The 72,089-nt window shown below is 26.2% G+C and overlaps 3 protein-coding genes across 4 annotated transcripts; 1 reads left to right on the plus strand and 2 right to left on the minus strand.

The window, feature by feature from the left end:
* Window positions 1–2,202: 2,202 nt before the first annotated feature.
* LOC129605212 (cytochrome P450 4g1-like) lies at window positions 2,203–5,151 on the plus strand. Of its 2 annotated transcripts, XR_008696705.1 has the most exons (6): window positions 2,203–2,559; window positions 2,924–3,691; window positions 3,963–4,072; window positions 4,274–4,697; window positions 4,763–4,992; window positions 5,054–5,151. XR_008696705.1 is itself a non-coding variant. In XM_055514828.1 (5 exons), exons 1-5 carry the CDS (start codon window positions 2,352–2,354, stop codon window positions 4,933–4,935), a joined length of 1,683 nt encoding a protein of 560 aa, XP_055370803.1. In that variant the 5' UTR covers window positions 2,203–2,351; the 3' UTR covers window positions 4,936–5,151. The 2 variants fall into 2 exon arrangements, 1 of the variants encoding a protein (XP_055370803.1); XM_055514828.1 differs by having other exon boundaries at window positions 4,763–5,151.
* A 114-nt stretch (window positions 5,152–5,265) lies between these two features.
* LOC129605214 (monocarboxylate transporter 7) lies at window positions 5,266–8,037 on the minus strand. Its single transcript, XM_055514830.1, has 7 exons — window positions 7,832–8,037; window positions 7,496–7,766; window positions 6,879–7,416; window positions 6,673–6,820; window positions 6,361–6,505; window positions 5,788–5,908; window positions 5,266–5,728 (listed from the first exon to the last, which is right to left on the minus strand). Exons 1-7 carry the CDS (start codon window positions 7,916–7,918, stop codon window positions 5,524–5,526), a joined length of 1,515 nt encoding a protein of 504 aa, XP_055370805.1. The 5' UTR covers window positions 7,919–8,037; the 3' UTR covers window positions 5,266–5,523.
* A 39,828-nt stretch (window positions 8,038–47,865) lies between these two features.
* LOC129605169 (protein kinase 4-like) lies at window positions 47,866–50,070 on the minus strand. Its single transcript, XM_055514753.1, has 3 exons — window positions 48,803–50,070; window positions 48,382–48,751; window positions 47,866–48,288 (listed from the first exon to the last, which is right to left on the minus strand). The coding sequence occupies exons 1-3, from the start codon at window positions 50,068–50,070 to the stop codon at window positions 47,866–47,868; spliced, it is 2,061 nt and encodes a 686-aa protein (XP_055370728.1).
* Between the last annotated feature and the right edge of the window lie 22,019 nt (window positions 50,071–72,089).

A 72,089-nucleotide genomic window follows, 5' to 3' on the forward strand; every position in this document is an offset into this window, starting at 1 on the left:
GCATAAAGCATAAAGCTTACTGAAGTATATATAAATCTTATTTTAACACAAAAAATACGGCAGCTGGTAAGTGAAGATTAATAGATTATTGAACTTTGTGCGATTGTTTAGCTTTTGAATACTAAACTGTAAAGTAGTAAGCTACTAAATACTATATATTTTCAGCCAACTTGCTTCTGTACTGTAAAATACAAACACGCGTAAGTAAGAACCAATTCAATGTGCGTTTAAATTCAACGACTGTAGTTTATTACAAAATTCTTGTAATGAATATAATATTTGTGATTTACATTTAATAAATATTCTAAATATAATTAATTATATTTGATTATTAAACTGAAATTTTGCAATTTACAACCCAATATGTACCTACACACATGCACGTCCCGCATTCAGAGAGGGGCGCACAATTGATCCTTACACGTGGTCGGGGGCCACTGTTTCCTCTGATGTACAAATCTACAAATCTGCAATCTACATATTATGTACTTTATGTTTACTGAGGAAATATAAAAGTACTTTTAATATTAAAATTGTTAAATATTTTCAATATATTTTAATTAAAAGGAAAGTAAGTGCAAACAATATCGTCCAATTGGCAAAAGCTTTTCTTTAGGTTTTTAAAAAAAACATGTGATAAGCATTAATTAAAAGGGATTTATAAAAATTAAAAATTATGTACAAATATTAATTTGAAAAAAAAAATTAAAATTTTATAAAAATGACGTAAAATTCAAAAAGAAAAAAGAAAATATAACAAACTAGCAAAATTTTTATAGTTCAAGGCGGTTCAAAGTTGGATTTCACGTTTCTTCATATGCATATGTATGTAAATTTAATATTTGATTTTTATAATTTTCTTTTTAAATTGAAATTAATTTAATAAATTATTGAACAAACGCATTCAATATATTAGCTTATTTATAAATAAAATGCTCTTCCTTTAGAGTCAAAGTACGGTTTCTGAAAAACACGCTGTAGTTCTAATGGAGGGGGTTTCGGCAGTACAACAATCATCATAAATAGCCTAAATGTAGCTATGGGGAAACCACGTAAACCTAACCTAACCTGCAGATTGAATGTCAATGCTTTTACTTCCTCAATTTCATTCTAATATTTCAAAATTTTTTGGTCCTTAGCCACTTTTTTTTCCCTTCGAATTTCTTATTTTATACCTTTTGTAACTGCGTGCTTAAATAACAAAAAAAAAAATTCTTCTGAAGGTTATTTGCAATTTTTTTTTGAAAATTTACAGTGAAATTTGGAAATATAATAACACTTGATTTATTCTTATTTATACAATTTCCTATTTACTACTTAAAAAATAATATTTATAATGCCAATGCATATTTCGTCAAAGATATAAGCACGCAATGAAACTTTTAAAATAACAAAAATTTTAAATTCAAAAATGGTGTTAAAGGTATTTTACAAAAAATCTCTCAAATTATGGATTTATGCTCGCTCTCACAAGATTGTTTTATTTGCAAATTTAGAGTTCAATTTATCGAAACCTTAACTGTTCGAATGTTATGCTTGTTTTTATGCACTATGTATACAATTGAATGCTTGAGAAACAAATTTAAATTGCATAAAATATGAGAAAGGTTCCTTTTGCCCAATTTATGAAGACTATTTCTGATTCATATGTATGAATTTTTATTAATGGAAATGTATAACAGTTTTGAATTGAAATTGTATGTATATGTTGTTTTTTCTCATCTCTACTGTATAAATATAATGAAACATCACAAGTGTTTCATAGTTTGTAGACAACATATTTTTTGTATAATTAAGGTTTAAGGTGATACATTGATCCTCAAAAATAAAAATATATTGCAAAAATATTTTAAGATATTTGAATTTTAATGAATTTTCGTTAATTTCAAATGATTTATCAGTAAGAATATTGTTCAGTTTCATACAGAAATTGTTAGTAATAGAGAATTTCTTCCATTTGTATAGAAAGTGTATTAAAAATAATATGCTAATAAGGTGAACTTTTATATCATTTATAATACCTTTAAATATAGAATACAAAAACAAAATAATAAAATATTCACAATGAATATGAAATTTTCGTTGTTATTGCTTTGGTTTTTTTTTTAAAATTAATTCTTAGTTCAAACTATAGGTCATTGCTATTGCAAGAAAATCTATTTAAAAGCTGAAAAATATTAAAATTAAGTTCAGTTGTAATTAAAGAGCCGTCGAGTGTAAAATAAAATCGCCCGATCGTTTTATAATTACAAAAAAAAGGATTAAATTCGAATTAATATTTTTTTTTTTATTTTCTATAAATTTGTGGAAAACATTTTTTTTATTAATCTGTGTTGAACAAAAAAGAAATCATGGCTGTCGAAGCTCTTGAATCATCTGCAAAAATGGGATTCTATTCTCCAATTTTTCTGGGATTAGTTACCACAATTGCATCATTAGTTGCCGTTTATTGGTGGCAACAAAATAAACGTTTTGTTAAAATGGGTAATGCTATTCCAGGACCAACTTCATTACCATTTATTGGAAATGCACATTTAGTTGTTGGAAAGACTCATAATGGTGAGTTTTTAAAATAAGTTTTCAATTATTAGTTTTCGATCAATTATTGCACTCAAAAAAAAAAATACACTTACTGCAAGGAAACTTCGTATTGTAATATTAAAAGACTGAAAGTTGAACCTGATCCTGTTTAATAGATATCTAAAGCTTATTTAGCTTTTCATTTAAAAATCGGACAAATCACATAATGTAGGACTTATTGGACCTTATGGAATTCATTTATAAAATTCGTCCGAAATCTAACTTACAATGAAAGATTTTAATTTATACCTGATATTTGATTGAAAATTTTAATATTATTAAATTCCTCATATTTAATCTTTTCTTTAATTTCAAAATTAATTAACTTTTATTTCAAAAATAGAAATTTTGGAAATGGCATTGAAATTGAGTAAAAATTTTGGAAATTCATCAAAAGCATGGCTCGGCTCAAAATTACTTGTATTTTTAACTGATCCACGTGATGTTGAAATTATATTAAGTAGTAATACACATTTAGATAAATCAGAAGAATATCGTTTCTTTAAACCATGGTTAGGTAATGGTTTATTAATTAGTTCAGGTGATTTTTGGCGTCGTCATCGTAAAATGATTGCACCAACATTCCATCAAAATGTATTGAAAAGTTTTATTGGAACATTTTATGAAAATTCTACAAATGTTGTTAACCGTTTGAAAAAAGAATTAAATACTGGAAAAGATTTTGATGTTCATGATTATATGAGTGAAGCAACAGTTGATATTTTATTAGAAACAGCAATGGGTACAAAAAGAACAGCACAAAATAATCAAGGTTATGAATATGCAATGGCTGTTATGAAAATGTGTGATATTATTCATAAACGTACATACAATATTCTATATCGTTGGGATACATTCTATAATAAGACATCATTAAGAAATTATGAAGAAAAATTATTGGGAATTATCCATGGATTAACGAAACGTGTTATTAAACATAAAAATGAAAATTATGATAAATTATATAAGGATGGAAGTGTGCCAACACCATCTTTACATGATATTATTAAACATGATTATATGGATGAATCATCAAATAAATCTGAAAATAAGAAAACCGAAGCTAAGGGATTAAGAGACGATTTAGATGATATTGATGAAAATGATGTTGGTAAGTTGTAAACGCGATCAATGCTTGTTATTTAAAAGTAAGTGAAAAAGAAAGTGAGATAAAGAGAAAATTCAGAATTGAAATCGATATTTTGTTCTATTCGATTTTTTTTTTGAATTATCTCACTCTACGGTTGTCTTGTCAAAGAGAAATCAATTTTTGACAGGTGAATTTTAATTTAAAATTGAGCGTAAAAACGCTTGAGTCTTTTGTTCAACATTTAATTGCGTCTTCATATTGTTTTTTTCTATTTTTTTTTTAAATTCAAAAGGAGAGAAACGTCGTTTAGCCTTCTTGGACTTGATGATTGAAACTGCTAAAGGCGGTGCAAATTTAACTGATGATGAAATTAAGGATGAAGTAAACACAATTATGTTTGAAGTAAGTAAGAAATTTACTCCAATATTCATGCGTGCAAATTTCAATTTAAAATTAGAAAGCAAGTACAAAAAGGTCACTTTGTCTATGAATTGGATCTTTTAGCTCTCTTACGTTATTTTAAGTTGAATAATTTTTATTTATTTTTGCATTCGTTATAATTTCAATTAATTTTTTTTTATTTTTATATTTAAATTATTTAAGGGTCACGATACAACCGCAGCTGCTTCCAGTTTCACTTTATGTCTTTTGGGTATTCATAAAGATATCCAAGACAAAGTTTATAAAGAACTTTATAGCATCTTTGGTGATTCTGATAGACCATGTACATTCAATGATACCTTAGAAATGAAATATTTAGAACGTGTTATTATGGAATCATTAAGAATGTATCCACCAGTACCAGTTATTGCACGTCATGTTAATGAAGATATTAAATTGGCATCTGAAAACTATGTTATTCCAAAGGGTGCTACCGTTGTTGTAGTACAATTTAAAATTCATCGTCGTCCAGACATTTATCCAAATCCAGATGTTTTTAATCCTGACAATTTCTTACCAGAAAATTCAGCAAATAGACATTATTATAGTTTTATACCATTCAGTGCTGGACCAAGAAGTTGCGTTGGTATGTTTTTATTTAAAATTTTAAAAAATTTTAAATTGATGAATTTTAATTTTGAATATTTTTAGGTCGCAAATATGCTATGTTAAAACTTAAAGTTTTATTATCAACAATTCTTCGTAACTACAAAATCCATTCAAATGTTCCTGAATCTGAATATAAACTTCAGGCTGATATTATTTTAAAGAGAACTGATGGATTTAGAATTCAATTAGAACCAAGACAACGTATTGCAGTTTAATTATTTAGAAATTAAATTGAAATATTTCTGTAAATACACAGACATGCTCATGCATATGTATGTATATATTTAAAATTTTATTAATGTATATCTGAAATTTTTTGTCGTTTTTGAATAGTGCTCCAAATTGTCTTAAGATGGGGATTTTTTTCTATATTAATATATTATGATTAAGCAATAAATAAAATTTTTTTTTTCCCTTTTATTGAAAATTTACATAGGATGTTTTTCAAATAAAAAATTAATTTTAATGATTCTAATGAACGAAAAACTGCTGGCATTGATTATTTAAAATATGAATGAGAGATCTATTCGCGCGATTAATATTGATTAAAGTATGGATAGCATAGTTAATAAAATACAATGCGATCGGAATTCCTATTTAGTTGATGATCTCTATTTTTAACCTCTTTTATAAAACCAGTCTAGTTATTTTAATATATTGCTGTCTGTGGACTATGCTAGATATACTCGTATATGGTACATTTTTAAGAAATTAGCTTTTAAATATTTTTTAATTAAATTTTTATTAAATAAAAATTTATCACATTCGCTCCTTTCAAAAATAAGAAAAAAAAGTCAATTTCATCAAACTGTTGTCGCCTTCTTTTTAAGCTTTATAATTGCAATTTCAATAAGCCATGGTACTGCACATGCAGCCATAAAGAAATTCAAACAATGAAATGTTATTGGATAACTGTGTGTAACATCACGGATATAACCAACAAAAGGACCAATTAAAAATGTAATATTTCCTTGTAAGAACATGAATAATCCGTAACCGGATGGGAATCTAAAAAAAAGATTTGGTATAAAAGAACTTCTTCTCCTCAAATATAAATATAAAATTACCTTTCTTTCGGTAAATATTCACCAAAAACCAAAGGCAATGTAACATGAATCCATGTTCTTAAAAAACCCATTATAGCTGTTATTACTGCCATGCCAGTATAATCGAATACAAGTAAAAATGCTGAAAAAAAAAATGAGAGAAAAAATGATTAAATATTAGCTTTATTGAGAAAATATGGTGTTTTCAAGGCTAAGGTTATTAAATTTGTAAAGAAACGTCCTTATTTTAATTACACGCATTTTTTCTCATATGTTTATTATAGTTTTAATTCACTACTCTATCATCATATTTTATGATTTGTAAATTTTTATAATATTGCGTCAAGATTAAATTAACTTAAAAATATTTACTATAAGCTTTTAAATCTTATATACCATCCACATATACTCATATATACGTATAGCTAGTTCCGTTGATAATGACATCATTTTTATACAAGTACAGGCTATTATAAATCTTATTATTTATTTGTTTTAAACTTTTCTATATATGCACTTTATACACATCCATCTCTATTCGTACAAAATATTTACTTAGTTTTATGCAATTCAATGGCAAAATTCTATACTTACCAAATCGTGATATAACAGTAAATAAAGATCCTGACAAATAAACATATCGTGATGGTATTGTAATAAAAGCGCTTACACCTGCTAAAAATATTCTTGAACCTAAATCGGCAGCAGCACCTATTGCTATTATTTCGGCTGTACTGGCCTAAAATAAATTCAAATTTAATGTATACATATAGAATATGAAAAAATAAATGAATAGTAAAATATCTCAAATTAGGGTTACTATTTAAAAAAGTTATTATTTTCGCAGAGAATCTAGGTAATATTCTCTTATTTTGTTAGTATTTTTCAGTCAATTAAATTCTTTACCTTCGAAAACCCTAATTCGAATAAATACAATGGTTGTAAAGTGAAGAAAGCTATGTCTGAGTATAGAGCAAATGATATTCCTAATACAATATTAACATAAATTGGATCTTTCATTAGGGTTAAATCTAAAAAGTCCACAATATATTCCCTATTAAAATAAAATAATTAATTGAACTGCTTTAAATAATGTTGGGCGATTAACTTACCAAATTCCCATAGATTTTTTATTATCAATTGAATTTTCTACTACTTTTTCTAAATTATTATTACTTAATTTCGCCATAGAATTACTTTTTGAATCTCTCTTTAATTCATGATTATTTAGACCATTTTCATTAATGTTATTTTTTGAATTTTCATCTCCCATTAATGGTTCTAAATGTGATTTTTCTTCGTTTGCTGCTTCTAAATCATTTTTAATAATTAAATTATTTTGATTTTCTAATTGATTTTTTTTAATTATTTCTTTTAATTCACATTCATCAATTTCAATACGTTTAATATGCCAATCAACTGGATGCATAACCATCATACCAAAAATTGCATGACCATTGAATGCTGCTAAAATTGCTAAACAACCACGAAATCCAAATGAATCTAAAAGAAATCTCATTGCCATTGGATAAACCATAGTACCAATACCAATTAAAGTTTGTGCAATATTCATCATTAAAACACGACGTTTTACAAAATATGCATTAAATGATGTATAAGCAACTGGAATCATTAATCCAAAGGCAGCCCCTATAAATTTATAACATAAATATTTTTTAATTTATTTGATCCCAATTTACATGCATCTCATTTTAAAATTTTATAATACCTTGTATTAAACTAAATGCTATTATTAAATGCCAAGTTGATTGTACAAAAATTTGTAAAAGTGATCCAAAAAAATATAATGAACCACCAATTAGACCAACCGTTCTAATTGAATATCTTCGAAATAGTGTGTTAGTTAGAAGGCCAGCAAAACTCATTGAACTAAAAAATAAACTTGTAACAACAGCAATTGCACTAGTTTTTTCACCAAGATTATGTAAAAAATCACCAAAAACTAAACCAAATGAAGGCATACATCCTAGAGCACTGATCTTTTTATTAAAAGTTAATTATTTTTAAAAAGCATTATAATTATTTTTAATAATTTCTAACTTACAAATGGTAATGCCATACCCAACCCAATTAAATATCCCCAACCACCTTCCGGTGGCTCTTCACGATACATTTTTTTTGCAGTTGTCATTTGATTTTCTTTTTTTTTCAATTTGAATCCAGGAGGAATAGAATAATCAATAGACTCAATAAAACTGAGCGCTTATACCATATATAATTTTATTAAAAAATGTTTTAAATCCTCGAACAGACCGTTGATGAATGCCAGTGCTACTGAATTGAGATTATTAATTTGAATAAGAGTAACCATAAAAAATTAGTTTTATCTTATAATAAAGATTTATTTTTTCATAAAGATAAGAACCTCATCACAGCCATCGTTATATTCATTCACATTATGTTTTTAGTCTTAATATGTGTGAAGTCTATGAGAATTTTATTATCTTCCATGTATGCAAGATTAAAAGTAACATTTTTAGAGTTTGTACTAGAGAGATACAATTATAACTTATTCGTAAATTTTAATATTTTATCAGTTTATAATTATGCATATTTGTTTAGTTCTTATATCACCTTTTGGACAGAGTTTTGATTAATTTATGGTGTAAAGACTATGATGTCTCTTGAATTTAATATTTTCATTTATGTTTTTTTTACTATTATGAGATTGTAAAAAATAGTTACTATTTATATTTGAGTTTTAATAAAAGTAAGTACTTATGGAAATAAATTTAAATCTACAGCAAACAGAAAGTGAAATTTAGTAAAAAATCTATTATAATAGTATAATTGCATTATGATGAAAAGAGATAGTGATATAAGAGTATCGAGTGTGTTACAAATTAAATGAAAGTTAATATGCGCCAGTATGCCTTAAAAATTTATTAAAAATCTAATGAAAGCTCGGATAGAAGCAAATCTAATCTTGCGATGTTGATAGAATGATAGTTTTTTCTGTTGATTATATTTGATTAGATTTGTAAATTGGTAGGGATCAATCTCAAACCAGGTTACTGCAGCCATAATAGTCCGAGAACCAATCGCTTATTGGCCAATGACTTACAAAAGCAGAGAATATACGCAGACGTTTTATCTTCATCATGGCAAAATATGCACAAATGGTTCGCAGATTGTTCAATATTTTCAATATTTTTTCAATATTTAATTGAGGCTATCACAACAAAATGAACTTAATACTGGCTCCAAGACAAGTAAAAATTTCTACTTTCTCAACATATTATCAAAACAACAACATTTCATTTAATATTCAAAGTTCATGCGAGCGTCTCATAAATTCTAGAGACTTATTTAAATAAAACAAATTTTTTCTATTTTTTTCATAATTTTATGATAAATAACTAAATTTTTCGTTTTAGATATGAGCAGCATTTTTCAACGTATTATATGGGGCTAAGAACCAAAAAAAAAACACACACACAAAAATCTTTAAATTCAGGAAATAAGAATTAAAATTTATTACTAAGTAAATGTGGTGTACCATGACCTAAGCACGTTCCAAAATTAAAAACAATTTTCGTACTTTTCTCAACAATTTTTTTTTAATTCACAACTTTTCTAGGTTATGCTTACAATACTATTTTGAATAATGTTTTTATTTCCGAAATAAACGTTGAATAAAGCGGTGCAGCAATGAATTAAATATTATATATATATTAATATATATATACAGGCAAATAAAATTAATTAGAAAAATAATAAAAAAAAAAATTAAAAAAAACAAATTTCTAAGCAGTGCAATAAAATGCAACCACAACAATGAAAAAGTGAGGGAACAAATAATCAAAAGGACCTTCAAATCCTTTTTTATCATTTTATAAAATAAATATGTACAAGTATACATATAGTGTCGTGATAGTATTTATATTATTATATGCATGGAAAAACAAAAGAGTAGCAGTATAAAAATAATTTTGTGTTTTCGAAGTATTTTATTTATTACCTGCACACACTATTTAAAAAGGTGCTCAGAGTTATTGAAATTAATAAAATTGCCATTATGTTTGTAATATCAGGCATTTTGAGTAAATTAAGTGCCTTTGAACCTTTATAATGGGAATGCTATTCAATGAAGAGTTCTATGGGGCATGAATTCAGTAAATTTTCGTTCAATATAAGATATTTTGTGTTTATAATTTGCGGGATATAAAATTGTTTTTTAGGCTATTTAATAAGATACACACTGTATAACGTATAATTACATTATATAATTACATACTTTCAATTGAATTGGTCTTTATTAAGAATAATCTCTAACACTATGGAAATGGAATTATATTTTTAAAATTGCAAAAAACAAATCAGGCTTTTAATTTGCTTAGGTTAGATAATGTGGCTATCATAGAATACACATAAACCATATAGGCCAGTTGTGATACCGCAGGATCTCCATATCCTTACAATCATTTGAACCAATTTAAGTCCTTTATAAACATGTTTAAGGTTCTGGTATTTACTTTCGCCACCTTGTCCTCGTGCTAAAATTTGGTAAAGCAAAGAAAATGAGCCTTTTCCTCCTCCTCGTTGCAGCATCTCCTGCGGAGATCGTTAGCGGGGCGAGTTTTTTAACTAAAATTAAATTTTTATTTTGCAATCAAATATAATTTTGCTAAGATTGTAAATTTTTTGAAAATCAATATTGGATGATTAGGGAATGAAAAACTTATAGAGCATACATATTCCTAAAGTGAAAATAAAAATTACATTACGTTTTTTTTTTTCAATTTTATGTCCTTTTTATATTTTTACCCTTTTAATATTAATATAGAGCAAAACTGAAATAAAAAATCCTTTGCTATATCTGTTCTTGTTTATATATGTGCAATAATCAAAAGTGACATTCTTTTGTTATTGTTTAAAGCATAAAAAAAACTAAAAAAAATTAAAAACACAAACAGGAAACCGTTTCCTTTTTAATGTTATCCTTTTAAATTATCAAATCAAATTGGTTTTTTACAAAAGAACCGTTTATTTTATAATTATAGAAAAATATAGTTGGTGGTTTTAGTTTTGTTCCTTTCCTGTAAGTTTTTTTCCTCAATAATAATTGTGGTTTATGTTCCAAAGCAAAACCATCATAAGCGAAATTAATTTTGTAACAAAGAACTAGAAAATTTTTGGAAATATAATTGAAAATTTTTACTACTTATATACCAAGTGAAATATTTATTAATTGTTTTAAGGTTAAAGGTCTTTACGGATAAAATCAAAAAAAAAGAAAAGACAAAAAATTTTGAAAGTTTTGAAAAATAGTGGAAATATTTTAGGTAACACGAACATATAAAAGTACGTTGATTTCAATAATAAAAATTATGGTATAGCAAAATATAACAGTGTAAGCCCTCTTAGAATTTGGATTGTTTGGAAAATATTACCTGCTTTCATTTATTTCTGTTACCATTTCATTCTGCTGTGTATTAAAAAAATTGATGCAATTTAGAGTAAAAACAAATATAAAAACTTGAAAATATGTTTTTTGTTATTTCAAAAAATTAGTTGTATCCTAAAACAAAACTTCGCAAATATAATAATAAAATTTAGTTTTATTAATAAATTTTAAGAGAATTCGCTCTTCCTTTTTTCCAGGAAACAAAAGGAAAACCCTTCTAATAATTAAATTAATTTAAAATAAATCATCATTCAAATGAGTTCCACAATGATTTTATTTAGTATGATTTGCAAATATAATATCATTAGAATTTTCGCCCTATATTACAAATAGAATTTCGTGAGAACAGAATTACCTAAATGAAACAGAAATTTATTGTTTGATCTTTATTTATGCAAGAATTTTATTGTCTGTTCCTTATCCATGTTCTGATGCTCTTATAAAATTTCAAATAAATTGACATCAAATAATAGATAAAATCCTTTATTTTCTCAGAAAACTAATTTAAATATTGTATAGAAATTTTTAGATTTTATAAACTAAACTTTTATAAACTCACTTTAAATAATGGTAAAATTTTTGAATAAATCAAATCATTACTATTTTTCCTACAAGAATTGTTACAATTATTATTTTAATTTTATTTTTAGCATAAAAAGTATAAAGTAAACAACAGTGTCACAGGCTCTTCTCATTTATTTTACATGAAAAATATTTTCTTTTCACCTTTTGAACTATGTAAGTATAGAGAAAGCAAAAATTAGAAGAAAGACGAGAAAAAAGGATTCAAAATTTTCAAATTTAGAACAAAGAAAATTTTACCTATATATTTTATGCATTTAAGATTAAAATCAAAAATTTTGTTTTTTTTTTTCAAATCAACACCTTTTTGCTAAAGCTGCTGAAAATAATTTTTGGGATCGAAATTTGCATAAGAAAAATATTGTATTTTTTCTTTTTTGAAAAATTATGAATTATGCAATAACTCTTAATTTTGTGATGGTTACAATAATGATGGAAATGAAGGATACATATAAAAAAAAATTAAAAATAAAAAGGATAAAAGGATCCTTTCAATTATACGTTTATTATTTTTATTTGTATTTTTTGTTTTTCTTATTGTTGTTAAAATTTTTATTACTAAACTCATTTAAATAATTTTCAGATCATTTTGTGGTCTTTTTTTTAGTATAAAAGATAAAGAAATGTTTAAAAAATTGAGTTGGCAAATTCATGGTTTATAAAGTAGCACATTCACCTTTAATAATTTTAGTTTCGGTGTAATGAAAACGATCTCTTAAAATAATTCGATTATTTTATTACATACTATATAATTTTGCAATAGCATAAAATTTGGGAGAAATCTTAGAATAATAAATCTCGAAGAACTAATGATAGTATAAAGGATATGATTGCTAATTAACTTACATAAATTTATTCTTATCGAAGAAATATAGGGAGCCCAAAATTGTAATTTTAAAAAATTTAAAAGAACGTAGAGGTAAAATATTTATAACTTCTTACATTTTTAAACTCGATATATTGAATTCTGTTAACACATATGTATACAAATAAACTATCAAATTTGGCATTTGATTCGAGTTGCCGAGCAACTTTAAAACTACTTAAAAGGTGATCGAAAAGTCATAAGAGAAATGTAAGGTCCAGATTTATTAATATGAAAGAAGAAGCTATACCCGCTTTTGCGTTTATAGAGTATTCAAATTACTTTCGGATAGAGCAGTTTATCAAAAATTTGCATTTTCACTACTTTGTAGGGCTACGCATATGTAATAGGGATGTGAAAAATGAAAAGATTTGAATGCATTCACCAATATCTATTTGAGTGCCACCTACAAAACGATGTAAAAGTTTCGTAAATAGATGATCGATAAGACGGATAGGAGGACAAACAGAATAAATTTATTTAGACACATTCTTTCCAACAATTTTTTTGGAAATATTCCAAAAAATAAAAAAAAATTATGGTAAATGTTCAAAAACAAGATTATAAATTTTAATAATTTTCGTTTTTTTGACTTGTCATCATTTTTAATTGTCTTATGTGTACCTCAAATACGGTAAAATGTAAAAATCATCATTTAAAATATTTTACAGTATTATGCAATATGTTTTAAAATATTTTCATGTATTTCTATTCAAACCTTTAATAAGAAAAGACATTTTGTTGGTTCATGATGTTTCATGAATAACATTTTGATGGCAATATTCAACAGAATATTAAAAATTTATTCATAACTTTTACATGAAAATTTAAATGAACATTCGAAACACAATTGTGAATTTGCAAGCTCACCTACTACTACTGTAATTTAAGTTTTTGTATCAATATCTAACTATGGCACTATTCTGAAAGAAAAAAACAATTGTGCACATTTTTAAAATACATATGTTCGTTGTTTTAAGCTGAAAACTTAACCTGAATCTTAAATATAGAGTTGCAAATTTCGGTATCATAAACCCTTATGCTTTTTACGCAGATTTTTATATTGGCACTCTTAATTTTCAATTCTGTCTCCGACCCTGGCTCTGCCTTTAATATAACCTAAACCTCATTATCAAGTTCCTCCTGCCTGTGAGTTGATTGACTCTATAAATATTTCCTATTTAAGATAAGTATTTCAAAAGTTTATAAATATTTACCGATAGATGGCTTTAACAATGTTTTTTTACTATGAAAGTAAATGTCAATCAAAAATATTTAATATTGTTTTTATTTGGTTCTACGGAAAATCTAGTAAATTAATGCTAAAAATGTGAAGTTTTATATTAGTAATAGAAAAAGCTGTGCAAGAGATGAACAACATTAAAACACATTTTGATATATTGGCATTGGAATTTGGCATATTATGTATTAGCAAAACGGGAATAAATTTCTAAACAATAATTAATCACTTGTAGAAATATCAAGAGTACAAGGTGAGTCTCCGGAGTATGTTCGTTTTAAAAAGTTATTGCATTCATTATGAATTCCTCTATATAGTAAAAAATATTAATAAATATAAAATGTTCTAAATATTCACAGCATAATCATAATTTTTTAAAATAGAGATATGAAGAAATGCTTTGGAACAAAATTTGAATTTCTTCAGTTAGTTAAGTAATACATATATAAAATGATAATAAAATTTATTCACCATATGGCACCATAGATTATAAAAAAGGATACTACACATATGTATATTGTTTTCCTTAAATTATAATGCATGGTCATATAAGAATAGATAACTGAAATTATTCAAGAAACTTAATAAGTTTGCATAATTTTTAAGACAAAAATTGTCATTCCCGCGAAACAATAACACTTGGACTACTTGTTCCCCTTTATTATAATTGGATGTCGTGTTAAAGTTAAATATTCTAGAATATAGGAGTTTGTACGAGTAGTATTATAGGTATACGTTGGTAGGTACTTTTTATCGTCCTGTAACATATGAAAACATTTTTATTTAAATTTTTTAGTAAAGTCTTTTAATTTTCTGTTTCCTTTTCGGTTTTTATTTTTAAATAAATGTTTTTATTATTCAAATTCTTTTCTTGACATCTATAAATATTCATAGAAATTTTATAATCAACGGACAGGCTGTATATTTGAATGTTCTTAAATAATACCATAGTAGCACATAGCCAAGCTTTATACACACATTAAGTGATCAAGAAAATTTTTTTTTGTTAAATAATTCAGTCGACTGATCTTGTTCAACATGTGACGATATTAAAACAACTATAGAAACTATTCTTTGTTTAAAATTTTTAAAGTCTGAATACATTATGGATTCTTGCAAAGGACTTTATGTATGTATACATATAAAGGACGTATAAATAATATCTTGTACGGTGCAATATGTAAGAGGATCCTTGAACCATGAAATTATCGTGTTCTTTTTATAATTTTAATATTTATTTTTTTCTTTTTTTATGGTACCATATGTGCTAGTTTACAATAATATAGTGATCCTGAATTTTAATTTAAAAATTTTATATTTTACGTCTTATCTGTCTATGTACCTACATGCATTTATGCAGAATAAATATTAAATTTGTTTAGGATATAGAGAAATTTAACTAAAATCTATAAGAATGATCTAAAAGAATAATATTAAAATTTCATTGTAGCAATTTAATAGAAAGTATGTTAAGTGCGGACTACATTGTTAGTTATAATTGCATTTTTTATTAAATTAAAACCGGACAAAGCAAACAAACTTGGGTAAATTGATAAAGAAATAAAAGTTTATACAAGTAATGCAATTACTTATGTACAGATACATATGTGAAGGATGTTTTAATTTACAATTGGTATTAACGTTAATCTTTAAATTAAATAACACAAGAATTTCTAGAAATTTTCTTCAACAATAAAAAAAAGCAGTCTTAGTGAATTCGAGTTTGTTTCTAAGATTAAAGAACCACGATTTTGCAGTAATTTTTGAAATTAATTAAGTATCTTGTGCCAACACACAGTTTGAGATTGTTGTAATACTATGGCCACTGTGAATTAGAAATTTAATTTGAATTTGACTTGAAAACTTTTTAGCGCTGAATTTCATCGGTTTAAAAAAAATGGAATTTGTCCTGTTTTATACAGGGAATATGGTTGTCCTACTTTCCTATTGAATACAAAATTTGAATATTAAATTATAGAAAATCAATTTGACTTTCAAGAGGAATAAATTTTTAAAAGGATATTTAATGGCTTGGATTTCAATGACATATTCCTACAAAAATATGAATGTAAGTTAAGTCATAAATTTGAAATAAGAAACACTTGCGCCTTCATTAAATGTTAAATGACATTTTAATTATAAAATATATTTTAATTTTTGAATTCTTTTTTAAGTTTTTCGAAAAACTATATTACGCCAGTGCCCATATAATTTCATCTTCATCATAATATAGGATTTTTAAAAACAGTGCATTGAAAATTAAATAAATATTTCCTGTGAGAATTCGGATGCGATGGAATTGAATGGAAAAAGGAATGATTTAATAAAGGAAGAGGACCTAATTAAATTATGGTTGACATGTAAATTTAAGAAAATAAAAAAATTGTAAATTCAAGAAAGTAAAAAATATCTTATTTTCAGTGTGGTGGAGAACGTGTTTTCTAACATAGATTTGTTTGGTTTGTTAAAATCAACTTTGTTCAATTTATTATATCAAGTCAAAGTTTGCTTTATCATTTCTTGAATAACAATGAGAACAACAATTAGAATAATAGTTGGTTGAACACCGAAATCATAAAATTATTGACTGTTTTATTGAGCTTTCGTTATTAATCGTAACTTTAGAAAACAATATTGAGCGTGATATTTTGTTTAAAATTTACGAAAAATTGGTTCAATGGTTAAAGCGCAATGGTGGCAAAATACTGTTCCAGGTAAATATAATTTTATTTTTTGGAATACTCTTCTTAAATAACATTTTCTTAAAGACGTCCGTTTCCCAGTTTTGTTTCTATTTCTTTTAGTATTTTATTCATTTGAGTTCTAAGCGAGGTGTTGCATTCCATATTACAAGTTTACGTTAAAAAAAAGTGTTTAATTTTTGGATGAAAGACGTTAGTTTTGGATGTTAGATTTCAAAAACAGAAAAATTCTTCATTTTTCAAATATTATTAATTTTACTGTACCTATTGTTTCAGACGAACCTTCTATTATTTTTTGAATATAATTTATAAAAAAGAATCTAATTATAAAAAAAATTATTTGACCATAACCAATAATTTTAAATTTTTTGTGAAAAATGATGACAATAGAAAATTTATTTATTTAACGCAATTATCCCAAATAAAAATAGCACGCGTTCCACATTTCTTTTTTTTTGATTGTCATACATTTTGATTGATAAAATTACATTTAATTAATTTACTCTCCAATAACACCAATTTTCTAATGACCAACAATACTTTTTTTAAATATTCACAATGAAAATAAAATTCTAATGGTCAAAGGCTGGAATACTAACGGTAAAAGATAAAAAAAAACTTAGAAGAGAATGAGTGAAAAGAATGATGAATTTTTGTTACTTCCTTAATTTTACGCTTGATGTACGTATAACTGGCTCTATATATATATGTCATTAAAATTAAAACATAGGGTTAAAATAATTGATCGTATAATATTTTCAAAGGATTGAACAAAAGGATGCGCATAATATTTTTTGTATTTTTACTTTTTTCAAATCAACAATAAGTTTAGTATTGGCACAATGTGTAAAAAATTTTATTTCAAGGATGTTGTGTGTATGTATTTAGGTATATGTAATATTGGAGTAATGATCATTAATTAATCATTAATGAATGTATATAAATATATGATACGTCATGTTTACTGTTTGTTTGAATTTTTCAGATTTCGTTTTTAATGTATAGTGTGATTTTATTGATGATCTTAAAAGGACTTACTATGGATTTCAATTTGCTTAATTTAGGATAGTTAACACTTTACATACTCTCGAGTCAAATAACTTGCTCAAGCGAAAGAGTATTTTTTATCGAATTAACGAAGTTTTTAAGCGTTCTTATTATATTGTATGATACCGTACTCAATACAGTCTTCAAGAACTGGAATTTCATCTGAAAGCCATATTTGTTCATTAAAAATTGGAAAGCAAAATTATAAATGGATTCTAAAACAGTTCAGAAAAATTTACGCCAATTCTTTGAACACATGAGGCAAAGTATTGCAGATTATAGACAATAAAAGGACTTCTGGGTAAATATTTTAAATAAAATGCTTCAAACTACACATATAAGATCCTTAAATTCGTAGATCATCTAATCTAGTTTTGCAGTCCAAATTAAAAATTATTGTCTAGGACTAGAAAATAACCAAAAAAAAAACTGTGTAATCCTTGACATTCCCTTGAAAGTGAAATTTAACTTCCCTTTTTATTTATTTTATTAACGTGTATAATGTTGACGTAAATTTCCAACTTATATTTTTTTACTCTTCAATGATGCCTTATCCGCAAACAATTTTGAGATATCCTTTTTATGAAAAACAAAAAAACATAAAAAAAAACAACAATTATTTTATTGTTCTAACGCACTTACTTTACAAATTTTTTTACTTTTGTACTTACCTTTCTGAAAAAAAAGGATTAAAACAAGTGTACGGTGAATATTAAGAAATATAAAAGGCTCCAATTTAAAATTCAAAATCAAAAATTTTGTATAAAATTAAAAAAAAACTGAATTTGTATTATGAAATTAGAGGGACACAAAATAGTTTGCCATTACGACGTACTTGTATATTATATTTATGTAGGTATAGAGGGACAATAAAAAGACTGACATTTTTATTTAAAAATTTTAAAGAGGAAAAAGGAAGTAGGAGTTGATTTAAGAATTGTACAAAAGATTTTCGGTATTGTTTTGGTTCAAAATTGTTGATTTTCTTGTTATTTTTTCAATAAAGATTTTTAGAAATTTTTTTTAAAAAAATTCTTAGACTCTTATCTTCCTGCTTTAAAGAAGTTTTTAAGAGTTTTGCGTGTTCTGCTTTAGTTCTTTGTGTTTTATTCCTCACTTGTCAAATATTTTGTATGTTGAGATATTTTGAATTCTAAGGTTTGAATTAGCATTGCATTAGTTTTTCTTTCTAATGTAAATTATACTATTATTGTGCCTTTTTCGTTATGTATAGAAGATTGTTAACTACATTAGAACCAACCTTAATAATAAAAATCGCGTGCTAGTCGTGTGTCTCTACGGAAGTGAATTAATTTATTTTTATATTATTTTTCATATAGTTTTTTTCTTTTTTTGCAATTTGAATATTAATGGTTATAGAATGTAGGTAAACAAAATGTTTTTTACCTATGCATTTTTATAAAATTTGATTTCCTGTTTAAGTTCTCAAATGTTTCGGAATTAATCATAAGTTTGCACACTATATGATTTGATTTATATTCGGTTTGCATTGCTTATTAATCGGATTATTTTAGTATATGTGATTTCTCAAGGATAATTTCGATTTTTCTCATACCTCTGACATACATCTCTGAAAAAATATTTGCTGACGACATGGCGACTTTAGAACACACAAAAATGCAAATGTTATATTCCAAAGCCTGGAAATGGGTTATAAGAGCATAAGATATTATTACCATAAATGGAATATAAAGATTAACGTGTCTAAAACTCAGGACTGCCTTTTAAGAAGAAAGCGGAGAACTGACCTCTTGCCGGCTTATGATTTGAAATTTGACAAAGTTGGGGTGACATGGATGGACTCGTTGAAGTATTTGGGATTGCGGTCGGGAAAAAATGAGATTTTTTAAATAAACAAGTACGATGACATTATAAAAATATTCTACCATCTGGTGAACAGAAAATTTACAGGGCTGTTTTCCAGAGTAAATGCTTTACGGATCTGAGTTCTGAGCTATATGTATTAAAAAACTGGAAACAGGTGCAAATCAAATAAAACTGTAAGGTTGCATGAAATAACTCAAGTGATATAATATAAACCTAAAGCAAATGTAATTTTAATAGGTCCCTTTAATGACCCTTATTTGAATTTTCCAATCTCTTCAAAAGCATTTGCTTAATTATTTTTTCAAATTTGAATACGGCGAATACCTCTACAAAATTAAAATATTCTACCTAAAAATCTAACAAAGAAATGATGAAATGATCAAATATAAATGACCTATCAAATTTAAAAGCTGCGTTTTCTATTTCTTTGCCTTATTTGTAAGATTACTTTCATTTTCATTTTAATTATAATCTTAATTTTCAAGACAAGCATATTAAAATATAGAAGCAACATGGGCAATAAAGCGATAATTTTTATAAAAGAAAATTACAAATTGAATTTTAAATCCTTAGACAATAAAACTCAATAGAAATTTATACTTGAATAACTCGACATTATCTTAGAAAATAAACACAATAAATTAAAAATTAAAAGATATAAAAAAAATTATTAATGATATCTTATATTTACTCACATTTATTTTTTCTACTATATATTCTATAGTTATCCTCCTTTTCCATAATAACCAATCTATTTTTATTAGTAAGTCTTTTGTATTAGCTCAAATAATTTTCTAGGGGTAGGAACCTAAAACTATAATAAAAATATTTGGAGCTGCCGTTTCATTTCCTTATAATTTTCTGATCGAGTCACTGCATAGAGCCTTGCTCGTTCTTTCAATATGGATTTTAACAAAATTCTGTTTCAATTTCTTTAATACCATTCAGAAATCTTGAAGTACATTATTTGTTTAATAATAATAATGGAGTGAAATATGTCTTTCAAATAATTAGCATTGAATCCATAAGATATTAAAGCAAATCACTCTTCTGTCATCCAGCCTTACGGGAAAGGGGAAAGTGTGAATAGTCATAGTTTACAGGGGAACTTAGTAGGAGCAATATTATTTAAATTGTTTCATGGAAAATTTTCTTACATGTTCTTTTTCAGTAATATTCTTTGGAAGACTCCGAAGGATACGGATTTCATTGTTGATCCATTATTTTTAAAGTTTTTAAGATACTGAAGTTCCTTAAATGTCGAAATTCAATTTCTAATTACCGAAGTTAAGTTCTTCCATTGTAACGAATAAAATATTCGGTTCTTTCGTAATGCCTCAAGGTAATTTCAAAAATTCAATTTCTTTAAAAGTGAATGCATTACAATCGAATAAGGAATTAAAGTATGTCTTTGCAACTAATCTGCCTTTCACCTATAATGTATTATTGTATTAGGTATTAAAAATTAAAAATATGTGTCCATTCTTTATTATCTTGCTTTTTTTCTTTTTGTTGTTTTATTCACAATAACCTCCAACCATTTGATTTACTTAATGGTTAGCTATAAAATATAAGAGTATTCAAAAGAGCGATCATCATTAAAGTCGTTATTAACTCGACTGCTCAGCAGTAAACCAACAATGTGTAAGAAAGTAAATGAAAAAAAAAGTAAAAGAAGAAAATACGAAGATGTCCATGAATGGGAAAATAAGCATATCCACTCATTCACTCTCATCTTTTTTTATTACAAATGTAAACAAAATTCAAACGGTACAAAACTTCATTATATTGTAAGTTGTATTTTCTTTTTTTTTTCCCCTTGATATTCTTGGCCGACTAAAATGTCAAAATATTTTCTCTCATAAATTTTTGGATTTTATTTAAGATTCATAAAAATTGAGAAGAATGCAATGAACAAGAAATTTTTTTTCTTTCCTTTCATTCCTCAATGAATGGAATTAAAAATGATCACAGGAAAAAAATTTATTCACATTTTTTATTGACTACGGTAAAGATCATTGTTTAGGAATCTTCACAAATAACTTAAGTGGCTGGCTGGCTACATAATAAAGTGTCTATAGTAGGAGTAATAATAATCAAAAGCACCACATATACATATGCATATACATGCATGTCATTATATAGGTACATATAGAAATATTAAGCACAGTAAGTGTTCCTATCCTAACCTACTTTAATGATTTTAAAGCGTTTTTAATATGGTGTCTTCGATCTTCATGCGCGCATTCATAAACGTTCGATTACAAATTTACAAAATAAAGTGATCTCGGAATGACTTAAGCCTGAATTGTCTTGTTTTTTTTTTTTCATTTTTTTTTTGGAATTTCATTGTTCATCTATAATTGGTTACAATGGAATCATGTCGAAAGGCTTAAAATATCTTTATTATTTGTCCTCAGTAGGTTGTTGTTTTTTACTACATTTCTTTTTTATGTGTGTATGTAACTACTTAAAAGTGAGTTTTTACTTTTATGATATTTATGATAAATTCATTAAATGGTATTAAATATAGCGATGAATGGATTGATTCATGAGTGTAAAAGATTTTCATATTATATTGTTTTTATTTTTTATTTTATTTTAACTCCCGCGTTCACTTTTCGAAAGTCCCGTTCAATATAAAGACATGAAAAAAATTTTAATTCAATTTTAGAGTGCGGTTGTGAAAGGTTGCCAGCATAATTTCTCAAAATGTGAAAATTTTTGTTTTAATAGCTAATAATAAACAAGAGCAACTAGCAAGAACAATAAGCTGAATACGCTAGAAGATACGTTTACGTTTGAAATAAGATACTTGAAATTACGTTTGAAATAAGATACGTTTGTAATAAAGATACTCGTACGTTTTAACGGGACTACCAGTTGACGCGAGCGAGTAATTACAATATGCAATGCCCCATGCAAATGTTGATATCCAAAGATATTTGATGTAGATATTTAGCGTGGAGAAGAAGAATATTCAACATTTCAGCTCCGCTGATAATTTCACAGTTGATAATTCGTTTGGAAGCTTCGGCTTTATTAGTTTTTTTTTCAAAATGCAATTTCGAGAGCCAATATGAGCGTTTTATGCAATTATTCTTAAATTGTAAAATTTTATAATCCCAGGAATATTTAATTTATTTTAATAAATTAAATATTCTAATTCAGGTAATTTACTTTTCAATACACCTATATTTCTCACTTAAGAATTCCTTCTTCGGTACTGATAACTAATGCACATAAACTGAATTTAATTGAAGAAGGAGGCAGCACATTACAGTATTTATCTTTTTGTATATTTGCTTTTCAAAGAAAAGTTTAAGAAGAACTTCAATTTGGTTTGGCACTATTTTAATCATAAATATTCTCATACTCACGAGTGTATAATATTATTATTTCATTGATATTGTTTCCTTTTCCTTTTACATATTAATACATACAAACATATACGTTTAACATGCAAAATATTAAGGCAATAAATTTATGACGCTAATAAGATTATCAACTCGTTTAGACTCCATATATGTATGTATGTAAGTATTGATATGTCACAGCATATCATACTTACATATATGATTACAATTTTTATTCGTATTGTTCACTTGTCGGTCAAATGTTGACAAATTTGTGCAAATTTAAAATATAAACCGATCAGATTAAAAATTCGATAATTGATTTTTAGAGGAAAAAATTTTTATTGAAAAAAGAACGAGTTGTGAAAGCGATTTCGAGGTTGATTGAGGGTGCTTCTTATGCATTTATTATGATATTTTATATATATAATATGAAATATGAATACGCATTATATAATATAAATATTATTATAAAAATATTTTTATGTAAATAGTCATTAATTAGATTCTAACTTTGACTTAATCGTATTAAAAATTTTTTATTATTATTTATTGAAAAATTGGGAATTACATATTTATTGTATGTATAAGGAAAATCATTTTTATATTGGAAATTGGTATAAAATATGGTTATGTATAAGAGAAGAAGTTATAATTATGTTGCTATAATTATAAGGACGTGCAAGATTAAAAATATTCCATAATAATTATTGTCGTGTATTATAATTACGTTGTTTGGTACTTTATGGAAGGAAAAGGATTAAGATGAACTTATTTAATTTACATTTTAATATTGAGGAATAAGTAAACGAAAATTGAATTTCAGATTAAAATTAAAACTTGTTGTAATTTCATAACTTGTAACTGATTATTAATATAACACCCGGAGGTCATAAATTTATTTCGCAACTATGAGAAAATTTATGACGAAATATAAATTTGAAGTAAATTTATTATTTAATGAATTTGAGACTGAATCAATTTATTTGCACTTTAACAATAACAAAATTATAATTATGGTTTGAAATCAAAACATGTTTACAGGGCTGTACCAATGAAAAGCGCCGTATGAGATATTCTCTGGTTAATTAATTTTTGCAATTGTAAAGCTGAAACTCTGTTGTTAAGTTGAGCATTTGCATATATAACAGAAGGGAGAACGATTGTCGTGCATTTTTTTAAGTCAATGAAGAAAAAATATTTGCAGTACATTATTTTTCTAAAAAACTCCTAAACCAGATCTGGTGGAAAGATGATTTTTTGTCAAGATTGCCAGCTTAATTCTTAAATAGGAGAAAACTGTAGCGTTACGTCATCTAACAAATTGACATTAAAAATGAAAAGTTATAATTTAAAATTTTTCAAATTTCAAAGTCATGTGATTTCAAAATCTGGATTAGATATTCATAAGAAAATCCTTGTTCTCAGGTTTCCAAATCATATTTAAGGCCCCCCATTTGATACAGTCACGGAGTTATACCTAAAATTCCAAAAAGTAAAAAAAATGTAAAGTAAAATTTTAGTCGATATTGATTTTAAGTTACAGTAGAAGTTGACCATAGAAAAGTTTTGTACACTCGAGAGGGTATACACAATAGTATGTGGTAGAGCACGTAGATACGAAACACACTGTATAACATTATAATAATGAAATTATTTTCCAAAGCTGAAATCAGCGTGCGTATACATTAATTTACTATTAATGATTTGATTTTTTTTTTCCTAATTTAATAAAAAATGTGTCACAATATTAAAAATTCTTTGTTATTATTGTGCAATGCCAACAGTTTATTAATAAAATTGCCTTAAATTCGAATTATAAATTTGCATTTTTTTTTTTTAGATTTCTACTGAGAAGGGGGAGGTTTCAAACTATTTTTTTTTCTTTATTATAGTTTAACAGTATGAAGATTTAAAAAGAAAAATATTCAAACATATTTTTAGCCTCTAGGCTTTACTATAAACTTCAATTGACATTATTTTTAATAATGTGCCAGTGTGCAGCACATAATTACACATTATTTTTAGGTATATGCATGTATGTAAATTGTCATTCCTGTTCTTTAATGTCAAAATAATATTATTAATGTTTATTGAATGTAAGGATCATTGCTAAAGGTTCTCGTTATTTTTCTGTCTATGATACTTTGTATATAATATTTAATTTTATTGAAAATAGTTTGAAATAATTTTTGAAAAGTAAAATAATTTATGTACAAAATTGTTTTTTTTTTTTTAGTTGAGTGAAAAATTGTTTTATACTGTAGGAACGTTATTATTTTTGACAGGATGTCAGATAAGAATTTCATTTTCTAATTATTTCATATTTTTTTTCTTTTTTTCAATTTTTACTTTTTTTACTTGTCGTCGTAGTCGTCGTCACTGTGTTGTCATGTGAATATGGGAAAAAATTATTAACAGAAACAAGTTTTGTACGTACAAGAGAAAAGTTTATTATTATAGTTTATGAAAATAATTTAATGAGTTTTTAATCGTATATATGATGGGGAAATGGCAGCAATGGCAGCAATGAAAATGTAAAATCAATAAGGAAAAAAAAGAAGAAAATACAAAAAATAATTAATTTTTCTGAATGAATTTTCACAAAGGAAAACATTTGTTCTACTATTGAAATCAATTTAGTTAATGTGGTGGACACTAAAATTTGAAATGAAATCTTAGATTTTCAAATACATACATTATATACAATTATTAATATTTAGGTATGTATGTATGTAATTTTTCAATCTTATGTAATCTAATTTAAAAGCAGGAAGTAATAGAAAATTTTGAATTCTGTAATTTATGAAGAGAGAGAAATAGAGCATGACTGTGAGAAACAGCTTTCCCACGTAGATACAATTGTATTTGCTTGAGTACAAAGATACTCAAATCTGCTAAAGTATCGAAATTTTCTACATTTGAAATTAAAATTTGGCTGAAATATGGATACATTACTTTCTTATGCGAATATTAAATCCCAAAATCGCTTTATCTTCCAAAAAAAAGTTGTTTGCTGGATTTACTTAGCTCATTTCCTAATTGGCTAGAAGAAAAAATAAGAAAGATAATTCAAATCTAGAATTTTAATAATTTTTCCAGAATAATAATTATCATACGTTCTCAATTCTTTCAACTTTGTTGGATTTAATTCATTGGATGACAGCTTTCAGTTTAGCAGATGAAATGCATTTACACATTTTGCTTTACTAAAATTTTCAATAATAACTAAAGGACCAAGATAGACCGTTTTACATTTACTACATAAACTACAGAAGTGTATCGTTGTATTCGAATATTTTTCTAAAATTACTAAGCCTCATTGATTTAGTAATATTTTATAAATAGGTATACTTTTTTAAAAGAAAATTTTCTCACAAACACTTCAGAAAATATTGCATTAAATTTATTTCATTGTTATATATAAAAATCTGTCAACGATACTTTTCAATCAATTTTAAAAATATTACTGTCAACATAAATAAGGGAAATTGGTTCTCAATATTATTGGTACTACAAATTTTCAATTTAATATCCTTAAAGATTTTTTACTTTAAGAACTTCTTATACTCATTTCAATAAATCAATATTAATTCAATATTCTTTTCATTAAAATCATCGTCATATTTCTAATAACACCAACCCTTTTTCGAGAGCTGTTTTTATCATAGTTGACATAATATTCAGTCATTTATAGTTCACAAAAAAGGGAGTTAAATTTCAGTAGTTAAGTTCTTGATTATAAATCTTAAGAAAGAAAGAAGACCTAAATTGAGGAGGGAAATGGAAATTCAGGAAAAAAATGACAGTATTCGCAAAAAATGCATAACTGTTATAAAGTAGGAGAAACGAATTAAATATTATGAGACTTTGACACTCTGAATTCATGGATTAGCAGGATTTTTTAATTAATCATAAATTTCTTTTAATGCATTTCTGTACTTTTATCATTTGTTATTTTTGAGAATAAAAAGTTAAGTAAGAAAAAAAATCATTTACAATTTTGCGTAACTTTCTCGTTTTTATTCAAAAACTGCAGTAATTTCTCGAGAAAGAGAAATTACTGCAGTTTTTGAATGATCGATCAATCGTAATTCTTGTCAAATTATATTATTTCTTGACAATTTTTCAATTATTACAATTTCAAATTCAAAAAATTTAACTTTTTTAAATTTCAGGAGCTTTTGGAGCAGGCATTTGATTCACTAAATTATGTGTGTGTTGGAAATGGACTACATTATGTACTTCAACATTTCATGTTATATTGGAAAAAAATCACAATGAACGACAAATTACACAAATCATATAATAATTATTGAAGTAAGCAGTTAAAAGAGGCTTAAGTCGAAAGAATCTTATTTGAACTAAGTTTCAGCTTTATAATCAAATAGCACGAGAATTAGACCACATTAGTATAATAACAGCACTTATATAGCATTACTCTTCCCTATAGCTTCTAATCACTTTGAAGAACGGAAAAACAAAAAAACATGGCATAAAGGTGTTAAAAATTCGTGTACATTCTACTTGCACAGAATGAGTACATTACGGAGGAACATTAAATAAAATAATTTATTATGTTTGGCATAATATAGTTTTTGCCAACACACAGAGCATCAATATAGTAATGTATAACAGTTATGAAAATGTGAATTACAGTTAATTTAAATTACATTTACGTATACAAGTTTTCATTACTCGATCAAAGATAAACTAAATTGTAAAAGGGGTGTTTCATGTATGTGTAGTATAAAGATATTTTTGCATGTTTTAAGTTTGCATTCTTGCATATTTAATAGCATTATGTATTTAAAACATTTGCAGTATAATTATTATGCAGTTTATATAAAATATTTCTTGACACTTTTAGAACATTAAACTAGACAATTAAATACTATTCTAAAGAATACTGTCATACTGTTTTATTGCATACAATTTTTATGAGTCATCGCTTATATTCCTGAATTTTGAATAATAATATAAATGACTGTTATGCAATTTTGTTTGTTGCTCAGATCATTTAAATGAGAAGGGGTAAAATTTTAGTTTTCATATTGTAATATTAAGTAAATATGTAAATTTGATTAGTTTTACTCAATATACTTAACAGAATTATTAAGCGAAAAAAAAAAATTAATGACAGGAATTTTAGAAAACATTCTTTTGCCTGAATGCAAGGATGTGAGGCTATTATTATAATGAAAATGTCACCTATAAGCGAAATTTTAATATCTACATTACAACGTTATTGTAGGGATATAAGAAAATTATGTACCTTTGCTTTCAACTTTACTACTCGGGACTTTGATATTAATTTAAGAAAATTTTCTAATAAAATTTACCTTTGCATTTTCAGGGATTACTTTTCACATTAGTTATATTATTAAATGAACGCTCTTAAACACGTATTGTAGTTTAGACGTGTATTTGAAGAGGTCATTTTATGCTAAATGAATTATGATAGTTCTTTATGTTGTCGTATGTTTATTAAAATTTTGTAGAAATTATTAAAATGAGTTAAGTGTTCTCTTTATTGCAAATTAAATAATGAAAAACTTCGCTATATTAAAAGAGGATATGAATATTTTTACAAAAAAAATATAAGTGTGTGATCGACTTCTTAAATCTATTTATTGTTTATTTAAATTTTAGACATTTTCCAGGTGAATGGAATTTGAGAGGGTTGAATATAGTAAATATTTAATAGAAAAGTAATTTTCATTGAAGCGTGATTTTTCATTGCTAATTAAGCAAAAAATTACAAGTTTTCTATAAATATAAAATTGCTATTCAAAGACTCTTTTAATTAATTGCAAAGAAGTCCATTTTCCTACACTTGTCTACGCCGAAATATATTTCAAATAAATAATTTTAAAATGTCGTACACAGCCAATTTAATTCATACAGATATGCAAACATATTTTCGTCAAAAAATTTCTCCTTTTCATTAGCTCAGATTTGAAGACTACATTTTTCTTATACTTATACTTGAGTCGATAACTTGACTGATTGGCAAATATTTTGCATCTCGACTTTTATATTTAAGAACGGCAATAGGTTTCTCACATAATTCCTGGTAACTTGAGGAAGATGAATATATTTTTGTATTTATTGAACCATTATTTTTATGGTAGGTGTAGAAATTCACCTGGAAAAGGCAACCATTATTTAAATTATTGTTTGTGTGTTAAAAAATAGAAAGCTAGTAAAAATTCAATTGTATAGAATTTCTAAAATAATTAATAATTTTGTAGAAATTTGTAAAAGTTTGTCAAATAACCTAGAGTAAAAAGAAAGACATATTTCTGAAAGGTGTGTTTCAATTTTGAATAATTACTTTGATTAGTTTTAGAATAAGTTTAAAATTTCAGAAACATTCAGCTTATTAAAGTAATTAGTTAATTATAGTATTATACTCTAATTTCTATTCTCAATATGAATAGAACCCATTTAATTTAAATTTAAATCCAAACAACAAACTACTATTCAAACAATGCTATTCTCATATCAAATAAAAAAATAACTTAAGCTATTCAATTTTTAATATTAAAAGTAATTATTTATGCTTCAATAGTGCTCTAAAACATTTCCATAATGTTCTATATTAAGCGGCACTTCAAATATTGAATCGAATTCCTAGAACGATGTTATATGCCAAAACGTATGAAATGTAAACCACAAAATGTTAAAATAAAATCTGATCTTTCAATTAAAATCTTATGTCATTATTATTTTTAAGGATTTAAGATGAAAATTGAATAATTTGATCCTTTGTATAAAAAAAAGAAGAAATCGTATAACAGAATTTTGTTTCTTAAAACTCGCCTACAAAAACAAAACTGTTTTATGACTAAAAAGTAACTAAGTATATTTTTCTTAATCCTATCCTATTATAACGCTAAAATGATTTCAGTAAAAGCGTATATTTTTCAAACGATAAAATCGAAAAAGTAATAACAAAACAATGGGAACAAAAAGGATATTTTAACACCTTAAAAACTTAAAACAACTAAAGCTTCTCTAAAAACAAAATCATGGCGGTGCGACAAAAGTATTTTTTTTTTTTGAAACTTTACGCTGATTTGGTTCCGATTATCCCATTGCGATAAATTTTTTTTTATTTCCTTGTATGCATATACAATATTTTCAGAAACGGCAACTCTTACACAATAATCCTAAAAAATTATAAAATTTGCAAATACAAAAGAATTCAATTTGAGGAGTAAATTTGCAAAAAGTAAACAAAAAACATACAAATTTTCTATATATCCTTATCCCAGGGTAAGTAACAGAAAAATATCCTTGAAATTTTTTTGAATTTTAATGCTTGAATTGAAATTTTCAAAGAGAATACACAATATGCACTATAGGTTTCGTTTTGTTTCGTCTATTCTTAAAATTCTTTTTTTTTCCAATTTTAGATAAAGAAAACAGACTTGGAAGTCATTGATCTGTAAAGTCCAAAAATAAAATTTTAGTAAAAAAGAACTATTGAGATTTTATAAAATTTTATACAATTTTTATGTTACAATAATATACGATGTGAAAAAACTTTGGTGCAATAGAACTTGAAATTTTAGAAGGTATAAAACGTCACTCGTGCACTATGTGGCTATTGTATTTAAATGAACTGTGCATGTCCTCTATTGTATAAATTGATAGAGACTTGCCAAAGCTTAATATTATAGAAATTTCAATACAAGAAATGAATATATTTTAAAAATTTGTCTCAGCTAACATACTCAATTATCAAAAAAACAAACCTTTAAATATTGTACGAGTATAACATAATGTTTAATTATATTATTTATTCACTTTCATTTTTAAATGGAACGAAAATTTTTCCATTTTTAAAGTTTCGTACGTCTTCGATAAGCAAATTATTAATTGAATATCATGCTTAAATCATGAGTGGTGTTACGTAAATCACTGCAAAGTCTTCAATGAGAAAATATCATGTACTCAAACCATGTATTTTTGAAGTGCGGAGAATTTAACTCGAATTTCTTTTTTTTTTATTTGTTCAATTATACATGAATTTCGCTTACTGTACGTCTAGATGAATATTATGCGAAATTTTGCCTCCTTCTTTTAAAAAGTTAAAGGTTTATTCGAGTAAAATTCTTTTAAGTTAGAATTACTCTGAAAAAGGATGAGACATGCAATTAAAATCAGTGCCAAATAAGCTCAAATAAATTATTTTCCAGTTATTCTAGTTATAGAACGTACTCAATTTTATAAACGAAAATGTTTTCATTAAGGACATGCAATAGGCTTGTTTTTAATATTTGTACAACCTGGTAACATTTTGAATTGAAAATTTATAATAGTTATAATTTTGAACGCGTTTGTCCTTTTGTATACATTTAGTACGTTTATCTTTCTGGGTGTGAAAATATCCATAATTCACTTCCAATATAATATTTTTTTCCATTATTTTTAATAACAAAACAGAAAAAGGACAATAGAATGAAAAATTCCGTAATTTCACATAAGATATTATATAAATTGAAGTGAATTTTTGTATGTATGTATATTTAAGTATTTATTAATATGAACACATAAATATGCAGCGATTTTATGTAGTACATACTTACATATGTATAGTATTTATCGTAATCTTTAGAAAATTATTGTTGGATTTTTGAAAGAAAAAAATTTTACGTAATCAAAAGAAATTTGAAAATGTGTTGGGAGTAGTTTCGTTCAATTAAATGCAATTTTGAAAATTATTTAATTTCCTATTTAATTAAAAATAAGGTTTCCTATGCATTCGGCAATTAAATAAACTTCTAGGAGCTAATTTTATATTGATCCATTTCCATCCTTGCGACGAGCTTCATCTCCTTTGTTGCTTGGGGGAGTTTATGTTACGGACAATGTAATGGACCCTACGTAATTTCTATAACTTTTTGCTATTTGATCCAAGAGTCAGCAAGGGTATTTTTAAATTAAGACTCCTGGCTAATTTAAATTTGTCGCAATACTGCTTTTTTCTAGTTCGTTTTTATGTATTTATTTTTCTTTCTATTTAACCTATAATACATCATCCTCTATTTTCCACTTTCTTTCCAGTAAATGACGACGCTTGGTATCAAAAAATTTTTGATAATTTTAAAAGTGTTTGTTTATTGAGCGAATTTGAGTCATTTAAGGAAGAAATAAACTCAAGCTACTCGTAATGTAAACAAATTTCCGCTCCTTTTTTTAATTAATGTGGAGAATTGAGTTTAGTTGAGTATTTTATTAGAATTTTGTTTTGATTACTGAATAGAAAATTTTATAGAATCAGTATGTTTTCATTATACAACTCTTAAATATATGCGGGGCTCAGTTACAACAGAGTTTTAGGAGGTTTTGTTCCATGTGGTTTGTATTGAAGAATTTCATTTACAGCAGTGTACATATACAGCAGAGAATCTAAAATAATAAAACATTGAAATTCATCCAAGTAATATATTGAAAGTGAATAAAAGCATAAGGAAACAAGTAAAAATCAGCTGATTAGATTTACATTAAGAAAATGTCCTTTGCATACATGAATATCCTTATAAGTTAGCATATAAAGAGAATTTTGTTTTTAATTTTTCTTAAGTATAATAAGAAATCAAGTCCTTCAAATTATTATACATGTGTACGGTGTTTCTTTTATATTGGAAACTACAAAAACTATTGAAAAATTTTTCATTTCATTTAGGACAAAAGACGAGATTTTTGTTTTGTTCCTGATTTTGCTTTTTGATTTTTATAACAAAAACCAAACGAATGAATTTAATAAAGGTGCGCAGACTTGAACACAATATCGAATCAGTCGTCGTTATATAAGTCGAAACTATGAAACGTCAACGTTTTATTTTAAACGTGAGTGTGTGTACGATCATACAATAGAATTAAATCAAAAAGTACTTTTTTTAAAAAAAAAAAAAAAGAATAATAAGGACAATATTTTTTTTTCTTCTCTTAATTTAGATTATTATTACAATTATTATTATTTTTTATTGTTATTATTACTATTGAAAATAAATTTCTATAGTCGTCATTTATTATATATGTATGAATGTAGATTCTCTTGTAACATGTGATATACCGATGTGTGTATAAATTATATTTTTTTTATAAAAATCTTCTGTGTAGATATTAAAATTTGTGTGTGGTGTATGGTTTCAAGGATTTTAAATACAAGTAATGGAATATATTGTATTAATTTATATATAGGTATGTTGCACGTATGTGTGTAGATTTATTTGAAAAAATTCTCAATACCTGACAATTTCAAATATACTTACTTAATAATGGTATATGGTAATGTGAATTTTATAAGTGGCTCACTATATTATTGTATAGTGTAAAAATTTAATGGAACAAGTTTTTATTTTCGAATTCTTTAAGATATTTTTCATGTTTTTTTTTTTGTAAATCTATAAAAAATTTAAGTGGAACTTATGTAAAGTGTTAAAAAAATGAAATTTTTAAAACTTAAAAAAAACGTGATTTTTTTCGGGATTTATATAACGAATTTTTTTCAGTGAAATTTTGAAAATCCTTAACTTCTACTTGAATTCTATAAGTAACCGCTTAATTTATTTAAAGTTTAGAATTCGCTAATTGTTAATATTAGAATATAGAGCATATTTTTGAATCAAATTTTTCTCCTTCAGGACATTTCAGCCACACACATTTTTAATACAGTATCATAAAATATTAAAGACTTTGAATAGACCATTAAGTACTAATTTCTGCTTAAATGAAAATATTTCCCTTATTAATCCGTTCGATACCACAAAAACTTATTCATTAGCCATGTATACATAAATTATTCACGTATGCGATAGGTGAGATAGGAAACTTAACGATCCTGCTATGAACTTGCTTTAGAGCACGTATGAGCGTCAGGTGTGGTCCCCCTTTCGTAATGTCGATATAGATTGTATTGTGATCTCATATTGGGGCGTTTCCTTTGCTTTGCTTTTATAGGTTTGGTTTGCTTGCTTGGTATAGATTTCTCGGATTCGTTTAGGCCGGCTCCTTAAGATTATTCATTTCAATGTTCCGCGTCGTAATTATACGAACTACTGGGTGCAGGAGTCAATGAAGAGTGGGCTATGCGAAAATAACTTCCTTTCGTTAGTTTTTTGTACAATTATGTGTCATTTCATATTATATTAAAATTCTGGGAATTAATTTTGAGAACTTGCATAATTTTTCAAATAAGTAATTGATTTTACTAAAAATTAAATTATTTTTAGATTGAATACTTAAGGAATCAAAATTTTATCTATAGTATAAGAAATCAAAAATTTTAATCAATTTCACACTTTTAACTAAAAAAAAATTTTCTCTTTATAAACCCAAAACTTTTATGATTGTCACGTTCTTTTAATAAATTCAAAAAAAATCCATACATTCTAACAATTGGCGTGAACTAATTTGACATTTATTATAGATAGAGAACATAAAGTTATAGGAACCAGAAAATTTTATGAATTTGCAATATGCGAATAACTGTAACTAAATTATAATTATCAAAATTCACGCACATTTCCGAAATTTTTCCAGTAATTTTAAACTCGATTATTACAGGAAGTGAATAAAATTTATCTTTTTGTTTTTTTTTTATTTCCGTACAAATGCACACTGCATTAAATACACCGCTATATACTTGCTATTTTTTTGCACTAATAATAAAAATAAACAAATCATTAAAAAAAAATCCTTTCATTTTCTATAAATGCACATACATATACCTTATCAAATATCCTGACACATTTCAATCAAATCTTTTCATTATTCATTTAAAAAAAAATAGAATGTTTATAGGTTCCTTTCAAAGTCCTGTACAGTTAACGAGTGTGTATTGAATTCGAATCAGGAATTGTGTACATTTTGATTACCCTTTCATCAGGATTTTCATCTTTTATATTATTGTACATATTCTACGTATACGAGTTGTATCCTTTTTATTCATTTATCAGTTTTCGGAATTGATTTTATTGACAAGAAAAAAAATATGTTAACTGTATCTTAGGATTTAGTCTAACAGTAAATATCATTTATTATTTTGTTTTTTAATAAAAAAAAAGCAGTTCTGAATTCTTTATATTGATTTTTCTTGCTTTTCTTTTGATTTGATATCATATATATTCGAACAAATAATCCTTGTTGGCACTTCACGCAGCATTGAATATTGTGAAAAAAAATTGATTTGTATTTCATGTTGTTAATTCAAACCCCGTTGTTTAATTTTCCAATTTTTTGTAAAACTATAATAAAATTTTTTAGGGTTATGTGAAAAAATATATGTAATTGGTTTTTTTTAGATGGCATAGCTATTGTATATGGGTATTTATTCCGGATAACCTAGAAGATATGTTTGTTATACAAAGAGAAGATATTAATTTTTTTTTAATTTATTGCAAGTAATGCGAATTCTGGGGGTCTACGATTTAAAAAAAATCCGCATCGCAAAACTGTGCGCATTTGTTTTTCGACGCGTAAAGAGATTGGTACCATGTCAGAAATACGATGCTACCGCATAGATAGCAAATGTAGGTGCTACCACAAATATATTTCTCAGTAACCGTGTCTAATTGCATTTGCCACTTCTGTGTATAAATGGAAATAATAAACATATTTTATAAATAAGAAGGTAAAATATATTTGGTTATATAATTATTTGTAAAAATAATGAATTGTGTACCTTTATATTTCAGCGGCAGAGAATAGGAATCTAATCACAAATATGCTGTTAAAAGAAAAATTCAACAAAAGGAATCCAACATTTTCGATATACTGACGAAAAAAGTACAATTTCATTAGGCTTACATACATATATACATATGTACCTACATTGTGTTATTATTAAGTGTTATTACAGTTATTGATTTAGATTCATAAAAACGGGTCGCCATTAAGTTGGTTCAAATTCTCCTTACAATAACCGTAATATATAAATACCTACATTTTTGCAGTTTAAAATATTAAAAGAAAAAAAGGAACTATAGCAAATTACCTGAGTGCGCAAACAAAATGTCAGGCAAAAGCAGTATTGCAAAGAAAATGTATAACTAGCGTAGCACTACAAATGGTAGACTCTCTGCTACCAAAAAACAAAAAACGGCAAAATTTGAATTCAATAGTAGTTTTTGGATTAATTAACCATTTTGGAACATTTCAATCATTTCCATAACAAGAATGTTTGAAAAGTTGCCAATTACATTGCAAGTCAAATTAATATTGGACAATTTCGGAATATTCAACTTCAGTAGAGATCTGGCAAAAGTTGAAGATACGGCAAAAGTTTTTGCATTTTAACTTGTATTTAAAGCGAGCAATTCATTGTAAGGACTATGTATTTGAGATTAATCAATTAAAAATAATAAAGTTTAAAAGCACAAGCTCCGCTGAACAACTTACCCTTAATTTGTACTAACGCAGCTTGCTGTCAAACGAGTCAAATAGGCTTCATTCAAATTTTCCAAATTTCTAGTTTTCTCACTAAATTATCAAGGAATTTGGTCATATATTATATTTTTTTTGCTCCTATGCTGAAAATTATATTGAAAATAAAAATTAAATGCAGGAGATTCGAACAGGAATAAATTTGTTTTATGTTTTTTTTACAAAATGAAAATAAAAAGGAACAGGAAACAAATTCCAATTCAACGTTTGAATGCATTTTTATTGTTTTGCGAATTTTTTTTTTGGTTTTTTGTTTTAACTATACGATAAAATTTTGGGGGAAAGTAAATTGCAAAAAGTAGAAAAAGTGAAAACAAAAAATGTGTCCCGTAGATAATCAAATGTTCAGTTGTGCGACAGTGTATAATTTATAATATTGCACAATATTTGAAACAGGTATGAAAGAAAAATTGGAAATTTACAAAAGAAAATAATGAAAAAATTATTGCAAATTTTTTTTTAAATTTTTGAGTATTCAATTTTTATTCCTTAATAAGAGAGCGTAGGGAAGTGCAAATATTTTACTATTTTTTTCAAAGCGGGTAATTTAAAAAATGAAAAATATTTGAAATTCATGACATGAAATTGAGAATAAATTGTTAAAATATTTTTATTTTTAGGGGAGGAAGTTTGTGTTTAAGAATTGCAATAGAAGATTTGAACCGCCACTCAATCCGGAGAAAAGTAAATTGAAATCCGGAACAGTTGAAACACAATTATTGAGTCAAATTTTTAGCAATACTTCTAGTTCTTAATATAATATATTTGACATATTCAAGTTCGAAACTCTTCAAGGCGAAGCTGCTCAGTCACTGTGTTTTTGTTCTCAAACGGTTAAAAAGAACTATAAATTATGATACCATGTAAATTTGAAATGAACCGCTGAAGTATTCCTCACTGTTGCTCAGTGCTCGAATAAATATTGAAAATTTTCAAAAAATTCGAAGAAATTGCAAATAGCTAAAATATTAGATGGGAAAAATATCTTTTCAGTATAAAAGAGATAAAATGAAATACAGAAATTGTAAAATTGTATGATTACATACCAACATTTTCGACATTTTTCAGGTCTCGTCTCAGATATTTCAAGTAATTCGACATTAGTTGTTTAAAATATTTAACTTTATTTTGTCTTTGAATTCGAAAATCTCGTTTTTGTGTAAATTTAAATTTATAAAAATAAAAATTCATTTCTTTTCAATTCCGGAAGAATTTCGCGCGCCAAATTCGTCACAGTTCCTACCAATTTTTTTTAATGCCGACAACAAAAGATTTTTCGTTTTGCTTTTTTATATTTTAGGTTTTTAATAAAAAAAAAAAAACAAAAATCCTAAAATGTCATCTTTCAATATTGTTTGTTGTTGGTAAATATAGGGAGGTATTCAGTTATAGTCAGCTAGTGTACCGAAAATATAATTTTATCAGGACAATAAATTTTTTGGTAGTGAACTACAAAACTTTTTATTTTTCTCGTTTTCTTTCATCTTTTTTATTTTGTGTAGCAAAAAATAAGGTATAAAAAATGGAAAGGATGAAATTTAGAATTGAAAAAGATAGAAAGAGATGAAAAACAGGATTTAAATACGCACGACAAGTTAACAAAAAATAAAAAACGAATTGAAGTGAATCAGTATGACTTAATGTCTGACGGTGAAAAAAAAATAAAGGATAATATTGGATAAAGGAATAAATAATATTGAAAAATAAAACACGGAATAATACAATAGTTATCACAATCAACTATAAGGGTAGATATAAAATTTTTAGTATTGCAACTGTTTGATTGTTTATTTTTATTCAATAGGTTTACATTCAAGCCCGAAAACATGCAACCGTATGATCGCATGCAGTTAAGCAATCAAACAGCTTTTCTTACAAACTGATTGCAATTTTTAGCTAGCGCACTCGATTTGAATTTAAGCAATAGTTTAATTGTTCAGATGTGTGCGCAAAGATTTTGTTTTAATCAAGCAATGATTGCAAAACTAAAAATCACATGTCTTCATGAGCCCTAACACAACGTTTCTATTTCAAACATTGTTCATACAATCACAAATTTTGTTGTATCGGGTAGAAACTTAATAGAAGTTTATGCAAATACTGCTTGTTAAAATTCATTGCTTATATACAACTAAACTATCGTGTCAACACAAATAGATTGTGTCAATTAAAATTGCAATTAGTTAAAGTTTAGATTTGCTAGAAAATGAAATATGTGTGATTGCTTGATATGACAGATTCATACAGTTACACGTCATTTCGAAAGGAAATGATAAAATTTTAAGGGAATTAAATTTTTGGAAACTAACTGTTATTTGAAATATTGTCCGATCAGGATGTTATGAATCATAATATGAATTTAGGATGTAAACTGTATATCTTTATGTCTGTTAAAATTGCACAAAGCAAAAATTATCGCCAGGTAGCTGCCATATAAATAAAATTTTAAATAAAAAAAATGTATTGAAAAAGGACGAAATCAAAATACACGGAACTGGTTATTTCTTCCTTTTTTATTTCATTTTTTGTTCCTAGTTTGTAGTTGTGAATTCAGGATATTTTTTATAATAATTTATACAAAAACCAAAAAAAAAAAACCCCTAAAAAATCTACTTTGTTTTAAGCGCTGAATATTTTAACTTTTTATATTTTAGTACCCCAATTTTTTAAGTTAAACAAGAAAGGACCCGATTAATTTTTAATGAGAGATGTTATAGGCGGATATGAGAATATAGTGTTTTGCAAATTTTTTCAAATTGAAGGAGTTCAGGTGATATTAATGTGAATTTGCACAATTTAAAAATTCTCTTTATGAATTTATTTTTTGTAATGCAAAGGATATTGCAAATTATAAGAGTATTCATGGTTGATCTCGCATTTTTACAATTTTATTTAAATTCGAAACAACTTTATTTTTTTTAATTATATAATGTGAAATGAAAATCTTTACAAATTGGTGAAATGTTGTTACCTTTTTCACAGATTCTGAGAAAATAGTGATAAATATCACCGCATGTATATATTTTGTTTGATCTACCAATTTTATCTGCCAGGCGACACAAATAATTTTGTAAAGTATACTTTCTCGGTATTAAGGAACTTGCAACCAATTCTTTGACGAATATCTCCAAATATGTTTACAGTATGAAGGTCAGAAGGCGGATTGTTCCCATACCTATGTATGTGTCTAGCAAAATATTATTTTTTTTTTAATTTTGGCTATTAATTCAAATATTATCCTAATATGCATAAAATCTCCTTTGATAATAAAATTTTTTTTAATAAAGATAATTATTGTCCTTTGATGCTCTCTATATACAATGCTTTTAGTTAAAATTCTTACCTGACCTAGGATATCATTGTTTTGAAGATTATTTTTGCAAGATCCTTTTACAAAATTTTTTCTCCTATTTTATGTAGTTTTATTTTTTCTTCAGTTATGTCATAATCCTTCAGTATAGGTATAATAATGAAAACTTATAATAGTTTTGTATTGAGAGTAAAAGACCTGGTCTGGGATTGTTTCTTGTTTACATATATATATATATTTTTAAATTCTAACGGAAATACTGATTTTCCTATTCTTCTTATGAAAACCTTACGTATAAATAAAATGTATGTGTGTACATACAATAATTCTATACAGTTATATGTCCTGTTGATGACCTTTTGATATCTTTGGGTCATTAATTTTCTTTAAAAGGACTTTAAAATTTAAAATAAAATGGCGTTTGTGCCGTTATGAGAATAAAAGTTTCTTCTATGCCTGTAAATTACGTAACATTTTTTTTTATTAAAAATATTGTTTAAATTCATGAGTCTTTTGGGACTAGCTTTATAATGATATATGGATTGTATGTCCTATATGAGAATGATGATTTTTGATAGATTTGTTTTGATATTGTGGTTTACTGACATTTTTACTGGATTTTTTTATTCTATATTTATTTTTTTTTATTTTTCTTCCAGTTTTAGATCCTTTCTCATAAAAGGATATCCCGGAATGAAGAGTATGATGTGATTATTTTTTTGTGGCCCATGATATTGCATTTGCATCATTCATTTTTTTTTTTTTTTAAAAAGGTATGTTGAAACAAGAAATTTTAAAATAAATTTTTCGGGTTCATAAGATTTTAATAAAAACAATGGGAATGGGTATAGATTTAAAATTATGCTAATCATTTAATTTATTACTTAGACATAGGTAATGTTTACTTAGAATGAAAATAATATCCTGGCTTTTGATTCCATCATACAGAAGTTAGTAAATAAAATTTAAAATCTATGCTGTGGTGTAGAAAACAGTTGGGAAACCAGAAATTTCTGAATGAAGATTTTAACGGAAGTTTAAGAATTTAGAAGAATAAATAAGCAAGGGTTTATTTAAATTTGAATTTGTACCGTGGGAGAGAAAATTGTAAGTAATGTAGGAATGAGAATTGTAAAATATAGAAATTTAATGTGTTTAACCAAAAATTAAATATTTTATTTATTCGGGAAACCTGATATTTTTATTGGTGGTGGTATATTGAAAATTTGTGCTAGAAATTATTACAATTGAAGCTCTATATCTTTGTTTTGACATGTTTATAGGATAAAATATCCTTTGAATGAGAGTTCTAGAATCAATCCAAGAATTAATTCGGAACAACATTGAAAATTTGATTTTGATCTATAGTTGTAGAATAAAATTTTAATTAAAATTAAGTTCCATAGTTTACTTTGAGATGAGAAGAAGAGAAAGAAAGCTATGAAATCTTACAATTGGATTGGATATTTGCGTTTTCAATGACTTCTTTATTTTTGTTTTTTTGGACTACCATAGAGGAATTAATCTTGGCTGCATTTGTGTATGTGCTTCAATTAGCTATATATAAGCTTTAAGTTAATTCTCTAGCAAGTTAAGCAGGTATTCACTTCACATAAATTCAAAGAAAATTTCCATACAAAATTGTAGATCGGGTTTAAATACAACCCTCTTATTCTTGATGCATATAGTTCAACAAAAAACTTCAACAGCGATTGTTTTGTACCTGAAATTCCAATTTAAGCGTATTCGTTGTTCTATATGGAAGACAAAATGTTCTCATATAAATGCAATCCTGCGTTTCATTACAACAAAAAAAAATTTTTAATCTAATATCTCAAATAACAGAAGAAAATTTCTTTTTCATTTTAAAAATTTGAACCATTATTCTTTTCAAATCTTGGATTCAATTTTACATGTTCTTCTTCCCTTCACTTATTTATTTTGTGTTTTTTTTTTTTAACAAATTATTTTTCTTTTTATGCAATCCTAGATTTTTCTCTTTCTTTTGTCTATAATTTACTCTTCTTTTTAATATTAATCATAGATCCTAGATCCTATACATGTATTTAATTTCCAAGGACAATGGCGAGATAATAAGAAAAAAAAGAAAAAGAAAAAAGATTCGCATTGCAAAGATTTGGCATAGCGAAAAAATAGAAAACAAGAATAAATTTTATACGCTTTGAAATAGAATTTTTTTGTTTCACTATATGAAAACCTTTGTCTTGTCTATATATATATATACGCAATATTTTATATGTATATAAGAAAGGAATATTATCATTTTGATATCCTTGATCATGAGAAAAATGATCCGATAGCAAGGATAATAATGTAGCTAAAAGAACAATGAACAACAATTTAAAAAGCAACAAAGAAAGTAAGAAAAAAATAATACGAAAGAAAAATATTGAGGATTCTCCAATTGCATGTGCGAATAGAAAAACAAGAGGGAAAATCGTTAATATTAAATGTAAAATTTGTTAAAATAAAAAAAAAAATAAAAAATATCGTTTTGCTTAAAATTTCTTTTGTTTGAAATTGGCGTAATACAAAATTTTTTTATCTATTATGATAATAAAAAAAAAAAAACAATTTGTATGACCAAGATCATTTCTTAATGAATTTCGTACAAAATGTAGTTAAAAAAATTTTTAATTCAGTTTGTCTGTTACTTAGATCATAGATTTTAGTTGTAAATGCAATAGTTGCTCAATTACGGTCTGTGGATCACGGAGTAGTGGTAACAAAATAACACATTTGTAGTAATTGGTGCGTGGCGGACTTACTGCACCGGCCACACCAACCAGCTAACCAAAAAAACGTAGCGACACTGAAATGATCTTCAAAAAAAGAAATATTGAAAAAATCTTCTTCGAATACCAAACTCTCACATACAAAATAGCTCACATTGAAAATTTTAGGCAAGCTTTTCTAAATTTGTAATTTTTTAATTAAAAAATTGTTGAATTTCAGCCTATTTTGTTTTTTTCTCTAACAAAATTTAATCAAGGAGCAGCCCCAGATTTGAAAATTAAATTGAATGAAATTCGCAATAATTTGTGGTAATTTTAGTTACGGACTTAAAATTTTTCTTTTAAGATTAAATAAAATGCGGGTACGAATAACCTTTTCTTGATTTTACTGTAAATGCTTTTTTTTCATTATTATTTTCAAGAATTGCAATAATATAAAATTTCTTTAATTACATTCAATTATTAAACCTGTTATCTAATGTTATTAAGTAAAATATTTGTAAAATTTTTAATGATTAATTTTTAAGTATTTCTAGAATGTAGATAAAATGAGGATTAATTACAAAACGATGTCTTAGGTTTACTAATTCAAATTTAGAAAAAAATTTACGTGATGCCCTTTTCCGAGCGTTACTGAATAGTAAACTGTTTTAAAAAAGTGTTTTATAATTTGGAATACCATCAGAATATCTGCAGTTTCATATTCCTTTTCGGGCAACTATCAGTTTTGAAAATAATTCAAGAAAACGTTGGTAAACTTTCTTAAGGTCACAAAATATTTAACTTTCAATTATTTTTGAAAATTTTAATTGTAATTTTATGGCATATTAAAATAAATTTTTTAATTTTTTTAAGAAAATATTTGCAGAATAGACAGAGAAAGTCGTGAGAAATTTTTAATTCTTAATTTATATTGTTCGCATATTTTTGCAAAAGCCTGGCTCAATTTTTTAGCAATGCCCTAATTATTTTCATAAGTTTTTAAAATCAAATAATAAATGATTGAACTAAAAAAGAATAATGAAAGTTAAAATCATCATCTGAAGGGTGCGCTATTATTAAGACAAGCAAGGAAGAAATTAAATCTTTCCGTATTTCATTTTAATAACTTTGAATATCAAATTGAATGGTTATTTGATCATCTGATTTCACCTTTTTTAAAAGGTTTTCTTTTCTTTTTTCTCCTTCTTCTTCGAATTTGATTATTGATCCTAGATCAATAAATTCAAATCTTTTCCTTTCATAATTATTAATAAACCGTTAAATGAGATCATAATGGAATAGTCTATGATGGGAAAGAAAAGAATTTTTCGATTGTATTTTGTTGCTTTCAAATGTAATAAAAGTATGTTATAAAATTCTCGCTACGACCGAAATGTTATAAAGATCTTGCATTAAAATTTGCTTTGTTCAATGTATAAATTTGGATTAATTTGATAAATTAGACCGAAATGATAAAGTTGGATGACGAAATGAAGACTTCCTAGGTTCATAATTAAGTTGCTACTACTAAATTTTAATAAGATATAAGACCAAGCAACAGCAATGGATAAAAGAAAATTCTCATAAGACAGTGTTCTGTTTTTAGAGTTGTCAGCTCATCCTGTAAGACTGCATGCTTTCTCTTTATATTCACAATAATTTTGTGTTCTAGTGAAGTCAGTTGTCGGGTGGTTCAATTACGTTACTCAAAAGAAAACTTTTGAGACAATGACATTATTCCCTAGACCAATGACCGTGTACACAAAAAGTAAGCATCCTATATTTATAAGGTGTAATCCTATATTAATAGGGTACATGAAAATAAAATAAAATCTAAAATATCATATTTAAGATTCGTAACGGTACAGTTACAAAAAATGCCCGTGAAAATGCACTAAAAAAAAAATAGAGCATTAAAAAAACACAAATAAAATTTTCATAAAATTTTTATCTCTTGTCTTCTTTTATACGCCGGGATTCGATTGCATAATTCAGTTTTCTTGTTGTTATTCTTATTGTTTTCTTTCATTTTATTATAAAGGATAATAAAAGATGTCGATGCATCGTCGTCAAATTTATTTATCTAGGAAAAGTAAAAAAACAAACCGAAAAAAATTAAGTGTTTTTTGTTTTGCAAAAAAAAAAAATTATATTAAAAAAGGAATTTTAACAGGCGTTGACATTATCGTGTGCATTGTAATACAGAGCGCTTCTTAAATTTTGTTGATATAAAATGAACAGTTATATAATATCGAATTCTATGAATTTAACTGTAAAATTTATGTTTTATTAATACATTTTTATATTGTGTAAATGTGTATATCGCATGAGTTGTCTATTTTTATAGAATTATAATTGCATATTTTCAATTTTTAATAATTCACTTTTTATTTTACATTAACGGTTTATTTATTCATTCTTGGAATACTTCCTGATCAATTGTGAATTATTGCAACTGGGTTTGGTTTTATATTAATAAAATAACTGTAAATAAGGATTAATATTTATTTTTATATTTTTGTTTTGAATTTTATCGAGAACGATAGTTAAAGGTGTTTTTTTTTCCATAAATTTAAAGGTGATCAAATTTTTTCTGAATATTCGAGAAAAGAGGAAAAGTAGGGCACCTAGACTATATAATTATAATATTAAATTTTTTTTTTTCTGTTGTTGTATAGCCACACATATTATGTTTGAATAGGTGTAATTTATGATTGAGAGTTGGTTTTTTTTTTTTAAAAATTATGAATACTGAATGAATTGTAAGGAATTAAGGGTTAAATAGAGTGTTGTTGGTATTTGTTTGTTATTTGTAGCCTACCTCATATAAAATTATTATTATTATTATTATTTTATTGATTATTCATCTTTATTTGATGATAAAAAAACTCTAGATTATAAGTTTTTTTTTTAAATAATAATAGAACGTATGCCTGCGAAATAAAACAAGGAAGAGAAGAAAAAAACAGTGAAAAAGAAATAAAAGGAAAAGGTGTTTTTCAATATATAACGGGAATATTATGGAAAATGTTTTAATTTAATATTAAAATAAAAAGTAAATAAATCAATAAAATATTGAAAGGGGTTAATGAAATTCAGGAAAAGAAAAATTTGTTTGGGGTTTACTAACAAGGTGAGATTTTTGCTTTGTGCTGGGAACTTATGGATTTTATTTTCTAATTTTTATTATATTCAAAAATGATTGTGTTTATCAATAATTTTTTTAAATATTTAATTATAGATACTTCTGACTTTCTTAATTTGCTTTAAAGTTTTATTAATCTAAAATTGTTTTCATATTTTTGAGTAAATGGAATTATTGAAGAATATCAAGATATATGAGCTTTTAAAATAAAGAAACTTAGAAATAAAGTGTTACATTCTTAAATAACTTTAATTTATTATTTCAAATAGTTTGCAACACCATACTGACTTCTTTAAATCTGTACCTAAAAATTCAATTAAAAAATTTATGTTTTAGCTTAATTAATTTTTTACGTATATATCGAAAAAGGATGATCAAATATACAAAATGTATGTATAGCTCCAATTGTAATTTAATTTGTTGCTTCAAATTCAAATGTAATTGTCGTATAGAATTTTATAATAAATATAGGATATTGGAAATTTTCGATTCCAATACCCACTCCAAGTCAAAAAATTGCAAAACTTTCAAATTATGATTAAGTAGTTCTAATTGCAATTTGAGACTAAAAGTATTAAAGTAAGACATTAAATTTAAATTAATAATTTCTATTTCTAACAAAATGGAAATACATTCATATTATCCAATATTAACTTTGTACTTAAACGTAAAATTCTTGTTATATTTATAGTAAATAGTGAAGATCTGTTACACTAAATGCTATTAGTCTAACTTGAGTTTGGTGTGGTTTTATATTATAATTTCAGAATTTCATTGTAATAATTGTTATTGTAATAAATGTCTCATATAAAATTTGTATATGAGACATTTATTACAATAAACAGAAAATACAATTCTGTAATTATGCAAGTAACTCCTGTTAAATGCCTAATTTTTTTCTACTAAAACATTCTAAAAACTATGCTACATGCATATTAAATTATAAAAATTTTTGTTATATTATTAATCAACATGTTTTATTTATTTTATTATAGAAAAATAAAACATAATATGTATATAAAAATATTTTAATTATTTTTTGAAAAATAATAAATTTAATTTGTTTATTATTTTGTATAAAAAAAAATCCTTGTTTTCTTCTTTAAAAAATAAAAGTTTTCTTAAATTATTAAATTTACATTATTTCAAATATTTATTTATTCTAGTTATATAAATTATTTTTTTTTTGTTATAAATTTAAAATTTTAGTATCAAAAATATTTTAAGATTGAAATCCTTATTTATAATTTTCTAAAATAAATATATTTAATTTAATAACTATATACTCAATAAAATTTACAATATTAAAAGGCCTTTATTAAAAAACTATAATTATGTCTTTTTTCTCTATTTTAATTTAATTTCCAATATAAAAATGGCTATAATTTTTTGTATTAGATCTGTTTTTGTATTTGAATTTTTAAAATTAATTTTATTCAATATTATTTAACTAAATATAATTATGTATTATTTATTTTAAGAATAATTAACTATATTTATTAATTTTTGAATTTAATTAAATTTATATATAAAAAAAAATATTTCATAATTACAATGTTTATTTTGTAATTTTAAGCGCTTGTCTTTTATGAATGTTCAGTTTTCTTTGAATTAATTAATAAAAATAAATTTTATCTAAATTCACATGTTTGATTTGTAATTTCATTAATATTATTTTTTAATTATATTTTGCAATGTTTATGGAATTATTGAAGAATATCAAAATAGACTTAATTGTTTCCATTAATTTATTTAATTTTTATTACTTATATAAGTGCTTTAAAAGTTATTGAACTAAATTATTTGTTTAATTTAATATTATAATTTACAATTACAGTAGAATGTCTGTATAATGAATATTTCAAATATCGAAAATTTTCATTTACTGAAAGATTTCTTTAGCAGGTCTGTTATATCGCGAAATTTTTGTATTATGAACAGAAATTCCTTTTTTATTAGATTTCGAATGTTCATTATATAGAGATTCCACTGTATAGTTTTAAGGAATTTTATACATTATAATATGTTTTTGTATAAATCAAAATATAAAAGAAATTAACAAATTACAAAAGGTAATAAATTCATATCAATTTTCAATTTTCAAAAATTTAAAAACACAAAGGAATTTAATAATGAACAATCTTTGAATTCTTAGAATTAGAAATATAAAATGTACTAAAAATACCTTTTTATTTAATGAACTTAAATAATTTTTAAATGATATTTATAATTGGAACTCAATATACAAAAATATGTTAATACGTAATATGCAATAATTTTTATAATTTACAATTTTAAACTACATCAATTTAAATTATCGAAATATACAAAATCCGCAAAATTATTTTCTTCTCCAATAAATGGAAACGAAAAACAACAATTAACATTCATCATTTTTCGGTGTATTTGCTTCCCACCATTCAATTGCTTCCATCATATTTTCTTCAGATAAATCTCTTGGGTCAAGTATAACATTTCTTTCCAATTTAACTTTTTGAATTTTTAATTCATCACCTCTTCGATTTTTTATAGTTTCCGGTTCACATCTACTTTGATTTATAACACTATCAATTGTTTCATAAATATTTGAATCATTTCCGTTCGTTACCATTGTTGTTACTATTGTCTTTGAAAAATCATGATTAGAATCAAATTCATGACCATTTAATTGTGATGAATTTGTTATCAATTGTTCATCAATTATATGTGATTGTTGTAAATGTTGTGATGGCTCTAATTTTACTTTTAATAATTGCTGTTGCTGAGATTGTTGCTGACTTTCCTGTTGATATCTTTTTTGTTCCTGATTATGTAAATTTTGTAATTCCGCCAATAAATTACTTTGATTTTGTATTTGTTGTTGATGTCCGATAAGATGATTATGATCTATTATTGCTGTAAAATTATTATTGTTATTATTATTTTGCCCGCCATTTGTTATGTTTGGTATTGTTGTATAACTTATTCCACTCATATTACTACTACTGTGGCTGCTATATTGATCTGGTGATGGTATTAAAGCAGGTGTATTTTCACTAATACAATTAATCGTTAAGGGTGAAACCGATTGTTGTTCAACATGTTGATGATGTTGATGTTGATGATGAATTGGTTGTTGATTATCTGATGATGGTGATGAATATTCCGAAAGTTGTAATATTCTTTGTTGATTTAACATTGATGTTGTAAAAGGCATTGATGGTAATGGTAATTGTTGTTGCGATTCAATTTGTTGAATGTTTGCAGATGCATTGACCATAAGATCACTAATATCAAGAAAAGTGTTTTTTACATTTAAATTTGTTTTTGAATTAAAAATGTTAATATTAGTTGGATGAATATTCTCTTCATTTTCTAACATTTCTGGTGTTATAAGTTGATACGTGTTTGTACCAGGAATTCTTATATAATCTTGTCCATTAATAGTTGTAATATCGGGTAAATTTTCAGTATAATAAATTGTGTTTTCATCTTGATCATACAAATTACCACTGCCATCGTCGAATGAAGAACCTAAACGATTTTCAGGGGAATCATGATTTATAGATGGTGAAGGTGTATTCGAATTTTCAAGTTTTATCACAGAATTATCATTTTTATTTAAATTCAATTGTTGCGGTTGTTGGGCTATTGATGGTTGTGGTGGTGGGGTTAAACATTGCGGTGGTGATGATTCTGATAAATTGGTAACAAAATCACTTGTCGAATTAAATAATATATCATCATCAGATGGTAACGGGCTTAACATACCATCAGAACCAGCTGATGACATCATACTACTTGGATATTCAAAACCTAAAATTCTTTCTAAACTCCGGATATATTCAACTGCCATTCGTAAAGTTTCAACTTTACTTAATTTTTTATTATTACCCCGACCCCCCGTAGCTTCAAAAGCTTCTGCAACTTCATCAGGTATACGTTGCCGCAATGCTGCAAAGCCATTATTAACTTGTTTAACACGATTACGTTCACGTGCATTACGTCTGGCTACTGCTTGGGGCAATGGAGTTGATTTTCGGCCTCCAGTAACAACTGGTTGATTTGTTTTTGTATTTGTACCACAAATTTTTGTTGTTGCATTATTTGTATTATTTGTTGACTTTTCGGAATTTGGAGATGTTTTTATTTTTTCATTATTTTTCGAATTAATTTGATTCAACTGATTTGAAGGATTGACTGTATTATCTTGTTTTACTGCAAAATTGGCTGATGTTGAATTCAAAGGCACTGTAATAGGGCTAGTATTGATTGTATTTGTTGTAGAAGTTGTTGAAATTATTCCACTTGTTACATTACTTGTAACATTTATTGGTAATTTTGTAGTTGTTGTAACATTTGATGTATTTATAATATCAGATAATGGCATTGTGGTTATTGTTACATTCTTCAATGGTCCTGTTATTCCTGATGATTGGTTACTAGATCCAGTTATTGTCATTAATTTTTGCTTTTTAATTGGTGGTTGTTTAATTGTTGAATCATTAATTGTTATTTGTTGATTTTCAATATTATGATTTGGTGGTTCTTTTAATGGTGTTAATTTTTGTTTAGTTCTCATTACAACAACATCAGTTCCGATCATACCAAAGCTTTCAATATTTGTTAAATTAATTATTTTATTTGGTTTATTATTATTTTTATTAATTGTATTATAATTGATATGTTTATCTGGTGTTGTTGTATTAATAATGGCTGGAGTTTGGTTTAAAGCTTTATTTAAAAAATTTTTATTTAACTTCAAACCATCTGGTAAAGTATATGTTAAAACTCCAATTGTTGCCATTTGAATTTCAAATACAAAATTCAAAATAATAAAATTACTTATATTTAAAATGTTTTATTGTGATTTTTTTTTTCTAAAATTTTGTTAGTCCATAAGTAAAGTTGTATATTAAAATTATTTAGAATATTAAGTCTAGATCACTTTTTATATTTTGATTTCACTATATAAATAAATTCTAATTCAGTTCAAGAATCACTTGATTATTAAAGTTAGTCTTAAGTTTTCATTCATTTTTATTTAATAACTATTTTTAATTTTTTTTACTTAATTTAATTAAAACACAATTTATTGTCCTTTGTTTCCTATACTATGCTTAACTATAATATATCCAAAATTATCCGTTATAATATTTTAGTTTTTGTTATTTTTTTTTCCAATACAATATAAAAATAAATATCTTGTGGTTTCTTTTAAACTATTTTGATGTCTGAAACATCCTTGTATAGGACGATTTTATAGGAGCAGATGGTAAATTGAATATGTTGCACAATATATACAGACATTTATAATTTTTTTTTTTTATAATAGGTGTATAAAATGTGTGTATTCTTTATTATAGTTTTCTTTTAGTGAATTTATTTTATTATTATTTTTTTTTTGTCGAAAATATTTTTTCAATTCCGTGTCGCGTGCCCAATGTCTTGCAATGAAATGAATAACGATCGAAGTACCGATATACATTAAAGGTGCAACGAACGGCATCAGAACATTTCCATTTTATGTTGTTGTTCTTGTTATTTTTTTTTTTTTTGATTAAACGTACGTAACAAATAACATTAAAAGCAAAAAAAATATATAAAATTGGAGAAAATATACTACATATTTTTGATTACATATTTACATTTTAAAAATTATACATAAATATACACACAAACATACATTTTTATATTATAATGTTAAACTTGCATATTACACATTTGTACTTTTGTATAAAACGAATGTATCCTTTATTATTGTTATTATTGTTAGTCTCTACTACTCTTTTAGGTGAACGTATATAGAAAATAATGAATAGATGACTTCTATACTACAATATATATTGTATTTATGTATATAAATTGTTGTAAATTAAAAGCATTATAATTATATATTTCGGTTATTTTCTTTGGAAAATCATCTTCTCTGTATTTGTAAATTTATTGGAAAGTTTAACTTTTAAGTACTACATTTTGTATAAGCACACACTATAATTAAATTATTGTATGAATGTATATGGTATGAAATATACATATAAAATAGGAGTCAATGATATTCACCCATAGTATATATGTGCACTCATACATTTTAATAACATGTACATGAAGTAATATTGCGCGCTTTATTGCAAATTCTGAGGTACAGAGTATCTAAATAGAAATAAAAGTTAAACTAACATATCGGTTATAACTAAATATGGTTATGTTGCGAGAATTTTGGCATTTGATTTTATAATTTATTAAAAAAAAATTTATTAAATTAGGTATAATATTAAAAATGGTATTGAAAAAAAATTTCAAATAAATTTTAATTAGATCATGTGTTTCAAATGATGAACTAGATTGTGTAGACTCCAGGCAGACCCAGTGGTCAGCAAAAGTAGAATCCAGGCCGATCAGATGAAACTAAAAATATACTTGATTCAACAGGAACTGGTTTGTAAACTGAATTTAGACAATCAAGCAACTTCGAATATAGCTTTGAACACCCAAAACTATCACGTGTTTTATTTAGTCTGCTTTTATATTATAAAAAAATATCATAAACTGCATTATTTCTTTTATTCAATAGTTTATTTTTCCGATAAAATGTTTCCACAATGCATTTTCGTTCGTGTTCAATATTTTTTTTCCAAATAAACCTCTGCATTGTCCTTCTTTTTCCTTAAATCTTCTTTAGGTGTATAGTATGATTTCGGTTCTAAATTTTTCTTCTTTGTGGAAGGCATTCATTCAGTACATTTTCTTTAATGATTTTATTGCAGATTATAAGTGAGATGTTGTTTTCATTCAGAATGTCACAATCGACAGCCCAAAACTCTTGTTGACAGATTTTTTTACATGTTGTAATAAGCTCTTTTCTATCTGAAAGAATTTCAAAGAAGAATTTTAGTTTTTTTTGAAAAATTATCAAGTTTTAGGCGCTTTAATTAAAAAGCATATTTTTCTCTAGAAATTTATTTAATTTAAATTTTGGATTGATGAACACCCTGTAGCTCAAATTACAAACTAATTTTTCATTTCTTATTACATATATTTTGTATAAATACATAATAATACAGAAATGTGTTATATAAAATGACAATCCATATATGCACACACATATTTTGTGTAGTATTACAAAAGTACAAAAAAACATAATAATAATAATAATAAAAAGGATATTGAATTTATTGCGTGCGCCCTTAAAAATATTGTTACCCTCCAGTGGTTTTAAAACAAAATTTTATACATAGAAAATTTTTTTTTTTATTTTTATTCTGCTTTTTGTCATTTTTTCTTATTTCTTTGGAATAAAATTTGTTTATGTGTTATGTATTTAAAGGAAATTCTAAAACCATAATAATTTTCTGTACCTTTTAATTATATATTTACGTATTACAGTAGAAATAATAGACTGATCGAGCCGAAGGGGAGGAATATATAAATAGGAGAAAACTAAAAAAATTTTTTTCGATGTGTGTTTGAAGTTATATACAAAATAATATTCTCCCCTTATTTAATATACTTAAAATAAATAATATTATATATTGTATAACAATAACGTACAAAATTATAATAGGGTGTTTAAAAAAGAAAAAAAATATACGGTATGTACCAAAATATTCTTTAAATCGTAAAGATTTTCGAAAAAATTTTGAACTCAATTTAGTTTTCTTTAATGATTTAGTTGTAGATCTGGTAGAGTTATTACAAATAAGGATTGATTTTATGGACACACAAACAAGAAACCTCATGAATTAAATTAAAAATCTTTAAATTATATCGCAAATTATCATAGATTACTAGGAGTAAAAACTAAATAGTTGACCGAGAATTTGTATACTTTTTAGTCCACAGATAGCGGATATCTTTCCAGAAGAACAATATGAATTTCCAACAATTGAAAAACCATAGCTGCCGCTTTAGTTGCAAATAATTAGTGATGCCTCCGAATTGTTGTTCAGTTTCTAGTTTTCTTTATTATTGTATCCTCAATTTCATTTTACGACTTGTTATGTGTGATATCTTATTTCGAAAGTAGCATTATGAATGATAAGGAACAATTTTGAGAACAGAAGACTACACTTCTTTTAAATCTGAATAAAATTGTTTGCAAATTCGTTACCTTGTCTTAATTACGAAAATCGCATTCAATTTTGAATATGAGTTGGTTTTTTTTTTCGTTGAATTTCCAGCTCTGCCGCAAAAGCTTAAAATAAATACAAAAGTACTGTAATTAAAGTATATGAAAAGGAATCAACTAATACATTTAAAAATTTTTTACACATTCATATATCACAAAAAAAAAAAAATCATATGAACACCAAGTAAAAATTTTAACCGTTTTTCGTTTTGTTTCCAACATAATAAAAAGGGGTTGGAAAGTTATTTACTTTTCGCCTTTATTTTCTAAAAAAAATTTCAATGTATTTGAATTTTTATATACATATATATTGAAAAGTCCTTCAATTCAAATCTCAAATTACAAATACATTAACAAAAACTTTTGTTGCTTGTAGAGAAGTCAACTATCATTTTTATATCCGTTTTAGTCCTTGTTGAGTTCAGACAACAAATTTTTTTTCAATAAGCTCAACATTTTATAAATTTAGTTATTTCGGATTCTTTTTATAATATTAATATTATTATAAAAAAGAGAATATTAATAAGAAAAGGGGTGAATATTATTTTCTCTGATATTTTTTTCATTTTTGGTTTTTACCTTGGGCTTACGTTGATTTCAATAAAAACAGGTATTCGCAAATATAATTTGAATTATTATTTATTCGACTCCCTTCTTTATACAGCATATATAGGGATTTGTTTTTTGTTGTTTTTATATTTTTCCAAAAATATTTTAAGCATACTAAATAATAATTATGAAAATAAATATTAAATTCAATAGGAAATCTGCGGTTTTTTTTTAAGGAGTGCTTTGCAAATTAAGGAAGTCTTATTCATGGTATAGAAAGTGAGAACATGTTTCCTATTACAAAGTGATTTATTAGTATATGAAATTCATAAAGTAAAATTTCCAGAACAAAATTTTTAATAAATTTAAAGTTTTGGATTAGAATTTTGAAATAAATTAGCTTTAATATTTCTGGGCTTTATTATTTAAGGTTTCTCTAAAAATTTCAAATTCCCAAAAGTTGATTAAAAACTTACATAAAATATACAGAAAATTTGAAGAAAATTAAATCGAATTCAGTTAGCAAATATTTTTCGACCTAAAATCTACGTTATGGAAAACTGTTAAGATTAAAATGGAACTTTGAAATTGTTTGAATCAATTACCATTCTAATGGTGTGAAATATGCAATCATGCATATGTTGACTGATCAAGGAAATGTAAAATCTGCAGATTTAAGCCAATGATGTTTAATAGCTTATTAACTACACATTTTTCAGTCCTTTGGGTATTTAATTAAGAAATTGAATTTTCCCGGCAATTTCAAGTACATATTCGTAATACATTAAATTGTTTTTGAATCAAGTTTTCAATGTTGGAGTTCGGATAAATTACATAATTGTACATTTTCGCGTATGATAAAAATTAACACATGAAACTTAATTTTTGAAATTCATCAATAATTGACTCGGACTCAACAATCAAACAGATGGTTTCAGCAGAAAATATTAAAAGTTTGGATTTGGCTGAAATAAAAACTTCTAGATTTACTAAACTAAATAGAATTGAAAATACTAAATTTTTAGATTTTTAAGGAATTTCTAACATTTAGCGCACGTGTTTACTATTAGTACTACATAAATATTTATTTTTTTTTAATAAATGTTGATTAAAAGATTACATAGAAAAACCTGTTTAAAATCACGGGCTACATTGTTTTATGCTAAATTAACAATAATTAATATAAAACAATGCTTGCTTGCAATAACTAATAGTTCTGGTTTACCCATTTTAACTCGTTAATGCACTTTATTTAATTAAAAGACCGATTCATCAAAAAAAAACTTGCTTTCTCATTCAATTCGCACTTATTTTAGACAAAAAAAATTCAAAAATCCAACCTGGACGTGCACTAAAATCCTTTTTTTTTTGTAAACGAAGGGTGAATTTTCATAGTAATAACATTGTATAAGTTAAAAAAAAATATCAGAATAATAAGAAAATAATGTTGCTAGTTTGAAAATAAAATTACTTATTTAATTTTTCATGTTCTTCTGCCATGGGGGATGAAAATTCACGTGTATATTTGTGCATGTTTGTATTTTTTCACAATTTTTATTGTTATTATTCTAAAAATCAAAAACAAATCATTAAAAATGAACACGATCCTGCTGCACATATGTGTGGTATTCAACAAATCGTAAATATGCGGGCAAATATTGAGAATGTATAAAATTGTGATTTGGAAAATAATGCGAATAAAACACAAATAACATTAAGCAGGAGGAGGGTAGATTTTTCTGTTAGTTTTCGTTGGAATTAAAAAAAAAAAGACAAAAAAAAAGTATTGTAATGATGATGAAAGCAATTATTTTTATTTCTTTGATATTTAAAGATTTTATATACATATATAAATAGTTAAACAACAGCCAACATATGAAACAAGGATAATTATCTATGAAATTTTTGAGTTATTATGTACATTTGTACACTGAACGACTGAATCGTAAAAAAGAAACACCATGATTTTTAATATTAAATTGATCGTGCCTGCTTTATTTGTATTGTAATGCGTGCATGCACATTGATTTAAAATTTAATTTTAATGTTTAGGATCATTTCGAGATATTAAAGGATCCAAGTAGACGCGTGTATGTAATCGTATACGTAATTATGTAATATTTTACAAAAATAATAGCCGTATGTTGTAGAATTTTTTTTTAATTTTACATTAAAAATTAAATAATAAAAGCAATAAATTCTGTATGGTTTTTCAATAAATTCAATTATATTTTAAAAGGATATTGTTATGAATTGGCTAATGTTTTTTTTGTTTTGATATTGCGTTTTAAAAGAATGCGTATATTTTTGATATTTAAAATTGATAACTTTAAAATTGTAAAATTTTTGGTTGGTTGGAATTTTATTTAAACATTTTTCAGTATAGTTTGGAAATTTTATAAGTTTTGAAATGAGAATAGAAAAAAAGCGTTCAAAATTTAATGAATTTTTCTTTGCAATTAATTTTCAAAATGATATGTTTGGTAATTAGTAGGAAAAACGATTGATATATGTTGAATATTTTAGTGAGTTAATTGTATTTTTTAAAATTTTAAAGCAAAAAAATCAATTATAGATTGTAGATTTTTAAGGGAATCGAGTGGGACAAGTGCACATCACCGTCCGGGCAAATGCAACCATTTACGTATAAAGTCGCACATTTAGGAAACTCCACCCAAAACAATTGCGACACGAGACAACAAATATTGGACAGTTGAAAAAGATATGAATGCGGTTTCGTCACTGTCCCCACAAAATTTGCATATAGGAAATCCCGATTTTACAAATTTATGCAAGTGATATTTTACAAGGCAGTTCTCTCAACAAAGAAATTCGTAATAGTACGAGCCCGGGTTTTATCCATCCCAGGCAACTTCGAATCATAGGTAAGTACACCTGAAATAAAAAAAGAAATAGACAGTTAATTAACTTAAAATAAAGTATTTGCATAATGCAATGTTCTCAGGCTGCAAAATTTCCCCCTTTTGAGTCCTTAATTAAAAAAATATTGCAAATATTTATGTGGGAACTTATATTCTTGCAAATTGATATAAAAACATGTCGAATCTAACAATTGATTCACATAAATAAATAGGAAAACTATCAATTAAGGCTTGTCATGCAAAATTATTCTTTATTAAGTTATTTAACTTAAGATCGAAACATAATATTTGTTTCCAAAATATATGCATGAATACTTTTAAAATTGTTCCAGTCCAATAATTTTTTCATTTCTTAAAACTTTAAAGAATAGCTATAGCAGCTCAGTGAAATACCAAATGTTACTAGGTTTTTGTACTTAATTTGCAAAATTGCGAATTTCTGAAGAAATTTGTTAGGAAAAATGCAAAAGAATCGAAACTATAAAGTAAATTGAAGTCAATTTATTCATTTTTGTCCCAGATGCTTTTAAAATTTACACACATATGTGCATTTCTCAAAAACCCACTTTATTAAAAAAAGAAAAACAAAAATTAATTTAATTTAACTTTATCATCAGAGAGCTAGCTGATGAGCACTCAATAATATAAAATATTTTAAGTTTTCAATAGTACAATGCTTTACACACTTATTCAATCTAAATATTTACCTAAAATTCCACTTAAAATTTTAGAAGAAAAAAACTGCCAACATAAGTACGGTGTATTTTACTTTGCAATCTAATATATATAGGTAACCTTATATGAGTGAGGATATTTTCGGGATGAAATTTGAAAAAAAAAAACCAAAATAAAAAATTTCTATTTTTAAAAATTCTATTCATTCATCCATCTATATTTAGAGACGAGCTATATATAATTAAGAATTGAAATGAAAAATGGATCCTTTGTATTATGGTACATAACATGATTTTATTTTAAGTATAGGAAGGATATATCCGTTATTTATACATTACAGCTATATTGTTGAAGTACTCGTTGTATTTTTCTTAATATTTTTTTGCTTCTGTTATTCATACATATACTGTTTTTAATACATTCAGTAGTTTTTACTACAATGCACAAATGTTCATCACTTCTATAAATATATATGTATAATATAGTACGCGCGATGCACTTGAATTGCACTTGAATTTATGACACTCAAAATAGCTCTGATTTCAAAACAAAGCTAATTCTAGAGATTCGAAATATTTTTAATTTTTGGGGTAGTTATATACTTTCATATACGCATACATTGATCTACATAGTATTTTGAAAATTAAAATTGAGACATGAAAAGAAAGTAGGAAAATTTATGAAAGAAGTAGTCCGGGAGTGCATTTCTTCTATGTAAAATTATGGAATTTGAGTATTGTAAGAAAACATGTGTTGGTGTTGCTTTATTGTACAAAATGTACCTAGAAGAAATTGTTACGAAACTAAATGGTCAAAGATTCGTCAAGAGAATGGCAAGTTATGTCCCTAAGAAAATCGTATGTTTAACAAAATTAATATGAGACGTCAAACGATGTCAAACTTTGTGAAACATTTTGTTAAATTTTAATGGATAATATTATTAGTTTTATTTATCAGTGAAAGAAATTTGTAATTGTAAAGCAAGCAATATTGACATATTTTAAAATATTAAGAATAATTTTCTTTCATTTATTTTGAATAACTCTTTAGTACGTTTGTTTACTAAAAGTTACTAAGAACATGCATATTTTCTGTGTGAGCAACAATAGGAAAAATAAAATTTTCGTTAACAACTTATATACAAAATCCTAAGATTTTATTCCTAAATCTTTGAACATAAAGATTATATTTCAAATATTTCAATAAAATATAAATCTACATAAAATTCTAATTTTTTTCCAAAATATAAAAATAATAAAAAAAATTCTTAGTATTTAAAAAATAAACGTGTAAATGACACTTTTAATTTTGGTAAAAGTGAAAAATTTCATGACTTTGCTGGTGGCATTTTTAAAGAAATTTTAAATTTTTGTGCAATATAAATAAATTTTTTAAAAGTATTTTTCAATTTCTTTGCTCTTCAATAGAACGCGCCTGATGTGTAGCAGCGATTAAGCGATCTTCATAAATTTTCATTTCATAATTTTTAAAATATCCAAAAATTTGACACAGATGTGTTTAAATCCAGTAGATTTAATGTAAAGCCGGATATAATTTAAATTTTCTTTGAGTTTTATAATTATTTTTTTTTTAATTTTGAGTAAATCTTAAAAGATTGTGGGGAAAAATAGGATAAGTACTAAGATAGACTTGAAATTTTCAATTTTTATGTTCTAAAACTGAATAAAAAAAATGTTAATCCAAAAACTTTTCCTCTCAGTAAAATTTCCTTACCATTTTGTTGGGACGATTGGGAAACTGGAAAATTTAGTCTTTGTTAAAAGACGGACCCTGAGCTATAAGTAAATTTATAATTACTATAATATATAAGTTAATGATTTCGACCAGTTATTCTGAATATTATGGCCATTTCCAAGATTTTTTTCAGGATCTAAGCCTTGGCAGGACCGGTTCCTTGAGGTCGTCTTCATCCTTACCAAATACAGCTACATTTAACAAATATCTAATTTCTTCAGAGTTGTTCTCATTGAACCCTGCTTTTTACATTCAGTTCTCATAGTGGCTTTCATTTCGAGTTTTAATAATAAGATCTAGAAAAAACATTAAAAAAATATCAATTCAGGTAAAAAAAATTTTAATTTTAAATTGTAATAAGAAACCACATGATTTTTGATGTCTGGCAATAAAATTGAAATATATTTTTATTTTAAATGTAGAAAATCTATACGATTTTTCAAGAAAATTATTTTGAAAAAGAAGAATATATTTAAATAAGAATATTATTAAGAAGCTGCCCTTAGATCCTTCTGAAATATCAAACCTTTTTTAAAGTGAAAATAAATTAAAATGAAAAAAGAAAGAAATTTCTTTTCCAAATCAAAAAAAATAAAAAAAAAATCCAAGAAACAATCATAAATCAAATGAATTTTCACCCGAAGAGAATTAAAATTAATTCATTTTTATGTATTCGAAACTGAGACTCGGAGAATTTACGGCGCATAAAATGCAACTAGAGAGTCAATAATGTGAAACATGTGTTTAAGAATCACGTACATTTTTAATTCATATTCAAGTTTTAGTAAAAGAAAACTGACTATGAAAAAAAAAAAATAATTTCATATCCTGAAAATTAAATTTTCTACTTTGAAAAAAAAAATATTTTTTTCATTATTCATTTTTTAAGTAATGGATCAAATTACAGAAGTAACAAGTTGTAAAATAATAATTGAAAATATAAAAAGAACTAGGGCTCTATTCCAATTAAATATTTAAATAATTATTTGTAGAAATTATATCAGGTTTTCATTTCCATATCAAAACTCATTTGTATGCAAATTCAAGAGAAAAAATTTTATTTTAATTAAAATTAATTTCTTAAGGGAAAATTGTATTTGCTTAATACCTAGGTAAATGCTATGGTACCTAAGTTATATACAAAACAATAAATTAAAATTTTAAATTATAATAAATTTTGTGTGTAAAATTAACATATTTCACCAACAATGTTAAGGTATTGCATAACTTGTAGAACCAGTATTAGAAATTTCGATGAAATATACAAGTACTATACAATAGTGTTGAACTACTATTGTTTAATAAACTATAAAATATGTTGAATTGAGGCAAATGTTAGTGATAATTTTGTGATGCATCTTAATAAATACGAGTAATTAATTACATGCCTATGGAAATACACATAATACATTGATATTTTTCTTCATTACACGCGAATAAATGAAGTCAGTGAACAACAATGCTAATTTGCAGAATAAAGACAGAATTTTGATAAAATGAAAACATTCTGTCAAGTGCTTTTTGGCATCATCCTTTATTTTTTCCACACACTAATAGAAACTCATCCCACTAAGAATACCGACTAAATCAAAAAAAGAGTATCTTCACAGTTTGTTTTTCTAAAGTGAATCAAAGATTTTTCGCACTCTTGACGGCAGGACTGCTATTAGTTTGGCCCGGCAAATTAGAATAGATCTAACATCTTATTTGACCCGAAAACAATTCAATTCAGTCTCCACCTGCTGTAAAGGAAAAAAAATTGTAAGAAATATGTAGTAAATAATTGCATTTTCAGGAAATATTGAAGTACGAATGTATATATACCTTCGAGTACCCCCTCGTATGTCGTTGCACAAACGAGGGATTGATGCGACGACTAGCAGATGGGTCAATCGGATGCTACAGGATAGGATTATTAAGTCCACCATAGCTGACGATATACTCTTCATCTCCGCTGCAAAAGGATGTCCGCAGGGCGGGGTTCTTTCGCCCCTCCTGTGGTCCATTGTAGTGGATGATCTAATAGCTGCTCTCAGGGGCTCCGGGGCGCGTGTCTGGGGATACGCTGACGATGTGGCCTTCGTCGTGCGGGGAAAATTTGAGAGCACTATTTCTGATCTTCTACAGCAAAATTTACGTGTTGTGGAAAGGTGGTGCAAAGGCGTTGAGTTAAATATAAATCCAAGCAAGAGCACTTTGGTCGCCTTCACCAGACGCAGAAGCAGGGACAGATTAACGAGCCCAATTCTGTTTGGTGAACGTATTAGTTACTCGAGGGAGGTGAAGTATCTGGGGGTAACCCTGGATGATCGTCTCTCTTGGAATACCCATATCGATAGAGTTATCGGGAGAGCTACGGCGGCCTTGTGGACGTGTAGGAGCTTCATCGGGGGGACCTGGGGAATTAGTCCCAGAATAGCACTGTGGCTATATACGGCCCTTGCTAGGCCCATCGTCACCTATGCGTCGATTGTATGGTGCCGTAAAGCTCAGCAGGCGGGTGTGCGGGCCAAGCTGGAAAAGCTACAGAGGCTGGCCTGCCTGGGAGTGACCGGGGCGATGCGGACGGCTCCCACCGCTGCATTGGAGGTGATGATCGGATTGCCGCCACTGCACCTCCATATATTGAAGGAAGCTCGGCTGGTGACTTACCGACTTCTCTCTGGCGAGGACGGGGCAGGGCTAAAGTTGGCCCACAGAACTCACAGAGACTTCATTGAGGGCGATCCGATTCTAAGGATAACCATGTCAGATACCTGTCTGCCGCGGTACAACTTCGACCACAAGTACAGGGTTCTGTTTCCTGATCGATGGACGTGGGATCGGGGTGGTCCGGTACTTAGGTCGGGTTCGAGCGTGTGGTATGCGGACGGATCCAAAACGGAGTCGGGTGTGGGCTCGGGCGTATACGGTGTCCGCCCGGACACGCGTGTATATGCAACCCTTGACCCGTATTGCACAGTGTTCCAGGCCGAAATACATGCAATAGAGATCTGTCTGAGAATCAATTTGGAAAGGGGGTATAGAAACCGCACCATCTATGTGTTCTCAGACAGCAGGGCTGCACTGCTGGCGCTCCGTTCAGCTCAGGTTACATCCAAGCTGGTCTGGAGCTGCCTTGCTGCACTTGTGGAATTGGCATCGGAAAACAGAGTGATGCTCATTTGGGTGCCGGGCCATAGTGGCCATGCGGGCAACGAAGTTGCCGATGAGTTGGCGCGGAGGGGATCTGGGGCTGCCTTTGTGCAGCCGCTGCCTTTCTGTGGTCTGCCTTCTTCCGCCGTGGGGGCCAGGCTTGCCTGCCTACTCGCGGCGGAATGCAGTCGTCACTGGCGGGACACGAAAGGGTGCCGTCATGCGAAGGTGTTTGTTCCGGCGTGCTCCGGCGGATTCGCTGCGGAGTTGCTGGGGATGAGCAGGAGCCGGGTTCGCACTATTGCGAATTTCTTCACGGGGCACTGCCCGGTGAAATACCACCTGCACAGGCTGGGGAAGTCGGGCTCCCCCCTGTGCAGATTTTGTGGGGGTGGCGATGAGACCGCCGTGCACATTCTCTGCGACTGTCCGGCACTGGCTGTTCGGCGCCGCAATTGTCTTGGACATGGGTCCCTAAGTGTTCGGGAACTATTGTCCAACTCCCTTAGGGATATCTCCGGCTTTGTGATTGGGACGGGGATATTATAGACGGGAGAGTGGGGTGGCTACAATAAGTCAAAAATGGCTGCGGTGGCTTGGGGGATGCTCCTGTCCCCACTCAGTTCCCTTAGAATCTACAATCTACCCCCTCGTATAATCACCAGGCTCATAACACGGGCCCAATATTTTTGCTTAAAATGACAATAAACTTTTCGTTTTAATTATAATATTTGCCTTATTTTTATTAATTATTTTAATTTTTATGAGGTTGAAAATTTGTGGCAGAATACATGTAACCGGTTTCGTATAAATTTCTACAACTATGAGAATCAATGCAGGAAAAGTTTCAAAAATTGTTTTCATACCAATTTTTAATTTATAAAAAAAAATTTACAATAAATTGCACCCAATAAATCAAAAATATTATTACATGCTATGGTAAGAATGGTTTTCTTTTTAATTTTATCTTGTAAAAGAAGGATTTTCTTTAATATTTCTTGAAAATAACTTGTTTCACATAAGTATATGTGGAAAACAAGTTTCTATTCCAAAATGTGAATCCAGCAAGTTAAGAAATGTATTAAAAATAGGGTTTGCATTCCATAAGAAATAATGACATTTTCTGTTTTCTTTAATAAAGGATTTAAAATCTAATTTAATATATTTCATTGATCCCCTTGCGTTCATAAACTATAAAAATCTTTTAATATTCAACTTTACTATAAATTTCCTTATACAAATCCATTGATAATCGAATGGAAAAAGAAATCTCCCTCCTGTTAATAAATATCAGAATGATCATATGAGCATATTATACCTATTACCTATATATAGTACTAGCAATCCAAAATAAGGATAATAAATTGTTAAAAAAATAAAATTGGAAAAAATTAAAATATGAGACTGGCATTCAAATGAACACGAGTGTGTACTTGTTACAATATAGTTGGAATTTTTGTTTTCTAGACGCGTTGCGCTGTTGTTTTATGCCTTAAATGTATGTTTTGTTTTTGATTCAAATTAAGAAAAAAATTTATTTATTCCTTTCCAATAAATCGTACGTCTGTCATCGCCTCTATTTAAAAAATTTCTAAATACTTTTAGATGTAGAAAGGTGAAATTTTGCAAGAAGCGATTCTTTTTCAAAAATATATTTCTCTAGAAGAAACTTTTTACTGATTTTTTTTCTAAAAAATTTAGCACTTCTAAAAGCGTTCTTTGACTACATATATACGTTTGAAACACAATTACTATAAATTTCGGAAAACTATAAAAATAGCGACCTCTTTCTTACTTTGTCAAATATGTAGTCACATGAGTTTTTTCAACGTAAAAGCGTATTTGGGTGTAGTTGGTAAATGTTTTAGAAGGAACTGCTTATAAAGTTTAATGCTAAGGGTTCGGGAAAAGTGTCGTAACTAATCATGTCATTTACACTTTTACATAGGCAGGTGTACTCGGATGTAGGAAGGTGTAGTTTCGAACCATTAAGGTAACGTAAGGATATATAGACTAGTAAAGGATTCCAAAAAGGGTCACATAAAGTGAGGCTAAATATCGGTTTAGTGATCGTTTAAATTGATCTTTATCTGAAATGATCTTTTTAAATAATTTTGTTAATTTTTTTATTTCAACAATAAATCACATAAGTAGCAAAAAATTCTAATAGTATAGGCAGTAAGCAATTGTTATAAATTATCTAGGTATGTTGCAATAATTTCAACTAGGCCTTTAATATGACAACTCCGTTATTATTTACTTTCACTCCTAAAGCTTTGCCATAAATGTTTTGCATATCTTTAGAAGAAGAATAAATTATTTTATCAAAGCAACTATTCTTAACCACTGAAATTCTTTAACGAAAATGTGCTACTTTACACACCATTGGTTTAACCCGAGTTTAGGTTTTTTTTTGGTAAGGATAACAATATTATTAAAAAGAAATTTCTGGTGTTATTTTTTTTTTGCTGAGAATTTGCATGTGCATTATAGTTGAATAATATTTTCTATATATTCTTATAATATTCTATAATTTATTTTTAAAATAATAATGAAGTGATTCACGCATAACAAAATAGGTAAAAATAAAAATTTACTACATTACATACACATAATACCAGTGTATAGTTTATTTTGAAATCTCCATAATTACATTTATAGTGGAAATATTATGCAATTTATCCACCCTTTTATTATACATTCAAATTACTACATGCATTATGACTGTATAATAAAAGAAATAAAAACAGGATAATGTACAGGACTAAAATATATTGAAAGGCGAATGGATAATGGCAAAGAAATAAAAATTCATATGACAAAAGGACCTTGATTTATATACTTATGTATACATATTTATGTGTGCAAATATTTTTGCATTATAATTGTGTTATATATAATAGAAAATGTTTTGATATTCAGAAATGCATAAAAAATTTTTAATGATAAGGTTCGATTTATTGTTAATATTCAAATAATAAAATTACATTATATTCTTTCTTTGAAACTGTAGGGTGTAAGATTATATATGTATGAATGTGCATAATATTTTGTGTATAATAATAGTAATAATAATTATTATATTGATCTGTGCAAAAAAAAAAAAAATCATGTGCTTATGCATTTTGCATGGTTTAACTAAATTAAAACAATCTCTAACTGGTATTAATTGGATTCTGAGTTTTTTTTTCGACTTCAATGAATTGAAATTAAAAATTTTGTGTTTATAGAGTTATAGAGTTGGTGTTATTATAGAGTTGGTGTTACACACATCCGTTTCATTTCTAACTGCATTTCCAGTTTCCGCGAAACGTTTTGATTCAAATTGCTAACTTTTTTCTTAATCTTCACATTTTGTAATTTTCAAATTAATGGGAATTATCTGAACTTGTAATTAAGCAAAATAGGTGGCTGTAATTATTACAGTTTCTGGTTAATTAATTTTTCTTTTACAAAAGGAACCAAAGGCATCCTCTATTCGTAAAATTTTATTCTGTGAATTAGAGACCAAACTACTACATACAAGCTATTATAATATCCTTGAATGTCCTTTCGTATATACTTCCTTATTAAAAAAAAAAAATTTATTTAAATTTTTTTAGGCGATTTTTGCATGAATATTTTTATAATAATAATGCAAGGATAATGTCTGATTTTTTTTTCTCCTTTATGTAAATATACAACAGATATATTCGTATGTATTTGTAATAAGGATAATAAAAAAAATAATAGCATAACAGAGAAAATAAAAAAATTACTTTGAATATTTTTAATTTTTTGCATACATCGTTATTTTTTTCTTTTTTTTAGGTTGTGCTGTTTGACAGACCGTGTTGAGTTCATTGTGTATTTTTTTATATTTATTTTTATTATTTGTAAATAGGTTCATGATACTATATAGTAATATATTGTAATCAAGACAGGGTGATAATTAAGTAAAATTAATAAAATGTTGACAACATTGAATAAAAGGTTTTTGGAAAGCTTTTGCTTTGGGCAACAATCGGGTAAAAATTCTTATCGAAGTCGTTTAGAGCGATAACAGATTCAGAGAACACTTGGACGCCATTCGTAGTAAGTTACTCAGGTAAAAACCTTTCAAGATCCAAGTAGATTTTAGCATTTGAACAAAAATAAGTAAATGTCTAAATTAAAGTTATTTTAAAGCATTTTATACCAAAAGAAATTTCATCAACAGCTATTTATGTGGAGGGGAAGGATTGCTACTGTAAAAGAAGCCACCGAGAATCTAGTAAGCAAAAAATTAAGACTTGTTTATCCTTTAATCAATTTTTAAAGAACAGTTTACATAGATGGACTTAAACACAAGTGGGTAATTGGCGGTTTCCGCGTAAAAAACCTGATACGTTTTCAATTAGTAATAAAGTTTCAACCCTGAGAATCTTGAGCATGAATTCATAAGAGAAGGAGTAGCACATTATTACAATCACAAAAGTTTCACTGGGTCCATCAGAGATTTGTGCCCTAATACTATATATTTATTTAGGAGAGCAGACTAAATTCTTTTCGTTCCGATGCGTCATCAGTATTTGCTGCATAGCCGTTCCGCTAATAATTTTCCAAATTAGACGGCTACTGTAATCATCCTGTCCTATGAATTTGAAATACAGAAAAAAAAGTATAATAGGAGAAGTTTTTTTTCTGTTCTTTTTTTAATCAAAATATTTTATTTATCCTTATATCAGAGCTCAGAACTTACCTACCTATATACATATATGAATACATATTAATTGAAGTTACTGAACTGCAACAACAACAATTACAATTTTACAAACATTAAAGTATAAAAATTAAGAAAACAAAACAAAAAAAAAGGAGCAGATGTTTTTTTTCGGAATTGAGCGCGTTTAGAATCGAAACGTTAAAAATAATAAAAGCGACTTACGATCATTTTAATTCATGTAAGCACATACACTCACATAACAAAATTCATATATAAACATTATCAGAAATCCTCTATATAAAAAGGACCCCAGGACTTTATAGTCACTCTATAATAATTTTCAATTTTAAATTAAATGAAAAAGAAAAAAAAACAAGAAATACAAAATAAAAAAAATAAAAATTCTGGAAATGAAAATAAAAACCACTCGGGCGAGTTGTTATTATAGTTTTGAAAAAAAAAGAAAAAATAAAAATATATAAGAAAAATTATTCCTGAAGGGCGCTAGGGGACTTTTAAATAATAAAAGGACTTGAAATTTAAATTCACTTTTACCATATAGGATCTACAAAAAAAAAATATTTTACAGACGCACATTAAAAATACATGATCATTGATAGCATTGATGCTGATGATGATGAAGTTGATTATGATAAAATTGATAATGATAACGTTGATGAAAAATCCTTGTTTCTTTTCCCATTTTTAATTTAGAAATGTTTTTGAATGTTTGTTCTAAGGATATTTTATTTTTATTATTATACTTTAAGGATTTTGATTTTTTTTCTAAAGTATCCTTAATAATTTAATTTTTTGATTTTTAGCCTGGGAGATGAAAGTAATTTTGAATTATTTTTCAAAAATTAGTAACTTAAACTGTTGAAGCAAGCAGATTTTGGTAATCTGAATTACGATACTAAAAAGGAAAACTTAGAAAACTATTCAAGGTAAAGTTGTTAGCTCATTAACTCCGAAAAATTTAAGGGAATGGCATATTTTTCATGTGATAAAAGATGTCAATATATCAATTTACATCATGTATTTTAGATTTTAGTAGGAAATGCTGTCAAACAATAATACGACAAATTTTGCAATGAAATATTCCCCTTAAGAGTATACTACACTCGTGCTCACCCTTGATTGTTAATATTTTTACGTTTTACAAATCTAAAGTTTCAATTTAAATATTCAATTTAAATATAGTAATAAAAAATATGATATATATTTAAAAACAAAATTAGAAAGTCAATTAGCGGGATAAGAGTTCAAAATATGCGAGATGCACTTGGTTTTGCGATATGCGCATGGATTATACTTTTACAGCATTCTACATTTTGAGGATCATAATATTGAAAAATTGGATTTAATTCTTAAACATTGTTGAATCCGAGAATTAACGATCTAGCGAGCCTGCTGAGAATTAAAATACTAGACAATACGATTTCTGATCCAAAAGAATACATTTCGAACAACAGTTAGTCATAAAAGTAACAAAAATTATCAAATTTAGATCAGTATCTCAAATTACAGCATCGTTTCTAACAAAAATTGAACAAAAACAGTTTAAGTCAAAAATTTAACAACAATTTTTAGTCTACAATTAATATTCTTTGCAAAATCTAACCGTAATCTGATCAGCAGAAAAATTCAACTAAACGCACTACTCGCACTATTAATAATAGAAGAAAATATTCATATAATAGATGAGGATTTTAATAATGATTTGTGCATATATGAATTTATTATAAGATTTGAAAACGGAGGGTGATTTTTTAGGATGAATATTTTAATGTTCAAAAAACTAAAAAAAAAAACAATCAGTACATTTTCTTTCGTACTTACACACTATTGTCAGTATATACGTTATAGCATTTTCATTGTATTGGGCTCCGATCAAAGTGTCTTCTCATATATTAAAAAAGGTGTATATGTGCATGTGTGCTTTTAGATAGCAAGTAGGTATAGGTAACTAATAATAATTGTAAGGACAATTCAACGGTTTATTTTTAAAGAGGGTGATCGTGAATTTTTTTTTCATGTTTATTCTTTGAAATTTTGAAGGATATTAAAAAGGAACCATACACAATACAATTGGATTGCATTAAAGTACGGCTCGTGATTTTTTTGATTTTGATTTTTGTTTGTAATTTGAGGAGAATTTTTCTTCTTCCTTTGAATGTAAATCAATCGGTATTCTAAAACTTTACGCAATTCCATATATTATGTAAGTATTCCCGCTCATTTTTACAGTATGTCAAAGAAATAAAATTGAATGAATTTCTTTTGTTCTATATGCTACTAAATAATTTGTTGTTGTTTTTATTTTTCTACAAAATATTTTTCAATAGTAAGAAAAAAAAAAGTTTCTTTTGTGTTTTATTAGCGCGTGTCACACTTATAACACGCGACTAAACAACTTTACATCACTTTGCGCAAAGTAACGCAAAACGTAACGGAATTTTTTTCAAATAAAAAATCAAAAAAAAAAAAAAATAAATAAATAAAATTATTTTGGAAGATTTTAAGAGCAGTTGTGCTAAGTAGTTGATTTGGGGAAAAGGTAATTAGTTTATTAAATATTTTAAATTTATCAGTACTAATTATTGGAATATTAGTAGAAATTGTGGGGAAAGTGCTGTACGCTTACAAGGACATTGTAGACTTGTAGAGTATATCATGGAACATACTGGAAAAGGGTGTCTGGAAACTGGGTTACTCAAATATAGAAATAAGTGCTATATAAAATAAAAACAATGAACGGTTGAATAAAAATATTCATGTAATGATTTAGGAATAGAACCTTGTAATAATATAAATATAGAACGGTTAATGAAAAAAAGTTTAATTGGGAGAACAACCAAACGTAATTACTTATAGTTTTATTAGTTGCTTTAACTCAACAAATAAAATTTAGCAACCACCTAGCTTATATACAGACCTGCTAATTGGTCGTCTTACAAATCAGTAAGTTATACAAACTCATTGTTTAGTTAGCCAACGCACAATTTAATTAATTGCTTGGTAGGGAAAACCTGTGTACCTTAATTAAAATAAAATTACCTTATTGTTTGAAGTCTAATATCTTTTAGATTTTAAACTTTCCACAACCTACTTTACAGATTCCCTTCATATACAAGTCTACCTTAATAATTAACGAAAATGAATTTAAAGAAAATACCGATCAAATTTTATTTAGAATTTTTAACTATAATATAAAATTTAATTAAAACTTTATTTAATAATTGAGTTATAAATTTCTTTCTTAGCACCATGTTTAACATGATTTTAATTTAATTTAAAAGAAAATTCAATACTTTCGCTACTTATTTTAAATTAATTTTTCGTTTCTTCTGAACTTCCTTGAGAATTTTCAATACTAAATGCAGAAGAATATTCCGAAATTCATACTTATTTATTTATAAAATTTTAAAATCCCAGATTATTAACCAATAGAGTGAGTAAACGCGTAGGTAGTTTTCATATTACATATAATGGTTTTTTAAATACCCTTAATATAGTTATTTCTCATTAATATAATATTAATAATAATATGTGGAATACAATTTCGAATAAATATAATTGCAAAAAAAATTATTAACCACTTTTATAAGGAAAATATAGAATTGTAAATTTTAATATTATATTTTTAGTAGTGGCGCTGAAACGCTTATTACAATATTTTTAATACCAGCCTAGTATCCGATGTGAATAATTTTAAAGAAGTTTTTATTAAACGCAAAAAAAAAGAAAATATTTTTCTTTCCCTTTATGATTGCATTTTATACTTTTTATGCGATGACTTCTTAAGTGGCTCATTGGACTGCAATTAAAATTTTCAAATGAGGCAATTAAAAAATGCTTTATTTGTTTGCCTTTTTTTCTTTCATCCTCACATATTCTTCTCATACACAGCATCAGTTTAATACTTGTGTAAGGTAAATATTATTGTAAAGATTGTTGTAATCTTAAAGTGCAAAACTAAAGCTGCGCACTACTTTATTATTAAATTCAACATTCTTTTTAACTCAGTATAGTACAGGTCTCATCACTTTTATTTTAGTTCTTTCGATATGGATGTGTCGATTATTAAAAAGAATTTTGCATTTTAAAACCTAACAATAAAATTAGTCAAATGTGTTTCTGGTGTATTGTGTAACTATAAACGTTTTTATATTATGTAGGTACTTAAATTGCGCATAATATTAAAAAGAATCGCTTAAATTTATTGTCATTCAAGATAAGATTCTTAATTAATTTTGTTTTAATTTTTTTTTTTGATTTTTTATTTTTATTCCCTCTATGGTATTTCGGATCATATTAATTTTCAATATGAAATCAAGAGATATCCATCGGAAAACATTATAACATTAAAATTCATGCCGTTTTCTGAATGATACCGCAGTAACCTTGCTGTATATTGCATATATTCAAACAAACTTGGTTGAATGTGTGATATATGACACCATTATTTAAATAAGTAATTAAAAACAAAACTTTTCAATTAAGCTTTAAGGATGCTATTAAAATTCACGTTTATTTTTATTGGTAAATGGCGATTTATGTATCATTTTTCTCATTAAGATATTCGTTATAGGTGTTTATTTTTATGCAAATAATGTTAAATTTTTTTTTAATATACGGTAGAATATCAAAAGAAAATGAAATTAGTGGTCACGCTCTGTTTCACCGATATGATGGACAGACAGAAATGAGTTGAAGACTGATTGAAAGAATTTTTTGGTTTTGTGGTTATAAGGATCGCTTTGTTTGTTTAAAAAGCAAAATTTGAAAAAATTCGCACGTTTTTACAAAAATTT

This window comes from Condylostylus longicornis, unplaced genomic scaffold (assembly GCF_029603195.1).
Source record: "Condylostylus longicornis isolate FDR11 unplaced genomic scaffold, ASM2960319v2 ptg000013l, whole genome shotgun sequence".
In the NCBI taxonomy this organism is placed as follows: Eukaryota; Metazoa; Arthropoda; class Insecta; order Diptera; family Dolichopodidae; genus Condylostylus; species Condylostylus longicornis.

Excerpts from the sequence above, each read along its gene's own strand:
- LOC129605214 (XM_055514830.1), bottom strand. The coding sequence starts at position 7,918 with ATGACAACTGCAAAAAAAATGTATCGTGAAGAGCCACCGGAAGGTGGT. Across the intron at positions 7,767-7,831 it reads TGGGTATGGCATTACCATTT|ATCAGTGCTCTAGGATGTAT; the intron begins GTAAGTTAGAAA and ends TTTAATAAAAAG. Across the intron at positions 5,729-5,787 it reads GAATATTTACCGAAAGAAAG|ATTCCCATCCGGTTACGGAT; the intron begins GTAATTTTATAT and ends TCTTTTTTTTAG.
- LOC129605169 (XM_055514753.1), bottom strand. The coding sequence starts at position 50,070 with ATGATCGGAACTGATGTTGTTGTAATGAGAACTAAACAAAAATTAACA. Across the intron at positions 48,752-48,802 it reads CATCCAACTAATATTAACAT|TGATCTTATGGTCAATGCAT; the intron begins TTTTAATTCAAA and ends TCTTGATATTAG. Across the intron at positions 48,289-48,381 it reads ATAACAATAATAATTTTACA|GAACAAAAAAGATATCAACA; the intron begins GCAATAATAGAT and ends TTACATAATCAG.
- LOC129605212 (XM_055514828.1), top strand. The coding sequence starts at position 2,352 with ATGGCTGTCGAAGCTCTTGAATCATCTGCAAAAATGGGATTCTATTCT. Across the intron at positions 4,073-4,273 it reads TAAACACAATTATGTTTGAA|GGTCACGATACAACCGCAGC; the intron begins GTAAGTAAGAAA and ends AAATTATTTAAG. Across the intron at positions 4,698-4,762 it reads TGGACCAAGAAGTTGCGTTG|GTCGCAAATATGCTATGTTA; the intron begins GTATGTTTTTAT and ends GAATATTTTTAG.